Raw genomic sequence first — 72,089 nt, forward strand, 5'->3', positions numbered from 1 at the left:
GTGCCTAAAAGTATTTCTGCTGTCACGTTCAAAAAAACATGAATTTTTTTTTTACTGTAAGGAGCAATTGATTTCAAAGTCATCACAAGCCCATCAAAACACAAAGCTCTGTTCACTGGACGGCTCTGTGAGCTAGAAGTAGTTAGGCTTCTACTTCCCTCTTGTTCTTCCACAACCAATAAATCCTGTCAACAAAACCAGGATCTTTAGCCCACTGCTGTGAAAGATTCTACAAGGATGATGGCTTGATTTGTGTTTAGAAGTTTTGATTTGAAATGGCCAGACCAATGGATAAAGACAGTGTAAGTAGTATTACATTACTATTATTATTATGTCTATTATTATTTTTACTAGTACTACTACTATTATTATCACCTGCTACTGGAAGAAACAAACCAGTAGTACCTACACTTAATTACTTTTATTTCCAGAAAATAATAAAGAAAAAGAACCAAACCAAAACAAGTCACTTCCTACCTTTTATATCAAGGGATGAAAAATTTCTCTTGGGCTCTTCTCCAATTTATCAAGACTCACAGCACTGAAAGGCAAACAAAACAGTGCTTTATAGAAGGCCAAGTGCACATTGCAAGGCTGAGCCACCAACTGATTGCAGTGACAGCAGTTACAACACGAATCGTTCCCAGAGCCTCTGTTCCATGGAATGTTCTGTGGAACTGCCATTTCTTTCCCAAAATACTAACTTCCAACACTTCCTAAACGTATTTGGTATTTTAAAACAACAGAAGTTAGTGAGACTCTGTGTGGAGGTCAGGTTTAAATTTATTTCCTTCTAAAGCACAGAGCTCTGTTCCATCACCCTTCCCTTCGGCTCTACGCTGCATCATGGTGAGCATTTGAGGAGGGCTCAAGAACCAATTCTATTTCTCTCTTTTTCTAGCTCTCTCTACTCTTAAATCATTCCAGACAAGTCCAATGAAAAATGACAAGTTCAGCATCAAAGTCACACTTTTTCCCTTTGTCTGCTCAAGAACAGGCTCTAAATCCACTTCTTGCTGCCTTCAACGATTAAGACTTGCAAAACCATTTTTACATGTTTTACAGCTTTATCATAAAACCCACAGAACGCAAGCTCTCAATTACAGGAAAAGGTAATTCACAGGCAAATATCTAAAGGGATCACTTACTTGGAAATACATACCTTGACAGAGATCGCACTGAGAACGTTTCTGTGGGACTCTAAGGGAGACATATTTTCTGGGTACCCTGGAAACAAGAAAAGCTAGGATATATTACAGGACATCCCCACTTTTTCTACATATTCAAATAGGATTTTTAATAAAAACAATTCAGTTAAAAAAAGAAGGAAGAAAACCAAGGTGATTTTACTCAGCTATATTTACTCCCGATTTAGAGCAAAAAAAAAGTCACGGGTGCTGCAAAGAAACAAAAAGTGAACCATAAACGCCTACAGTAGAATTTTAAAACAAGTGCTTGGATAAAAGAATCTTATGGAACGTGAAGTAGAAAAAAGTGAAACCACTATCAGACCTGCCACTTTTCTCACCATTGTACAAGAACATCCTAAAAGCAGTATAAAGTCACTGCCTAAAACCGGTCATGGGATGTAACCAAGAACAATTCAGGCATTTGCTAATCTAGACAGAAACCTTTTCTGGATGCTAGTGTCAAATCACAAGTTTTGTCTTTCAGAAGCTCGACAATGCTGGAAAGCATTTTCCCTGGGGCTCGGGAGGGCAGGGGCGGAAGCGGGGGTGAGTTTGCAGCTCGCACCTGGGCCATCCGAAGGGTACAGCCCGCCGGCTCCCCGCGCTGGGCATTCTCCCGGCCATCTCGGGCTTTACCGCTCAGCGCCGCTCCGTCCGTTTCCACGGCGGAAAGAGCCACGAGCACTAACGCGGGCAGCAGCCCCGTCACGCCGCCGATGTCGCAGCGCTCCCTGCTCGCAACGCCCGACACGCGGCGGAGCCGCCTCCGCCCGCAGCACCGGCAGCAGCCCGAGGGAGACGGCTGCGGCTCGGGGGCTCCTCCGGCGCCTCCGCCAGCCCGAGGGCGGCCGCCCCACCGGGACCGCGGCAGCGCCCGGCGCCGCTCGCCCGCGGCGGCTCCTGCAGCTCCCGGCCCGCGGCAGCAAAGCACCGCCTCGCCCTCCGCCATCGGCGGGCGGCAGCGCCCCCGCCCCCGGCACCGCTGAGTGAGGCCGACGAACCGGGCGGACGCTCCTTCCGCGCTCCTCAGCTCCACGCGGGCGCCCACACGGAGCCTTCGCCCCTCCAGCGTCGCCGTCCCGCACGGGAGAGGCGCCGCCAGCTGCCCGCGCACAGCCCCGCGCGGCCGCCTGGCACGCCAGCCACTCACGGGCCGCGTCAGCCGTTGCGTCACACGCCGCGCCGGCAGCACGGCCTGCCGGGAGTTGTAGTCTCGGGCTGACAGCCACGGCGCCCTCCCGCGCCACCGGGAGCTGCAAAAATCCCTCCCGGGCATCAAACGGCTCCTTCGCCCCAGGGCGGGGAAGGACCCGAGGCAGCACCGCTCCTCCCGAATGCCCTCTCTTTTTCCCTCCAACTCTTTTTTCTTTTTTCACTCTGGTTTTCAACCCTTCCCTTCCCTCTTGCTCTCCTGCTTCCTTTCCTTTCCTTTCCTATCCCTTTCCCTTTCTTGTATTTCTGATCTTGGTTTATCTTTCTAGCTTTAGAATAAAACAGCAGCAGTAGAAACTGTCAGGATACCTGGGAGTAAAAAAAAAACTCCAAAACGAAAATGATTTAAAGAAAACTATTTATTCCCTGGGAGCCTGAAATTTTCTACTGCTGCACGTGACATAGAGCTTTTAATCCCTTCTTATAGATAGTTGATATTTGATACTTACTTGATACAGCGCCCCCTGCCGTCTGTCCCGGCGCACTGCAGCCCCAGCGCTCCCTGTCGTCTGTCCCGGCGCACTGCAGGCACAGCGCCTCCTGCCGTCTGCACAGGCGCACTGCAGGCACAGCGCTGCGGCGGCGTTCGGTTCTGTTGAATGAAACTCGGCTGAATTCGGCTCCGTTCGGCTCTTGGTCTAAACTCGTTTCAGTTCGGCTCTTCGGCCGAACTCGGCACGATTGGGCTAAACTCGGTCATATTCGGCACATTGTCTAAAAGCGGCCAGTGTCGGCTACACTCGGCTATCATCGGCTCTTGGTGTAAACTCGGCTGTTTTGGCCACACTCGGCTCTTCGGTGAAACTCGTCTGTTTCCGGCCACACTCGGCTCTTCGCAACTATTCGCCCCGGCTCGGCTCCCTCAGGGCGGGAAAGCGGCCGTGACAGGACCCCGGCACAGAGACCCGTTTACCCACATGCCTGTCACAAACCCGCCAAAATACGCTCGCCCGCGGCGCCGCTGAGACCACAGCGCCTTTCGGCTACATCTAAAACGCCACAAAAAATCCCACTGGGGCCGCGCCGGCTTCGGTCTTACACGCAGGCAGCCCTTATAGACGGACTGGGGCCTTCAATTTACGCGCCATTTCTGCCCCCATCTCGAGAAGGTCAACCAAAAGTCCGCGACACCCGCGACTCGCCACTCCCAACGTGGCGGCCTCTCGGCGCAGGGCTGCAGTACCGCGCTCTGCCCACAAGGCGGCAGCACTGCCGCCCGCCCCAGCCGGGGGCGCAGCGCGCCTCGGGGCTGCGGGCAGCGAAGGCGGCAAAAAACAACAGGGGCGACCCCCGACAAACACTGCTCGGAAATAAATGCCAAAAACCCGCCGCTTACCCGACATGACCCAAACAAGCCCCGTTGTTTTAAATTAGATTTAAATACATTTGATATTTCTATTTTTCGTATTTATATTCACATGCATATTTATAGTGGACATGGATGCAGTATGTCATTTATACACTATATTATGTCTATTCCTTATACTATATTATGTCTATTCCTACTAATAATATTTATTTATCTTTTGTGGTTTTATAAATATCTTTATGTATTGATTCTATATTTATATTTTTTAAATTCTATTTCTATAACACTTTTATTATTTAAAATTAAAATCCCTTTCTAACTCAATACATACAAAAAACCTTTCTTTTACACTATATTGAAATAGTTTTATAGTTATAGCTTGCATGACTATATTCAAATTTATATTTATAGTTTATATTGATGCATTACATTAATAACTATATATAATATGCACCTTATTCAAAACTATACGGGAATTATTTTTTAAATTATTTACCATATCTACTGCTACAACTTCTTTTTCCTTATATTTCTAATTTTTATATAAATCTTTACTGTGTTTACTATATATTTCTATACTTATATTTCTACCTTTATATTATTTGTATTTTTAATTTTTATACTAAAACTCCTGCTTTGGCAAAGAAAAAGCAAAAACATTCATTATTTTAAACTACCTAAATTTTTTAAAATATTTATATTTATCATAATATACAACAAATGATAGATATAGATAGATAGATAGATAGATAGATCACACCCATATTTATATCTATTTTATATCCATGTCCTATAATATTTTTAATAAGATATATACAGTATTACTTGTATTATATATTGTATCAATTTATGTTATTTTACATTTACAATTTATTATTAATTTTTTTTATATATCTGCATATAGTTGCAATACATTTATATATTTGTATTTTTGTTTGGGTCGTATTTACATTTATGTTCTCAATTCATATATCTATACACATACACAATACTCTACTATAATTAGAATGACTTATTGAAACATATAATGACTTAAGTTACATGTTAAATTTTAAAAATTGACCGAATATATAAAAATAAAATTGGCTCATTCCCATTGCTACACATCTATTTCTTTTGTTTCAATAGAGTTAGAGTCATGATTGTATATTTAAAATCCAATTCCTAAATGAAATGACAGAACAAACAGCACCAAATTCCCACCAATATCTTCCAAAAACATCAAGGAATCTCCAACAGCCAAACAAGTGTCAGCGAAAAAACAAAGAACGCTCTTTACAATAACAATTCTCATCACGACAGAAAAATGGAACCAAAATAAAAGAAAATCCTATAGAAACACACACAGCAAATTACAAAAAGTACTTAAAAAAAGTCAAACCAATCTACTAAACTCAAGACAGTGCCACTCATCCTCAACGTTACTAAAAAAAAAACAAAAAAAAAACCAAAATTCTACAAAATTCTACCTCTACACTAACTCAAAGAATAAACAATCCTCTGTAAAAATAACGTTAAAACCTGAACTAATTAACAAAATGGAAAAACATCTCAACCACTAAAAACTAAGAAATTAACTACCCAAATAAAGAAATACTTTAAAAACCCACCATATAAATACCCATGTTCCCAAAAAAACCCCTGATAAACAATACTCAAATACATTAAAAGACAACAACAACAACAAAAGAAAATAAAGAAACCAACAACAAGAATAATACCAAAAAACAGATAAACTTAAATCTGCAACAAAAAAATTATTCCCAACTGAATAAACCCATAGTGCCTCAAGCTATCAAAATAAAAATACCACCTAGAGACAAACACAAAGACTAAAGACAAACGTAACCATAAACCATGTCCCCCAAATTACCCGTAACCATAAAACATACACTACAATCGAACAAACCAAACACATAAAAGCCCTGGAAGACGATAAACACACATGCAATTACCGAGATTAAAAACCCGCGGCTACAAACGACACGACGCTCCCCCAAGCCCCCCAAAACAAACACTACACACTCACGCTAATAAAAGCCGCCGCAACAGAATTAAAATGCGAACCGCTGCTTCGCGCTACGACCCGTAAAAACCATTGCGCGCCCTTCTAAACATAATACCCAGGGAAAAAAAAAAAAAATCCGACTACAAAACCCAATCCAAAACAAACCTTTACCAGCCCTACCGGCACCGAGAACCGTGCCGCTCGGGAAGAACACCGCATCCCTTAGCGTAGGCCCGCTGCAAACCGAACACAGCCACGCAATCAACGCCTCCAAAGCGCCTCCGAGCCGCGGCACCGCCGAGCTTTGAGCGGCCGAACCCCGCGCTCGCTGCCGGCCCCGGACGGAGCGCGGCTCCCGGCAGGGAAGCGGCTCCTGCGGCGGCTGCTCCGGCACGCGGGGCCGGCGCCGTCCCGGGGAGCCCCGCCCGCTGCCCCTGCCCGGCGGGGCCGGCACCGGGCCCGGGGCTCCCGGCGGCGCCCCGGCCCCGCGCCCGGAGCGGACGGAGCGGCCGGCACCGCCCGGGCCGGCGCAGCAGCGCCCGCGCCGCCTCCGCCGCCCTCGGCCGGCCCGGCCCGGCTCCCCTCGGCTCGCACCGGCGCGGCTCCGCCACCGCCGCCCTCGGCCGGCCCGGCCGCGCCGAATCCCCCGTGCGCCCCGGCAGCTGCCCGGGCCGTGCCGGCAGCGCTCCCGAGCGGGAACGTTCCGGGCCGGGCCGCGGGCACGACGAGCGCCCTCCGATGCAGCGGCACAGCCCCATTGCAGCCCTGCAAACGCTGCCGGAGCTGCGGCTCCCCGCAAGCCAACCCCGAAACCGACGCCGCAGGCGGGGCGCACCTCACTCCAACAAGGGCAAAGAAATGTGTTCTCCCCTCCAATTTCACCCCCTAGGAGAGCAGAAAAGAAGGGGCGCTCCTCAAATGAAAGCCTTCGACTGATGGCAAAGGGCGATTTCGACCTCCGTTCAAACCCTTCAAAAGGAGGGACACAAGGGCTGCCCCCTCCATTTAAACCCGAGGGTGATGAAAATGTGGTGGCTGCCTTCAAATCAAACCCAGAATACCACAAGAATACTTTTCCCATTCCCCTTAGAATAGAACGCAGGGATTCCCTGTCACCCCAGGGATACCCCTAACAGCCTGGAAAAGGCAGCTTTTCCCGCAATCAACACCCTTAAAACCACAAGTCAAGAGGGATCCCCTCAGTTCAAACGCAGACAAAAAGAGAAGAGGAGCTGCTTCCTTCTCCTTAATCCCTTTTGTCTTCATAAGCTCCATTTTTGTTCCTGGGGATCCGGGGAGGGACCGGCAAGATGAAATTGCAAAGGGGAAGGAGAAAATTCCCCGCTCCAAACCCACACGGGCTCACCTGTTCGGCTGCTGCTCCCCGGCACAAAGATTCGTCCCTCGGCGCCTCCTTTAAGCGATGCTCCGCGGATCCAGGCGCGGATCCAGGTGTCCCCCCGACCCTGTGAGAAGCTCCCGCAGCCCTTCCACGAGACAGCGCCGGCAGCGCCCCATAAACCCCTCCACTCAGCAGCTCCGTGCAAAAGGGAGCCGAGGCAAAGCCTCCCCCTAAAGCAGCCTGGCCCCGGCAGGAGCCGGCCCCTCCTCATCCTCGCACTCACACCTGGGCTGCTCCGAGCCCCCATCATCCTCGCACTCACACCTGGGCTGCTCCGAGCCCCCATCATATATTTTTCATATTTATATTCGCATTTATATTTAGAATTTATATTACTGTATAATAAAAATTATATTATATATTGCATCTCTTCATGTTACTTACATAGATTTCTATTTCTATTCATAGTTTGGCATTATATCTTTTTATCTCTATATATTTATTATATATTTCTGTATGTCGATTTACATTTCCATAGTACTTATATTATTTAAAATAAAACGAAATAAAAAGCAAAGACACCCCATTATTTAAAACACATTTAAAATTTTAAAAATAATTTTGTCATAATTCTATTCACATCTAGATTTGTAATTTTCATTTGTTATATTTGTAGATATTATATATATTGGAGAGAATACCTTTTTATAGAATAATAGATATATTCTTTTGACACAATATATTTCTTTTACTTATATTTATATATATTAAATATTTATTGATATCGACATATATACGATATATTTGGATTTCTATTTCTATATTTTTTATTAAATCTCCAGCCTATACCCCAATAAAAGCCAAACAATCCCCAATGTATTTAAAGTATATTTAAACATAAATCCTGTCACAGCTGCATTGCACAGCAGTGCCCCAAGCTAATCTGACACTTGTTCATCTCCTGGACCTGAATCTGAACCCGCTCACCTTGATCGCACCTGGCAGAACCATTTTCGTACCTTTTTCTGGCATTTCTTGTTTTTGTTTTTTTTTTCTTGAGTTTTTGTGGCCTTTATTGCCTCTCTTTCTTGCCTTGTTTCTTGGGGCTTTTACTCCCTTTTTCCTTGATTTTTTTCTGGCATTTGTTGGGGCTTTTTCTTCGTTTCTTCTTGCCCATCTTGGTGTTTTTTCTGGTTTTATCTTGCCCCCTTGGGTTTTTTTCTGTTTTTCTGGATTTTTCTTTGCCATTTTCTTTTGTTTCTTTTTTTTTTTTTTTTTCTTGGATTTTTTCTTCCCCATCTTGGTTTTTTGTTCTGATTTTATTTCTTGCCCATCTTGGGGTTTTTCCCTGGTCTGTTTTCAGGGATTTTTCTTGCCCATTTTGGGTTCTTTTCTGTTGTTTTTTTTCTGGGTTTTTCGTAGGGTTTTTTTCCGTTTTTTTTTTCTGGGATTTTTCTCGCCCATCTTGGGGTTCTATTCTGGGCTTTTTCTTGCCCATCTTGGGGTTTTCTTCTGCGTTTTTTTCTTGCCCATCTTGTTGTTGTTGTTGTTTGGGGTTTTTTGTTTGTTTTTGGTTTTGGGTTTTTTTTTTCCTATTTTTTTTTCCTGTGGTATTTCTGGGATTTTTCTTGCCCATCTTGGGGTTTTTTTTTGGGGGGGGGGCGGTTTTCTCGCCCATCTCGAGGTTTTTTTCTGTGGGTTTGTTTTTTGTTGTTTTTTTTTTTTTTTTTTTTTTATGTCTTCCTTCCTTCCTCCCTGTCTGTCCTTCCTTCTTTCTTCCTTTCAGTTCCTTTCCTTATTATCTTTTTTTCTTTTTCTTCCTTTCTTTCCCTGTATTTCTAATCTTGGTTTTCCTTTCTAGCTTTAGAATAAAAAAGCAGCAGTAGTAACTTTCAGGCTACCTGGGAGTAAAAAAACTCCAAAACGAAAATGATTGAAAGAAAACTATTTATTCCCTGGGAGCCTGAAATTTTCTACTGCTGCACGTGACACAGAGCTTTTTATTCCTTCTTATAGATAGTTGATATTTGATACTCACTTTATACAGCGCCCCCTGCCGTCTGCACCGGCGCACTGCGGGCAGAGCGCTGCGGCGTCGTTCGGTTCTGTTGAAATAAACTCGGCTAAATTAGGCTTGGTTCGGCTTAGGTCTAAAATCGTTTCGGTTCGGCTTTTCGTCTAAATTCGGCTTTTCCGGCTCTTCGGCTGAACTCGGCCCGGTTGGGCTAAAGTCGGTCATATTCGGCTCTTTGTCTAAATGCGGCCAATGTCGGCTACACTCGGCTATCATCGGCTCTTCGTCTCAAGTCGGCTGTGTTCGGCTACACTCGGCTCTTCGGCTCTTCGGAACTATTCGCCCCGGCTCGGCTCCCTCAGGGCGGGAAGGCGGACGTGACAGGACCCCGGCACAGCGAGGCGTTTAACCCACATGCCTGTCACAAACCCGCCGAAATACGCCCGCCCGCGCCGCCGCTGAGACCACAGCATGTGTCGGGTACACTTGAAACGCCACAGAAAATACCACCGGGGCCGCGCCGGGGTCGGTATTCCATGCAGGCAGTCCACTGACACCCACCCCGGTCCTCCACTTCCCCGCCCTTTTCGCCGCCCTCTTGAGAAGGTCAATTGAAAGTCCGCGACACCCGCGACTCGCCGCTCCCAAGATGGCAGCCCTCTCGGCGCAGGGCTGCAGTACCGCGCTCTGCCCACAAGGCGGCAGCACTGCCGCCCGCCCCAGCCGGGGCCGCAGCGCGCCTCGGGGCTGCGGGCAGCGAAGGCGGCAAAAAACAACAGGGGCGACCCCCGACAAACACTGCTCTGAAATAAATGCCCCAAAACAACCGGGAAGAGGAAAAAAAAACTTCTGCCTCTAATCTAATAGGATAATACAAAACAAAACCCCAACAATTTCTTCAAAAAAAAAAAAATTAAATCTTTAAAAAAAATTTTTTTTTCATATTAATATTCACATTTCTATTTAATAATGTATATTGATGTACACTGTCCATTTATACATTTGTTTTTATGAATACATTTCTATTCCATATTGCATATATCCCTAAAACTTAAATTTATTTTTATATTTTTATACATATTTTTACATAGTAAGTATATATTTCTGTTAGGATTTTTACTTCTGTAACACTCACAGTACTCAAAATAAAACCCCTGCCTCTACCCCATACATGGCAAAAAAAAACCCCTTTCATTTCAACTGTATTTGAATTAAAAAAAAAAAAATTGCAAATTTATATTTAAAATGTTTACTGATGTATGATCGATTTTGCATTCATATTTAGCGATTTATTTATAAATTTATATTCTATGTTACATGTGTTCCTATTACTTATATTTTTATATACTTTTACTCATATCTTTATATATTTATTATATCTTTCTGTGTTAGGATTTTTACATCTGTAACACATTATTTAAAATAAAAACCCTGCCTCTACCCACATTAAAGCCAAAAAGAACCTCAGTCTTCTCAACTGCATTTAAATATTTTTTAAAATTCAATTTTCCAGGTTGATATTCACTTTTACATTTAAAATGTATACTAATGTATACTCTTATTTGTATTCTCCATTACATCTCTTCCTATTATTTATATTTACTTATATTTTGTGTTTATATATATATATATATTTATATCTCGATTTAATATCTCAATATTAAGAAATATGTAACATTAATATCTACATTCATATTATTTAAAATGAAAACCCTGCCTCTAACCCAATAATAAAAAAGACCCCAACCCTTTCTTTTAAAAAATATTTAAATAGGTTTTATCCTTATGTCTGATTTTTATATTCGTATTTCTATTTATAATAATGTATATTAATGTCTATTGCTTACATATACATTTATCTTTACCAATGTCAAGTTATAAATAAATTTACATTCTATACTACATCTGATGCGAGTAGTTATTTATATATTTTTATACATTGATTAAATATTTCTGCGTCAAGATTTTTACTTCTCTAACACTTATAATATTCAAAATCAAACCCCTGCCTCTACTTCAATAAAAGCCAAAACATTCCCTTTCTTTTAAACTATATTTACATATTTTTATATTTATATTCCCGTATAATGTTATTTATATTCTGTACTACAACTCTTCATATTACTTACATATATTTATATATACATTTATATTCATGCTTTAGCAATTTCTCTTTATATATTTATTATATATTTCTATCTTAAGATCCACATTTCTATATTACTTATATTATTTAAAATAAAACTCCTGCCTCTAACCAAATAAAAACCAACGACACCCCTTTATTTGAACCAGGTTTAAAATTTAGGAAGTAAATTAATTTTTCAAAATTAGAATGATATTTATATGGATATTTTTATTTATTTTATTCATAGATATTATATATATTAGAGAGAATACCTTCTAATAGAATCATAGATATATATTTTCTGTATTATATATATTTTTTTACTTATATTTATTTAAATTAAATATGTATAGATATTTGTATTTCTATATATATTTGTATATCTGAATTTATATTTTATTTCTATCATTTATTTAAAAACCCCAGCCTATAACCTAATAAAACCCCCAATTTACTTTTACTCTATTTAAATATTTTTATTTTTACAATCTATATTTATATATCTTTGTATATATATATATATATATATATATAAAAAATAGACTATCATTTACCGATATGATAATATGTTCCAATTATATACCATGTATTATAGTGTTATGTATGTATCTGTTATCTATATTTATGTTTACCACTCTAATTTTAGATTTATTTTTAAATTCATATTTATTGCTATTTTCATCTCTATATTAAACCATACAAGTTCACTAACCCGACACACCGGAGCCACAACGATACCGTACCTTTGTCAGCGCCGGCACGCAGCACACGCCCGTCCCGTCGCAGCACATCAGAACAAAACCTATCTCTATCACTAACGGAACAAACATCCCACAACGTCATTGAACCCCAATAAAAACTCAAATAAACCTAACTGTAAATCAATTTTAAATCCCACTATAAAGTAGCCCAAAACCTCTGCACATGCTCATCATAAACTTCCTCCTAAACCAGTATCTCAAAAACCCCAAAAAAACTCAAACACACCTTGAAAATGACACAACTGCTAATAAAAACAAACACCCACTAAAAATTAAATCAAACCAACTCACGAGACTCAAAACTGTACAACTGACCCTGAACATTACTAAAAAAAGTCCCCAAAGCTCTACCTTTATGCTCAGGCACAAATAACAACCTATCATCTATACAAGCTATTTGAAAAAATTAAAAAAAAAAAATAATTAAAACCATGAAAATAAAAAATCTAAACTATTAAAATACTAAAAAATATCACTGCCTAAATAAAAACACGTATTGCCTATAAAAACCCACCATATAAATGCCCCTGTCCCAAAAAATAAAAACAAAAAAAACTGTCGAACCAGAAAGAAATCACAACTTAGGAACACCAAAACCAGAGCGTTCAAGAAGTCACACCACATCCCTTATCATACACCAACTACAAACAACAGAAAACAATACAAGGAATTCTTAAAAACCACCTTAAGACCACTACATTGAAAAACATTTCAAAAATTAAAAACTGCATCTAACAAAAGCCATCTAATAAATTCACACCCAAAACTCCAGCAGCCCAGCTGGCCCTACCAAAGCTCTATGTTTATACATACAACAGACAAAACCAAAATCCCAGTAATACCCATCAGAAATCTATGAAAGAATCCTATTGAAATTAATCCTGCCTCAAATACAAACCAACCAATCCAGAAAGACAGCTTCACTCAAAAAACAATTTACACAGAGTTAATAATACCAAGAAATAAAACAACACACCATATACCACCAATGAATATCATAGTGAAGGAAAAAAAAAAAAACCACTACATTTTTTTCTTTTTGTTTTTTAAGCTAACTTCTTTTATTAGCTAGAAGAAAAGATTTTGCCAGGACTGCAACAACAACAACAACTTCTTTTTCTTCTTCTCCTTCTAAAATGTCCCTTCTCACTCCCAAATTCCTTTCAACTCCTGAGTTTACATCCAAGCAAAAAGCAAAATTCGTGCACTCGTGCGTTCGCTGCTCCTGTCAGGTTCTCTGTTTCCCTCCACATCTTACACTTTCAGTCCTCACGCTGTCCCGCCGTGATGAGTCTGACAGAAGAATTGGCACAAGTTAACAGAGCATTTCCCTCCCTCCCTGCCTCTGCTTTCCTCAGCGCATTTCAATCCATCCCAGGCCTGCAACGATGCCCGCTCACCCCAAAGCTCACAGCAAGCACGCAGCAGCTCAGGCTCGCTCGGCTCCGGGGCTCTGTGCCTTGGATAGCCGAGGAAACTTCTGATGAGCCTCCGTTCCAATAAACTGGAATGCAAACTCACCTCCATCTCAGAGCCTCAGTGACCTCGCCCAGCCCCTTCATGACTTGCAGGCACAAGGATGCAAAGCAGCTTTTTGTCTTTTCTCTTGAGTGCCAATGGGTCAAATATGTCGGCTTTGACATCACTGATTACCCTCTCTTTGAAGTCTCCCAAGGACACTTTTAAAGAAAAGACAGAAGATTGCTGGTACATCCATGTGGGATCAGGAGCAAAGCAGCAAGGATCCCTGCCACCCTGTGACAAGGCACACGGCTGCAGAGCCCCAGAGCCTGCAGGCCCTGCAGCTGCCACACGGATGGACCTGGTTCCCTCCCCGGGTGCCCAGGGGGAAACCTGAGGGCAGGCGTCCTCCCCGAGGGTGCACCCGGAGCCCCGGGCAGGGATGGAGTCGCCGGCTGCTCTCTGGGGACGAGACCCTCCCTGCAGGCGACGCTGCCTCGTCCTCTCCCTCCCCGTGGGACAGGGACCTCCAGGCTCTGCCACCAGCCTCCTTCCGTCAGCGTCCCGGTGCTGGGTCACAGCCACAGGGGTCAATTCGTGGTGAGTACCGATGGCACGCAAATGGCAGCCCGAGGAAATCGTCTTCTGGGCTCCAAGTGGTTGGGACAGGGTCTGATTTTCTGTTTTGTATCTGTATGATGATTAGTACAACAGGGCTCTGATGGATGACGTGGCAACACAGATTTATATTAAAAACCCCTCGATAGGATTACATCGACTTCTAGGAAAAGACAAAAGCTTAGGACCCTCCCGAAATCCACTTTTAATCCAAAGCACGGGGCTTGTCAGCACGCTGCACCTTCCAGCTTTTCAAAGCAGCTTACCTCTGAAGACCAGGAAACACTGATTTCTACAGAAACAACGGGCAACCCCCAGGCTAACCTCAGCACTACTGTTTAATAGGGGACCTGCCAGCGTGCCAGTCCAGCTTCAAGTGTGCTTTACTTCAGTCTAACATCCCCACAAAATTCTTCTCACATCTTCCAACCCTGAAATCTTATTTTCCCCTAAAGCTTCTCTTCATTAGCAATTTCCAAGTAACATGGTATTTTTACAACATTCAAAAATGTCATGCTGGACTGTGCTACAGAGTAATCTGCAAATATAAGCTTAGCAAAGTTTGAATTGCCTTGTCCAGAGAAAAAACCTACAAGTGAACACCTACACCTGCCTACAAAGAGCTAACAAGCCCCTGGCAGCTGCCAGCATCAAAGCACAGCGGATGTTTCTAATACAGGGTAAGGATAACAATATCACCTCCTGCTCTCTCCAGCTTCTTTTCCCTGCAGTCCTATTTTGCTTCTTAGGATTTTTTTAGTCTCTGCATCTTCTTGGACAGCACCGAGCCCGACGGCAAGGAGACGAGAGTCTTTCCCTGCCGTGCGGAGAGAACCAGGAAAACAGTTAAAGTAAGAACAGGGCAGTTTGAAATTCATACTTGCAACGAGAAGCAGCGCCTAACCAACAGAACAAAAGGAAACAAAGCATGATACCTGCCTGGGGACAGAAGACATATAAACTCTCCAGGATTTACAATTCCAGCGACCAACCCCTTCAGGACAGCAGCCAAGTGTCCCATGGGGTGGTGCTGCACCAAAGAACCATCTGAGAGGTTCCAAAGAGTGAAATGCACAATATTTTGCAAAGACAAAAAATCTTGCAAAATAACAAAAATACAATAGATGTAAACTACAGGGCAAGAGTACAAGTGTTACCTTTGGGAGCTGGAACCATCCAGGTGAGCACCTGATAACTGGATCCTCACCAGAGTTTGAGCCCTTCAGGACACAGAAGGGTTTTCCCCAGGAATTTCACAGACTGAGTTTGGACAGAAGCGCGCTCGCCGGATCCTCAGAAACGTCGCCCATTCTCCAGGCGTCTGGAGAGAACTGCAAATGGCTCTCACGCAGTTTGAGCTAGTTCTGTAAGGTCTCAGGGGGAATTTCACCAGATGCAACCAAATTGGGCAACTCCCAGTGGGACAGAAGGAACCCAAAGCTTGGGTTCGCAGAGCTGCAGCAAATACCGAGGAAACAAACAAAACAGCATCAAAAATAATAAACCATCCTTCTTTTTTCTCTTGCTTTTGTTTTTTTCTTATTCAGATCAGCACAGCAATTAAAGAGAAGGTGAAAAACTCACCATTACTGAACATTTCATCACCTGTAAGCTGAGCATCCTTAGCATAGAGGACTCCAAAGTTAAAATTCACCCATCCCTGGGAAAGAAAACCAAATATCGTATGATAAACAGTCAAACAGCAGACATAAAAATTTGCTTCCTCTAAGGACTTTCAGGTACGTATGTATCTTTGCATTACACATGAGAACATACACTTTAGACCATCACCTAATACATAATAATTTACCTTTAAATTTTGATAGTATAGCATGAATTTTTTACTTAAATTGGTGATCTATTATTATTCAGTTGGTGCCTAAAAGTATTTCTGCTGTCACGTTCAAAAAAACATGAATTTTTTTTTTACTGTAAGGAGCAATTGATTTCAAAGTCATCACAAGCCCATCAAAACACAAAGCTCTGTTCACTGGACGGCTCTGTGAGCTAGAAGTAGTTAGGCTTCTACTTCCCTCTTGTTCTTCCACAACCAATAAATCCTGTCAACAAAACCAGGATCTTTAGCCCACTGCTGTGAAAGATTCTACAAGGATGATGGCTTGATTTGTGTTTAGAAGTTTTGATTTGAAATGGCCAGACCAATGGATAAAGACAGTGTAAGTAGTATTACATTACTATTATTATTATGTCTATTATTATTTTTACTAGTACTACTACTATTATTATCACCTGCTACTGGAAGAAACAAACCAGTAGTACCTACACTTAATTACTTTTATTTCCAGAAAATAATAAAGAAAAAGAACCAAACCAAAACAAGTCACTTCCTACCTTTTATATCAAGGGATGAAAAATTTCTCTTGGGCTCTTCTCCAATTTATCAAGACTCACAGCACTGAAAGGCAAACAAAACAGTGCTTTATAGAAGGCCAAGTGCACATTGCAAGGCTGAGCCACCAACTGATTGCAGTGACAGCAGTTACAACACGAATCGTTCCCAGAGCCTCTGTTCCATGGAATGTTCTGTGGAACTGCCATTTCTTTCCCAAAATACTAACTTCCAACACTTCCTAAACGTATTTGGTATTTTAAAACAACAGAAGTTAGTGAGACTCTGTGTGGAGGTCAGGTTTAAATTTATTTCCTTCTAAAGCACAGAGCTCTGTTCCATCACCCTTCCCTTCGGCTCTACGCTGCATCATGGTGAGCATTTGAGGAGGGCTCAAGAACCAATTCTATTTCTCTCTTTTTCTAGCTCTCTCTACTCTTAAATCATTCCAGACAAGTCCAATGAAAAATGACAAGTTCAGCATCAAAGTCACACTTTTTCCCTTTGTCTGCTCAAGAACAGGCTCTAAATCCACTTCTTGCTGCCTTCAACGATTAAGACTTGCAAAACCATTTTTACATGTTTTACAGCTTTATCATAAAACCCACAGAACGCAAGCTCTCAATTACAGGAAAAGGTAATTCACAGGCAAATATCTAAAGGGATCACTTACTTGGAAATACATACCTTGACAGAGATCGCACTGAGAACGTTTCTGTGGGACTCTAAGGGAGACATATTTTCTGGGTACCCTGGAAACAAGAAAAGCTAGGATATATTACAGGACATCCCCACTTTTTCTACATATTCAAATAGGATTTTTAATAAAAACAATTCAGTTAAAAAAAGAAGGAAGAAAACCAAGGTGATTTTACTCAGCTATATTTACTCCCGATTTAGAGCAAAAAAAAAGTCACGGGTGCTGCAAAGAAACAAAAAGTGAACCATAAACGCCTACAGTAGAATTTTAAAACAAGTGCTTGGATAAAAGAATCTTATGGAACGTGAAGTAGAAAAAAGTGAAACCACTATCAGACCTGCCACTTTTCTCACCATTGTACAAGAACATCCTAAAAGCAGTATAAAGTCACTGCCTAAAACCGGTCATGGGATGTAACCAAGAACAATTCAGGCATTTGCTAATCTAGACAGAAACCTTCTCTGGATGCTAGTGTCAAATCACAAGTTTTGTCTTTCAGAAGCTCGACAATGCTGGAAAGCATTTTCCCTGGGGCTCGGGAGGGCAGGGGCGGAAGCGGGGGTGAGTTTGCAGCTCGCACCTGGGCCATCCGAAGGGTACAGCCCGCCGGCTCCCCGCGCTGGGCATTCTCCCGGCCATCTCGGGCTTTACCGCTCAGCGCCGCTCCGTCCGTTTCCACGGCGGAAAGAGCCACGAGCACTAACGCGGGCAGCAGCCCCGTCACGCCGCCGATGTCGCAGCGCTCCCTGCTCGCAACGCCCGACACGCGGCGGAGCCGCCTCCGCCCGCAGCACCGGCAGCAGCCCGAGGGAGACGGCTGCGGCTCGGGGGCTCCTCCGGCGCCTCCGCCAGCCCGAGGGCGGCCGCCCCACCGGGACCGCGGCAGCGCCCGGCGCCGCTCGCCCGCGGCGGCTCCTGCAGCTCCCGGCCCGCGGCAGCAAAGCACCGCCTCGCCCTCCGCCATCGGCGGGCGGCAGCGCCCCCGCCCCCGGCACCGCTGAGTGAGGCCGACGAACCGGGCGGACGCTCCTTCCGCGCTCCTCAGCTCCACGCGGGCGCCCACACGGAGCCTTCGCCCCTCCAGCGTCGCCGTCCCGCACGGGAGAGGCGCCGCCAGCTGCCCGCGCACAGCCCCGCGCGGCCGCCTGGCACGCCAGCCACTCACGGGCCGCGTCAGCCGTTGCGTCACACGCCGCGCCGGCAGCACGGCCTGCCGGGAGTTGTAGTCTCGGGCTGACAGCCACGGCGCCCTCCCGCGCCACCGGGAGCTGCAAAAATCCCTCCCGGGCATCAAACGGCTCCTTCGCCCCAGGGCGGGGAAGGACCCGAGGCAGCACCGCTCCTCCCGAATGCCCTCTCTTTTTCCCTCCAACTCTTTTTTCTTTTTTCACTCTGGTTTTCAACCCTTCCCTTCCCTCTTGCTCTCCTGCTTCCTTTCCTTTCCTTTCCTATCCCTTTCCCTTTCTTGTATTTCTGATCTTGGTTTATCTTTCTAGCTTTAGAATAAAACAGCAGCAGTAGAAACTGTCAGGATACCTGGGAGTAAAAAAAAAACTCCAAAACGAAAATGATTTAAAGAAAACTATTTATTCCCTGGGAGCCTGAAATTTTCTACTGCTGCACGTGACATAGAGCTTTTAATCCCTTCTTATAGATAGTTGATATTTGATACTTACTTGATACAGCGCCCCCTGCCGTCTGTCCCGGCGCACTGCAGCCCCAGCGCTCCCTGTCGTCTGTCCCGGCGCACTGCAGGCACAGCGCCTCCTGCCGTCTGCACAGGCGCACTGCAGGCACAGCGCTGCGGCGGCGTTCGGTTCTGTTGAATGAAACTCGGCTGAATTCGGCTCCGTTCGGCTCTTGGTCTAAACTCGTTTCAGTTCGGCTCTTCGGCCGAACTCGGCACGATTGGGCTAAACTCGGTCATATTCGGCACATTGTCTAAAAGCGGCCAGTGTCGGCTACACTCGGCTATCATCGGCTCTTGGTGTAAACTCGGCTGTTTTGGCCACACTCGGCTCTTCGGTGAAACTCGTCTGTTTCCGGCCACACTCGGCTCTTCGCAACTATTCGCCCCGGCTCGGCTCCCTCAGGGCGGGAAAGCGGCCGTGACAGGACCCCGGCACAGAGACCCGTTTACCCACATGCCTGTCACAAACCCGCCAAAATACGCTCGCCCGCGGCGCCGCTGAGACCACAGCGCCTTTCGGCTACATCTAAAACGCCACAAAAAATCCCACTGGGGCCGCGCCGGCTTCGGTCTTACACGCAGGCAGCCCTTATAGACGGACTGGGGCCTTCAATTTACGCGCCATTTCTGCCCCCATCTCGAGAAGGTCAACCAAAAGTCCGCGACACCCGCGACTCGCCACTCCCAACGTGGCGGCCTCTCGGCGCAGGGCTGCAGTACCGCGCTCTGCCCACAAGGCGGCAGCACTGCCGCCCGCCCCAGCCGGGGGCGCAGCGCGCCTCGGGGCTGCGGGCAGCGAAGGCGGCAAAAAACAACAGGGGCGACCCCCGACAAACACTGCTCGGAAATAAATGCCAAAAACCCGCCGCTTACCCGACATGACCCAAACAAGCCCCGTTGTTTTAAATTAGATTTAAATACATTTGATATTTCTATTTTTCGTATTTATATTCACATGCATATTTATAGTGGACATGGATGCAGTATGTCATTTATACACTATATTATGTCTATTCCTTATACTATATTATGTCTATTCCTACTAATAATATTTATTTATCTTTTGTGGTTTTATAAATATCTTTATGTATTGATTCTATATTTATATTTTTTAAATTCTATTTCTATAACACTTTTATTATTTAAAATTAAAATCCCTTTCTAACTCAATACATACAAAAAACCTTTCTTTTACACTATATTGAAATAGTTTTATAGTTATAGCTTGCATGACTATATTCAAATTTATATTTATAGTTTATATTGATGCATTACATTAATAACTATATATAATATGCACCTTATTCAAAACTATACGGGAATTATTTTTTAAATTATTTACCATATCTACTGCTACAACTTCTTTTTCCTTATATTTCTAATTTTTATATAAATCTTTACTGTGTTTACTATATATTTCTATACTTATATTTCTACCTTTATATTATTTGTATTTTTAATTTTTATACTAAAACTCCTGCTTTGGCAAAGAAAAAGCAAAAACATTCATTATTTTAAACTACCTAAATTTTTTTAAATATTTATATTTATCATAATATACAACAAATGATAGATATAGATAGATAGATAGATAGATAGATCACACCCATATTTATATCTATTTTATATCCATGTCCTATAATATTTTTAATAAGATATATACAGTATTACTTGTATTATATATTGTATCAATTTATGTTATTTTACATTTACAATTTATTATTAATTTTTTTTATATATCTGCATATAGTTGCAATACATTTATATATTTGTATTTTTGTTTGGGTCGTATTTACATTTATGTTCTCAATTCATATATCTATACACATACACAATACTCTACTATAATTAGAATGACTTATTGAAACATATAATGACTTAAGTTACATGTTAAATTTTAAAAATTGACCGAATATATAAAAATAAAATTGGCTCATTCCCATTGCTACACATCTATTTCTTTTGTTTCAATAGAGTTAGAGTCATGATTGTATATTTAAAATCCAATTCCTAAATGAAATGACAGAACAAACAGCACCAAATTCCCACCAATATCTTCCAAAAACATCAAGGAATCTCCAACAGCCAAACAAGTGTCAGCGAAAAAACAAAGAACGCTCTTTACAATAACAATTCTCATCACGACAGAAAAATGGAACCAAAATAAAAGAAAATCCTATAGAAACACACACAGCAAATTACAAAAAGTACTTAAAAAAAGTCAAACCAATCTACTAAACTCAAGACAGTGCCACTCATCCTCAACGTTACTAAAAAAAAAACAAAAAAAAAACCAAAATTCTACAAAATTCTACCTCTACACTAACTCAAAGAATAAACAATCCTCTGTAAAAATAACGTTAAAACCTGAACTAATTAACAAAATGGAAAAACATCTCAACCACTAAAAACTAAGAAATTAACTACCCAAATAAAGAAATACTTTAAAAACCCACCATATAAATACCCATGTTCCCAAAAAAACCCCTGATAAACAATACTCAAATACATTAAAAGACAACAACAACAACAAAAGAAAATAAAGAAACCAACAACAAGAATAATACCAAAAAACAGATAAACTTAAATCTGCAACAAAAAAATTATTCCCAACTGAATAAACCCATAGTGCCTCAAGCTATCAAAATAAAAATACCACCTAGAGACAAACACAAAGACTAAAGACAAACGTAACCATAAACCATGTCCCCCAAATTACCCGTAACCATAAAACATACACTACAATCGAACAAACCAAACACATAAAAGCCCTGGAAGACGATAAACACACATGCAATTACCGAGATTAAAAACCCGCGGCTACAAACGACACGACGCTCCCCCAAGCCCCCCAAAACAAACACTACACACTCACGCTAATAAAAGCCGCCGCAACAGAATTAAAATGCGAACCGCTGCTTCGCGCTACGACCCGTAAAAACCATTGCGCGCCCTTCTAAACATAATACCCAGGGAAAAAAAAAAAAAATCCGACTACAAAACCCAATCCAAAACAAACCTTTACCAGCCCTACCGGCACCGAGAACCGTGCCGCTCGGGAAGAACACCGCATCCCTTAGCGTAGGCCCGCTGCAAACCGAACACAGCCACGCAATCAACGCCTCCAAAGCGCCTCCGAGCCGCGGCACCGCCGAGCTTTGAGCGGCCGAACCCCGCGCTCGCTGCCGGCCCCGGACGGAGCGCGGCTCCCGGCAGGGAAGCGGCTCCTGCGGCGGCTGCTCCGGCACGCGGGGCCGGCGCCGTCCCGGGGAGCCCCGCCCGCTGCCCCTGCCCGGCGGGGCCGGCACCGGGCCCGGGGCTCCCGGCGGCGCCCCGGCCCCGCGCCCGGAGCGGACGGAGCGGCCGGCACCGCCCGGGCCGGCGCAGCAGCGCCCGCGCCGCCTCCGCCGCCCTCGGCCGGCCCGGCCCGGCTCCCCTCGGCTCGCACCGGCGCGGCTCCGCCACCGCCGCCCTCGGCCGGCCCGGCCGCGCCGAATCCCCCGTGCGCCCCGGCAGCTGCCCGGGCCGTGCCGGCAGCGCTCCCGAGCGGGAACGTTCCGGGCCGGGCCGCGGGCACGACGAGCGCCCTCCGATGCAGCGGCACAGCCCCATTGCAGCCCTGCAAACGCTGCCGGAGCTGCGGCTCCCCGCAAGCCAACCCCGAAACCGACGCCGCAGGCGGGGCGCACCTCACTCCAACAAGGGCAAAGAAATGTGTTCTCCCCTCCAATTTCACCCCCTAGGAGAGCAGAAAAGAAGGGGCGCTCCTCAAATGAAAGCCTTCGACTGATGGCAAAGGGCGATTTCGACCTCCGTTCAAACCCTTCAAAAGGAGGGACACAAGGGCTGCCCCCTCCATTTAAACCCGAGGGTGATGAAAATGTGGTGGCTGCCTTCAAATCAAACCCAGAATACCACAAGAATACTTTTCCCATTCCCCTTAGAATAGAACGCAGGGATTCCCTGTCACCCCAGGGATACCCCTAACAGCCTGGAAAAGGCAGCTTTTCCCGCAATCAACACCCTTAAAACCACAAGTCAAGAGGGATCCCCTCAGTTCAAACGCAGACAAAAAGAGAAGAGGAGCTGCTTCCTTCTCCTTAATCCCTTTTGTCTTCATAAGCTCCATTTTTGTTCCTGGGGATCCGGGGAGGGACCGGCAAGATGAAATTGCAAAGGGGAAGGAGAAAATTCCCCGCTCCAAACCCACACGGGCTCACCTGTTCGGCTGCTGCTCCCCGGCACAAAGATTCGTCCCTCGGCGCCTCCTTTAAGCGATGCTCCGCGGATCCAGGCGCGGATCCAGGTGTCCCCCCGACCCTGTGAGAAGCTCCCGCAGCCCTTCCACGAGACAGCGCCGGCAGCGCCCCATAAACCCCTCCACTCAGCAGCTCCGTGCAAAAGGGAGCCGAGGCAAAGCCTCCCCCTAAAGCAGCCTGGCCCCGGCAGGAGCCGGCCCCTCCTCATCCTCGCACTCACACCTGGGCTGCTCCGAGCCCCCATCATCCTCGCACTCACACCTGGGCTGCTCCGAGCCCCCATCATATATTTTTCATATTTATATTCGCATTTATATTTAGAATTTATATTACTGTATAATAAAAATTATATTATATATTGCATCTCTTCATGTTACTTACATAGATTTCTATTTCTATTCATAGTTTGGCATTATATCTTTTTATCTCTATATATTTATTATATATTTCTGTATGTCGATTTACATTTCCATAGTACTTATATTATTTAAAATAAAACGAAATAAAAAGCAAAGACACCCCATTATTTAAAACACATTTAAAATTTTAAAAATAATTTTGTCATAATTCTATTCACATCTAGATTTGTAATTTTCATTTGTTATATTTGTAGATATTATATATATTGGAGAGAATACCTTTTTATAGAATAATAGATATATTCTTTTGACACAATATATTTCTTTTACTTATATTTATATATATTAAATATTTATTGATATCGACATATATACGATATATTTGGATTTCTATTTCTATATTTTTTATTAAATCTCCAGCCTATACCCCAATAAAAGCCAAACAATCCCCAATGTATTTAAAGTATATTTAAACATAAATCCTGTCACAGCTGCATTGCACAGCAGTGCCCCAAGCTAATCTGACACTTGTTCATCTCCTGGACCTGAATCTGAACCCGCTCACCTTGATCGCACCTGGCAGAACCATTTTCGTACCTTTTTCTGGCATTTCTTGTTTTTGTTTTTTTTTTCTTGAGTTTTTGTGGCCTTTATTGCCTCTCTTTCTTGCCTTGTTTCTTGGGGCTTTTACTCCCTTTTTCCTTGATTTTTTTCTGGCATTTGTTGGGGCTTTTTCTTCGTTTCTTCTTGCCCATCTTGGTGTTTTTTCTGGTTTTATCTTGCCCCCTTGGGTTTTTTTCTGTTTTTCTGGATTTTTCTTTGCCATTTTCTTTTGTTTCTTTTTTTTTTTTTTTTTCTTGGATTTTTTCTTCCCCATCTTGGTTTTTTGTTCTGATTTTATTTCTTGCCCATCTTGGGGTTTTTCCCTGGTCTGTTTTCAGGGATTTTTCTTGCCCATTTTGGGTTCTTTTCTGTTGTTTTTTTTCTGGGTTTTTCGTAGGGTTTTTTTCCGTTTTTTTTTTCTGGGATTTTTCTCGCCCATCTTGGGGTTCTATTCTGGGCTTTTTCTTGCCCATCTTGGGGTTTTCTTCTGCGTTTTTTTCTTGCCCATCTTGTTGTTGTTGTTGTTTGGGGTTTTTTGTTTGTTTTTGGTTTTGGGTTTTTTTTTTCCTATTTTTTTTTCCTGTGGTATTTCTGGGATTTTTCTTGCCCATCTTGGGGTTTTTTTTTGGGGGGGGGGCGGTTTTCTCGCCCATCTCGAGGTTTTTTTCTGTGGGTTTGTTTTTTGTTGTTTTTTTTTTTTTTTTTTTTTTATGTCTTCCTTCCTTCCTCCCTGTCTGTCCTTCCTTCTTTCTTCCTTTCAGTTCCTTTCCTTATTATCTTTTTTTCTTTTTCTTCCTTTCTTTCCCTGTATTTCTAATCTTGGTTTTCCTTTCTAGCTTTAGAATAAAAAAGCAGCAGTAGTAACTTTCAGGCTACCTGGGAGTAAAAAAACTCCAAAACGAAAATGATTGAAAGAAAACTATTTATTCCCTGGGAGCCTGAAATTTTCTACTGCTGCACGTGACACAGAGCTTTTTATTCCTTCTTATAGATAGTTGATATTTGATACTCACTTTATACAGCGCCCCCTGCCGTCTGCACCGGCGCACTGCGGGCAGAGCGCTGCGGCGTCGTTCGGTTCTGTTGAAATAAACTCGGCTAAATTAGGCTTGGTTCGGCTTAGGTCTAAAATCGTTTCGGTTCGGCTTTTCGTCTAAATTCGGCTTTTCCGGCTCTTCGGCTGAACTCGGCCCGGTTGGGCTAAAGTCGGTCATATTCGGCTCTTTGTCTAAATGCGGCCAATGTCGGCTACACTCGGCTATCATCGGCTCTTCGTCTCAAGTCGGCTGTGTTCGGCTACACTCGGCTCTTCGGCTCTTCGGAACTATTCGCCCCGGCTCGGCTCCCTCAGGGCGGGAAGGCGGACGTGACAGGACCCCGGCACAGCGAGGCGTTTAACCCACATGCCTGTCACAAACCCGCCGAAATACGCCCGCCCGCGCCGCCGCTGAGACCACAGCATGTGTCGGGTACACTTGAAACGCCACAGAAAATACCACCGGGGCCGCGCCGGGGTCGGTATTCCATGCAGGCAGTCCACTGACACCCACCCCGGTCCTCCACTTCCCCGCCCTTTTCGCCGCCCTGTTGAGAAGGTCAATTGAAAGTCCGCGACACCCGCGACTCGCCGCTCCCAAGATGGCAGCCCTCTCGGCGCAGGGCTGCAGTACCGCGCTCTGCCCACAAGGCGGCAGCACTGCCGCCCGCCCCAGCCGGGGCCGCAGCGCGCCTCGGGGCTGCGGGCAGCGAAGGCGGCAAAAAACAACAGGGGCGACCCCCGACAAACACTGCTCTGAAATAAATGCCCCAAAACAACCGGGAAGAGGAAAAAAAAACTTCTGCCTCTAATCTAATAGGATAATACAAAACAAAACCCCAACAATTTCTTCAAAAAAAAAAAAATTAAATCTTTAAAAAAAATTTTTTTTTCATATTAATATTCACATTTCTATTTAATAATGTATATTGATGTACACTGTCCATTTATACATTTGTTTTTATGAATACATTTCTATTCCATATTGCATATATCCCTAAAACTTAAATTTATTTTTATATTTTTATACATATTTTTACATAGTAAGTATATATTTCTGTTAGGATTTTTACTTCTGTAACACTCACAGTACTCAAAATAAAACCCCTGCCTCTACCCCATACATGGCAAAAAAAAACCCCTTTCATTTCAACTGTATTTGAATTAAAAAAAAAAAAATTGCAAATTTATATTTAAAATGTTTACTGATGTATGATCGATTTTGCATTCATATTTAGCGATTTATTTATAAATTTATATTCTATGTTACATGTGTTCCTATTACTTATATTTTTATATACTTTTACTCATATCTTTATATATTTATTATATCTTTCTGTGTTAGGATTTTTACATCTGTAACACATTATTTAAAATAAAAACCCTGCCTCTACCCACATTAAAGCCAAAAAGAACCTCAGTCTTCTCAACTGCATTTAAATATTTTTTAAAATTCAATTTTCCAGGTTGATATTCACTTTTACATTTAAAATGTATACTAATGTATACTCTTATTTGTATTCTCCATTACATCTCTTCCTATTATTTATATTTACTTATATTTTGTGTTTATATATATATATATATTTATATCTCGATTTAATATCTCAATATTAAGAAATATGTAACATTAATATCTACATTCATATTATTTAAAATGAAAACCCTGCCTCTAACCCAATAATAAAAAAGACCCCAACCCTTTCTTTTAAAAAATATTTAAATAGGTTTTATCCTTATGTCTGATTTTTATATTCGTATTTCTATTTATAATAATGTATATTAATGTCTATTGCTTACATATACATTTATCTTTACCAATGTCAAGTTATAAATAAATTTACATTCTATACTACATCTGATGCGAGTAGTTATTTATATATTTTTATACATTGATTAAATATTTCTGCGTCAAGATTTTTACTTCTCTAACACTTATAATATTCAAAATCAAACCCCTGCCTCTACTTCAATAAAAGCCAAAACATTCCCTTTCTTTTAAACTATATTTACATATTTTTATATTTATATTCCCGTATAATGTTATTTATATTCTGTACTACAACTCTTCATATTACTTACATATATTTATATATACATTTATATTCATGCTTTAGCAATTTCTCTTTATATATTTATTATATATTTCTATCTTAAGATCCACATTTCTATATTACTTATATTATTTAAAATAAAACTCCTGCCTCTAACCAAATAAAAACCAACGACACCCCTTTATTTGAACCAGGTTTAAAATTTAGGAAGTAAATTAATTTTTCAAAATTAGAATGATATTTATATGGATATTTTTATTTATTTTATTCATAGATATTATATATATTAGAGAGAATACCTTCTAATAGAATCATAGATATATATTTTCTGTATTATATATATTTTTTTACTTATATTTATTTAAATTAAATATGTATAGATATTTGTATTTCTATATATATTTGTATATCTGAATTTATATTTTATTTCTATCATTTATTTAAAAACCCCAGCCTATAACCTAATAAAACCCCCAATTTACTTTTACTCTATTTAAATATTTTTATTTTTACAATCTATATTTATATATCTTTGTATATATATATATATATATATATATAAAAAATAGACTATCATTTACCGATATGATAATATGTTCCAATTATATACCATGTATTATAGTGTTATGTATGTATCTGTTATCTATATTTATGTTTACCACTCTAATTTTAGATTTATTTTTAAATTCATATTTATTGCTATTTTCATCTCTATATTAAACCATACAAGTTCACTAACCCGACACACCGGAGCCACAACGATACCGTACCTTTGTCAGCGCCGGCACGCAGCACACGCCCGTCCCGTCGCAGCACATCAGAACAAAACCTATCTCTATCACTAACGGAACAAACATCCCACAACGTCATTGAACCCCAATAAAAACTCAAATAAACCTAACTGTAAATCAATTTTAAATCCCACTATAAAGTAGCCCAAAACCTCTGCACATGCTCATCATAAACTTCCTCCTAAACCAGTATCTCAAAAACCCCAAAAAAACTCAAACACACCTTGAAAATGACACAACTGCTAATAAAAACAAACACCCACTAAAAATTAAATCAAACCAACTCACGAGACTCAAAACTGTACAACTGACCCTGAACATTACTAAAAAAAGTCCCCAAAGCTCTACCTTTATGCTCAGGCACAAATAACAACCTATCATCTATACAAGCTATTTGAAAAAATTAAAAAAAAAAAATAATTAAAACCATGAAAATAAAAAATCTAAACTATTAAAATACTAAAAAATATCACTGCCTAAATAAAAACACGTATTGCCTATAAAAACCCACCATATAAATGCCCCTGTCCCAAAAAATAAAAACAAAAAAAACTGTCGAACCAGAAAGAAATCACAACTTAGGAACACCAAAACCAGAGCGTTCAAGAAGTCACACCACATCCCTTATCATACACCAACTACAAACAACAGAAAACAATACAAGGAATTCTTAAAAACCACCTTAAGACCACTACATTGAAAAACATTTCAAAAATTAAAAACTGCATCTAACAAAAGCCATCTAATAAATTCACACCCAAAACTCCAGCAGCCCAGCTGGCCCTACCAAAGCTCTATGTTTATACATACAACAGACAAAACCAAAATCCCAGTAATACCCATCAGAAATCTATGAAAGAATCCTATTGAAATTAATCCTGCCTCAAATACAAACCAACCAATCCAGAAAGACAGCTTCACTCAAAAAACAATTTACACAGAGTTAATAATACCAAGAAATAAAACAACACACCATATACCACCAATGAATATCATAGTGAAGGAAAAAAAAAAAAACCACTACATTTTTTTCTTTTTGTTTTTTAAGCTAACTTCTTTTATTAGCTAGAAGAAAAGATTTTGCCAGGACTGCAACAACAACAACAACTTCTTTTTCTTCTTCTCCTTCTAAAATGTCCCTTCTCACTCCCAAATTCCTTTCAACTCCTGAGTTTACATCCAAGCAAAAAGCAAAATTCGTGCACTCGTGCGTTCGCTGCTCCTGTCAGGTTCTCTGTTTCCCTCCACATCTTACACTTTCAGTCCTCACGCTGTCCCGCCGTGATGAGTCTGACAGAAGAATTGGCACAAGTTAACAGAGCATTTCCCTCCCTCCCTGCCTCTGCTTTCCTCAGCGCATTTCAATCCATCCCAGGCCTGCAACGATGCCCGCTCACCCCAAAGCTCACAGCAAGCACGCAGCAGCTCAGGCTCGCTCGGCTCCGGGGCTCTGTGCCTTGGATAGCCGAGGAAACTTCTGATGAGCCTCCGTTCCAATAAACTGGAATGCAAACTCACCTCCATCTCAGAGCCTCAGTGACCTCGCCCAGCCCCTTCATGACTTGCAGGCACAAGGATGCAAAGCAGCTTTTTGTCTTTTCTCTTGAGTGCCAATGGGTCAAATATGTCGGCTTTGACATCACTGATTACCCTCTCTTTGAAGTCTCCCAAGGACACTTTTAAAGAAAAGACAGAAGATTGCTGGTACATCCATGTGGGATCAGGAGCAAAGCAGCAAGGATCCCTGCCACCCTGTGACAAGGCACACGGCTGCAGAGCCCCAGAGCCTGCAGGCCCTGCAGCTGCCACACGGATGGACCTGGTTCCCTCCCCGGGTGCCCAGGGGGAAACCTGAGGGCAGGCGTCCTCCCCGAGGGTGCACCCGGAGCCCCGGGCAGGGATGGAGTCGCCGGCTGCTCTCTGGGGACGAGACCCTCCCTGCAGGCGACGCTGCCTCGTCCTCTCCCTCCCCGTGGGACAGGGACCTCCAGGCTCTGCCACCAGCCTCCTTCCGTCAGCGTCCCGGTGCTGGGTCACAGCCACAGGGGTCAATTCGTGGTGAGTACCGATGGCACGCAAATGGCAGCCCGAGGAAATCGTCTTCTGGGCTCCAAGTGGTTGGGACAGGGTCTGATTTTCTGTTTTGTATCTGTATGATGATTAGTACAACAGGGCTCTGATGGATGACGTGGCAACACAGATTTATATTAAAAACCCCTCGATAGGATTACATCGACTTCTAGGAAAAGACAAAAGCTTAGGACCCTCCCGAAATCCACTTTTAATCCAAAGCACGGGGCTTGTCAGCACGCTGCACCTTCCAGCTTTTCAAAGCAGCTTACCTCTGAAGACCAGGAAACACTGATTTCTACAGAAACAACGGGCAACCCCCAGGCTAACCTCAGCACTACTGTTTAATAGGGGACCTGCCAGCGTGCCAGTCCAGCTTCAAGTGTGCTTTACTTCAGTCTAACATCCCCACAAAATTCTTCTCACATCTTCCAACCCTGAAATCTTATTTTCCCCTAAAGCTTCTCTTCATTAGCAATTTCCAAGTAACATGGTATTTTTACAACATTCAAAAATGTCATGCTGGACTGTGCTACAGAGTAATCTGCAAATATAAGCTTAGCAAAGTTTGAATTGCCTTGTCCAGAGAAAAAACCTACAAGTGAACACCTACACCTGCCTACAAAGAGCTAACAAGCCCCTGGCAGCTGCCAGCATCAAAGCACAGCGGATGTTTCTAATACAGGGTAAGGATAACAATATCACCTCCTGCTCTCTCCAGCTTCTTTTCCCTGCAGTCCTATTTTGCTTCTTAGGATTTTTTTAGTCTCTGCATCTTCTTGGACAGCACCGAGCCCGACGGCAAGGAGACGAGAGTCTTTCCCTGCCGTGCGGAGAGAACCAGGAAAACAGTTAAAGTAAGAACAGGGCAGTTTGAAATTCATACTTGCAACGAGAAGCAGCGCCTAACCAACAGAACAAAAGGAAACAAAGCATGATACCTGCCTGGGGACAGAAGACATATAAACTCTCCAGGATTTACAATTCCAGCGACCAACCCCTTCAGGACAGCAGCCAAGTGTCCCATGGGGTGGTGCTGCACCAAAGAACCATCTGAGAGGTTCCAAAGAGTGAAATGCACAATATTTTGCAAAGACAAAAAATCTTGCAAAATAACAAAAATACAATAGATGTAAACTACAGGGCAAGAGTACAAGTGTTACCTTTGGGAGCTGGAACCATCCAGGTGAGCACCTGATAACTGGATCCTCACCAGAGTTTGAGCCCTTCAGGACACAGAAGGGTTTTCCCCAGGAATTTCACAGACTGAGTTTGGACAGAAGCGCGCTCGCCGGATCCTCAGAAACGTCGCCCATTCTCCAGGCGTCTGGAGAGAACTGCAAATGGCTCTCACGCAGTTTGAGCTAGTTCTGTAAGGTCTCAGGGGGAATTTCACCAGATGCAACCAAATTGGGCAACTCCCAGTGGGACAGAAGGAACCCAAAGCTTGGGTTCGCAGAGCTGCAGCAAATACCGAGGAAACAAACAAAACAGCATCAAAAATAATAAACCATCCTTCTTTTTTCTCTTGCTTTTGTTTTTTTCTTATTCAGATCAGCACAGCAATTAAAGAGAAGGTGAAAAACTCACCATTACTGAACATTTCATCACCTGTAAGCTGAGCATCCTTAGCATAGAGGACTCCAAAGTTAAAATTCACCCATCCCTGGGAAAGAAAACCAAATATCGTATGATAAACAGTCAAACAGCAGACATAAAAATTTGCTTCCTCTAAGGACTTTCAGGTACGTATGTATCTTTGCATTACACATGAGAACATACACTTTAGACCATCACCTAATACATAATAATTTACCTTTAAATTTTGATAGTATAGCATGAATTTTTTACTTAAATTGGTGATCTATTATTATTCAGTTGGTGCCTAAAAGTATTTCTGCTGTCACGTTCAAAAAAACATGAATTTTTTTTTTACTGTAAGGAGCAATTGATTTCAAAGTCATCACAAGCCCATCAAAACACAAAGCTCTGTTCACTGGACGGCTCTGTGAGCTAGAAGTAGTTAGGCTTCTACTTCCCTCTTGTTCTTCCACAACCAATAAATCCTGTCAACAAAACCAGGATCTTTAGCCCACTGCTGTGAAAGATTCTACAAGGATGATGGCTTGATTTGTGTTTAGAAGTTTTGATTTGAAATGGCCAGACCAATGGATAAAGACAGTGTAAGTAGTATTACATTACTATTATTATTATGTCTATTATTATTTTTACTAGTACTACTACTATTATTATCACCTGCTACTGGAAGAAACAAACCAGTAGTACCTACACTTAATTACTTTTATTTCCAGAAAATAATAAAGAAAAAGAACCAAACCAAAACAAGTCACTTCCTACCTTTTATATCAAGGGATGAAAAATTTCTCTTGGGCTCTTCTCCAATTTATCAAGACTCACAGCACTGAAAGGCAAACAAAACAGTGCTTTATAGAAGGCCAAGTGCACATTGCAAGGCTGAGCCACCAACTGATTGCAGTGACAGCAGTTACAACACGAATCGTTCCCAGAGCCTCTGTTCCATGGAATGTTCTGTGGAACTGCCATTTCTTTCCCAAAATACTAACTTCCAACACTTCCTAAACGTATTTGGTATTTTAAAACAACAGAAGTTAGTGAGACTCTGTGTGGAGGTCAGGTTTAAATTTATTTCCTTCTAAAGCACAGAGCTCTGTTCCATCACCCTTCCCTTCGGCTCTACGCTGCATCATGGTGAGCATTTGAGGAGGGCTCAAGAACCAATTCTATTTCTCTCTTTTTCTAGCTCTCTCTACTCTTAAATCATTCCAGACAAGTCCAATGAAAAATGACAAGTTCAGCATCAAAGTCACACTTTTTCCCTTTGTCTGCTCAAGAACAGGCTCTAAATCCACTTCTTGCTGCCTTCAACGATTAAGACTTGCAAAACCATTTTTACATGTTTTACAGCTTTATCATAAAACCCACAGAACGCAAGCTCTCAATTACAGGAAAAGGTAATTCACAGGCAAATATCTAAAGGGATCACTTACTTGGAAATACATACCTTGACAGAGATCGCACTGAGAACGTTTCTGTGGGACTCTAAGGGAGACATATTTTCTGGGTACCCTGGAAACAAGAAAAGCTAGGATATATTACAGGACATCCCCACTTTTTCTACATATTCAAATAGGATTTTTAATAAAAACAATTCAGTTAAAAAAAGAAGGAAGAAAACCAAGGTGATTTTACTCAGCTATATTTACTCCCGATTTAGAGCAAAAAAAAAGTCACGGGTGCTGCAAAGAAACAAAAAGTGAACCATAAACGCCTACAGTAGAATTTTAAAACAAGTGCTTGGATAAAAGAATCTTATGGAACGTGAAGTAGAAAAAAGTGAAACCACTATCAGACCTGCCACTTTTCTCACCATTGTACAAGAACATCCTAAAAGCAGTATAAAGTCACTGCCTAAAACCGGTCATGGGATGTAACCAAGAACAATTCAGGCATTTGCTAATCTAGACAGAAACCTTCTCTGGATGCTAGTGTCAAATCACAAGTTTTGTCTTTCAGAAGCTCGACAATGCTGGAAAGCATTTTCCCTGGGGCTCGGGAGGGCAGGGGCGGAAGCGGGGGTGAGTTTGCAGCTCGCACCTGGGCCATCCGAAGGGTACAGCCCGCCGGCTCCCCGCGCTGGGCATTCTCCCGGCCATCTCGGGCTTTACCGCTCAGCGCCGCTCCGTCCGTTTCCACGGCGGAAAGAGCCACGAGCACTAACGCGGGCAGCAGCCCCGTCACGCCGCCGATGTCGCAGCGCTCCCTGCTCGCAACGCCCGACACGCGGCGGAGCCGCCTCCGCCCGCAGCACCGGCAGCAGCCCGAGGGAGACGGCTGCGGCTCGGGGGCTCCTCCGGCGCCTCCGCCAGCCCGAGGGCGGCCGCCCCACCGGGACCGCGGCAGCGCCCGGCGCCGCTCGCCCGCGGCGGCTCCTGCAGCTCCCGGCCCGCGGCAGCAAAGCACCGCCTCGCCCTCCGCCATCGGCGGGCGGCAGCGCCCCCGCCCCCGGCACCGCTGAGTGAGGCCGACGAACCGGGCGGACGCTCCTTCCGCGCTCCTCAGCTCCACGCGGGCGCCCACACGGAGCCTTCGCCCCTCCAGCGTCGCCGTCCCGCACGGGAGAGGCGCCGCCAGCTGCCCGCGCACAGCCCCGCGCGGCCGCCTGGCACGCCAGCCACTCACGGGCCGCGTCAGCCGTTGCGTCACACGCCGCGCCGGCAGCACGGCCTGCCGGGAGTTGTAGTCTCGGGCTGACAGCCACGGCGCCCTCCCGCGCCACCGGGAGCTGCAAAAATCCCTCCCGGGCATCAAACGGCTCCTTCGCCCCAGGGCGGGGAAGGACCCGAGGCAGCACCGCTCCTCCCGAATGCCCTCTCTTTTTCCCTCCAACTCTTTTTTCTTTTTTCACTCTGGTTTTCAACCCTTCCCTTCCCTCTTGCTCTCCTGCTTCCTTTCCTTTCCTTTCCTATCCCTTTCCCTTTCTTGTATTTCTGATCTTGGTTTATCTTTCTAGCTTTAGAATAAAACAGCAGCAGTAGAAACTGTCAGGATACCTGGGAGTAAAAAAAAAACTCCAAAACGAAAATGATTTAAAGAAAACTATTTATTCCCTGGGAGCCTGAAATTTTCTACTGCTGCACGTGACATAGAGCTTTTAATCCCTTCTTATAGATAGTTGATATTTGATACTTACTTGATACAGCGCCCCCTGCCGTCTGTCCCGGCGCACTGCAGCCCCAGCGCTCCCTGTCGTCTGTCCCGGCGCACTGCAGGCACAGCGCCTCCTGCCGTCTGCACAGGCGCACTGCAGGCACAGCGCTGCGGCGGCGTTCGGTTCTGTTGAATGAAACTCGGCTGAATTCGGCTCCGTTCGGCTCTTGGTCTAAACTCGTTTCAGTTCGGCTCTTCGGCCGAACTCGGCACGATTGGGCTAAACTCGGTCATATTCGGCACATTGTCTAAAAGCGGCCAGTGTCGGCTACACTCGGCTATCATCGGCTCTTGGTGTAAACTCGGCTGTTTTGGCCACACTCGGCTCTTCGGTGAAACTCGTCTGTTTCCGGCCACACTCGGCTCTTCGCAACTATTCGCCCCGGCTCGGCTCCCTCAGGGCGGGAAAGCGGCCGTGACAGGACCCCGGCACAGAGACCCGTTTACCCACATGCCTGTCACAAACCCGCCAAAATACGCTCGCCCGCGGCGCCGCTGAGACCACAGCGCCTTTCGGCTACATCTAAAACGCCACAAAAAATCCCACTGGGGCCGCGCCGGCTTCGGTCTTACACGCAGGCAGCCCTTATAGACGGACTGGGGCCTTCAATTTACGCGCCATTTCTGCCCCCATCTCGAGAAGGTCAACCAAAAGTCCGCGACACCCGCGACTCGCCACTCCCAACGTGGCGGCCTCTCGGCGCAGGGCTGCAGTACCGCGCTCTGCCCACAAGGCGGCAGCACTGCCGCCCGCCCCAGCCGGGGGCGCAGCGCGCCTCGGGGCTGCGGGCAGCGAAGGCGGCAAAAAACAACAGGGGCGACCCCCGACAAACACTGCTCGGAAATAAATGCCAAAAACCCGCCGCTTACCCGACATGACCCAAACAAGCCCCGTTGTTTTAAATTAGATTTAAATACATTTGATATTTCTATTTTTCGTATTTATATTCACATGCATATTTATAGTGGACATGGATGCAGTATGTCATTTATACACTATATTATGTCTATTCCTTATACTATATTATGTCTATTCCTACTAATAATATTTATTTATCTTTTGTGGTTTTATAAATATCTTTATGTATTGATTCTATATTTATATTTTTTAAATTCTATTTCTATAACACTTTTATTATTTAAAATTAAAATCCCTTTCTAACTCAATACATACAAAAAACCTTTCTTTTACACTATATTGAAATAGTTTTATAGTTATAGCTTGCATGACTATATTCAAATTTATATTTATAGTTTATATTGATGCATTACATTAATAACTATATATAATATGCACCTTATTCAAAACTATACGGGAATTATTTTTTAAATTATTTACCATATCTACTGCTACAACTTCTTTTTCCTTATATTTCTAATTTTTATATAAATCTTTACTGTGTTTACTATATATTTCTATACTTATATTTCTACCTTTATATTATTTGTATTTTTAATTTTTATACTAAAACTCCTGCTTTGGCAAAGAAAAAGCAAAAACATTCATTATTTTAAACTACCTAAATTTTTTTAAATATTTATATTTATCATAATATACAACAAATGATAGATATAGATAGATAGATAGATAGATAGATCACACCCATATTTATATCTATTTTATATCCATGTCCTATAATATTTTTAATAAGATATATACAGTATTACTTGTATTATATATTGTATCAATTTATGTTATTTTACATTTACAATTTATTATTAATTTTTTTTATATATCTGCATATAGTTGCAATACATTTATATATTTGTATTTTTGTTTGGGTCGTATTTACATTTATGTTCTCAATTCATATATCTATACACATACACAATACTCTACTATAATTAGAATGACTTATTGAAACATATAATGACTTAAGTTACATGTTAAATTTTAAAAATTGACCGAATATATAAAAATAAAATTGGCTCATTCCCATTGCTACACATCTATTTCTTTTGTTTCAATAGAGTTAGAGTCATGATTGTATATTTAAAATCCAATTCCTAAATGAAATGACAGAACAAACAGCACCAAATTCCCACCAATATCTTCCAAAAACATCAAGGAATCTCCAACAGCCAAACAAGTGTCAGCGAAAAAACAAAGAACGCTCTTTACAATAACAATTCTCATCACGACAGAAAAATGGAACCAAAATAAAAGAAAATCCTATAGAAACACACACAGCAAATTACAAAAAGTACTTAAAAAAAGTCAAACCAATCTACTAAACTCAAGACAGTGCCACTCATCCTCAACGTTACTAAAAAAAAAACAAAAAAAAAACCAAAATTCTACAAAATTCTACCTCTACACTAACTCAAAGAATAAACAATCCTCTGTAAAAATAACGTTAAAACCTGAACTAATTAACAAAATGGAAAAACATCTCAACCACTAAAAACTAAGAAATTAACTACCCAAATAAAGAAATACTTTAAAAACCCACCATATAAATACCCATGTTCCCAAAAAAACCCCTGATAAACAATACTCAAATACATTAAAAGACAACAACAACAACAAAAGAAAATAAAGAAACCAACAACAAGAATAATACCAAAAAACAGATAAACTTAAATCTGCAACAAAAAAATTATTCCCAACTGAATAAACCCATAGTGCCTCAAGCTATCAAAATAAAAATACCACCTAGAGACAAACACAAAGACTAAAGACAAACGTAACCATAAACCATGTCCCCCAAATTACCCGTAACCATAAAACATACACTACAATCGAACAAACCAAACACATAAAAGCCCTGGAAGACGATAAACACACATGCAATTACCGAGATTAAAAACCCGCGGCTACAAACGACACGACGCTCCCCCAAGCCCCCCAAAACAAACACTACACACTCACGCTAATAAAAGCCGCCGCAACAGAATTAAAATGCGAACCGCTGCTTCGCGCTACGACCCGTAAAAACCATTGCGCGCCCTTCTAAACATAATACCCAGGGAAAAAAAAAAAAAATCCGACTACAAAACCCAATCCAAAACAAACCTTTACCAGCCCTACCGGCACCGAGAACCGTGCCGCTCGGGAAGAACACCGCATCCCTTAGCGTAGGCCCGCTGCAAACCGAACACAGCCACGCAATCAACGCCTCCAAAGCGCCTCCGAGCCGCGGCACCGCCGAGCTTTGAGCGGCCGAACCCCGCGCTCGCTGCCGGCCCCGGACGGAGCGCGGCTCCCGGCAGGGAAGCGGCTCCTGCGGCGGCTGCTCCGGCACGCGGGGCCGGCGCCGTCCCGGGGAGCCCCGCCCGCTGCCCCTGCCCGGCGGGGCCGGCACCGGGCCCGGGGCTCCCGGCGGCGCCCCGGCCCCGCGCCCGGAGCGGACGGAGCGGCCGGCACCGCCCGGGCCGGCGCAGCAGCGCCCGCGCCGCCTCCGCCGCCCTCGGCCGGCCCGGCCCGGCTCCCCTCGGCTCGCACCGGCGCGGCTCCGCCACCGCCGCCCTCGGCCGGCCCGGCCGCGCCGAATCCCCCGTGCGCCCCGGCAGCTGCCCGGGCCGTGCCGGCAGCGCTCCCGAGCGGGAACGTTCCGGGCCGGGCCGCGGGCACGACGAGCGCCCTCCGATGCAGCGGCACAGCCCCATTGCAGCCCTGCAAACGCTGCCGGAGCTGCGGCTCCCCGCAAGCCAACCCCGAAACCGACGCCGCAGGCGGGGCGCACCTCACTCCAACAAGGGCAAAGAAATGTGTTCTCCCCTCCAATTTCACCCCCTAGGAGAGCAGAAAAGAAGGGGCGCTCCTCAAATGAAAGCCTTCGACTGATGGCAAAGGGCGATTTCGACCTCCGTTCAAACCCTTCAAAAGGAGGGACACAAGGGCTGCCCCCTCCATTTAAACCCGAGGGTGATGAAAATGTGGTGGCTGCCTTCAAATCAAACCCAGAATACCACAAGAATACTTTTCCCATTCCCCTTAGAATAGAACGCAGGGATTCCCTGTCACCCCAGGGATACCCCTAACAGCCTGGAAAAGGCAGCTTTTCCCGCAATCAACACCCTTAAAACCACAAGTCAAGAGGGATCCCCTCAGTTCAAACGCAGACAAAAAGAGAAGAGGAGCTGCTTCCTTCTCCTTAATCCCTTTTGTCTTCATAAGCTCCATTTTTGTTCCTGGGGATCCGGGGAGGGACCGGCAAGATGAAATTGCAAAGGGGAAGGAGAAAATTCCCCGCTCCAAACCCACACGGGCTCACCTGTTCGGCTGCTGCTCCCCGGCACAAAGATTCGTCCCTCGGCGCCTCCTTTAAGCGATGCTCCGCGGATCCAGGCGCGGATCCAGGTGTCCCCCCGACCCTGTGAGAAGCTCCCGCAGCCCTTCCACGAGACAGCGCCGGCAGCGCCCCATAAACCCCTCCACTCAGCAGCTCCGTGCAAAAGGGAGCCGAGGCAAAGCCTCCCCCTAAAGCAGCCTGGCCCCGGCAGGAGCCGGCCCCTCCTCATCCTCGCACTCACACCTGGGCTGCTCCGAGCCCCCATCATCCTCGCACTCACACCTGGGCTGCTCCGAGCCCCCATCATATATTTTTCATATTTATATTCGCATTTATATTTAGAATTTATATTACTGTATAATAAAAATTATATTATATATTGCATCTCTTCATGTTACTTACATAGATTTCTATTTCTATTCATAGTTTGGCATTATATCTTTTTATCTCTATATATTTATTATATATTTCTGTATGTCGATTTACATTTCCATAGTACTTATATTATTTAAAATAAAACGAAATAAAAAGCAAAGACACCCCATTATTTAAAACACATTTAAAATTTTAAAAATAATTTTGTCATAATTCTATTCACATCTAGATTTGTAATTTTCATTTGTTATATTTGTAGATATTATATATATTGGAGAGAATACCTTTTTATAGAATAATAGATATATTCTTTTGACACAATATATTTCTTTTACTTATATTTATATATATTAAATATTTATTGATATCGACATATATACGATATATTTGGATTTCTATTTCTATATTTTTTATTAAATCTCCAGCCTATACCCCAATAAAAGCCAAACAATCCCCAATGTATTTAAAGTATATTTAAACATAAATCCTGTCACAGCTGCATTGCACAGCAGTGCCCCAAGCTAATCTGACACTTGTTCATCTCCTGGACCTGAATCTGAACCCGCTCACCTTGATCGCACCTGGCAGAACCATTTTCGTACCTTTTTCTGGCATTTCTTGTTTTTGTTTTTTTTTTCTTGAGTTTTTGTGGCCTTTATTGCCTCTCTTTCTTGCCTTGTTTCTTGGGGCTTTTACTCCCTTTTTCCTTGATTTTTTTCTGGCATTTGTTGGGGCTTTTTCTTCGTTTCTTCTTGCCCATCTTGGTGTTTTTTCTGGTTTTATCTTGCCCCCTTGGGTTTTTTTTCTGTTTTTCTGGATTTTTCTTTGCCATTTTCTTTTGTTTCTTTTTTTTTTTTTTTTCTTGGATTTTTTCTTCCCCATCTTGGTTTTTTGTTCTGATTTTATTTCTTGCCCATCTTGGGGTTTTTCCCTGGTCTGTTTTCAGGGATTTTTCTTGCCCATTTTGGGTTCTTTTCTGTTGTTTTTTTTCTGGGTTTTTCTTAGGGTTTTTTTCCGTTTTTTTTTTTCTGGGATTTTTCTCGCCCATCTTGGGGTTCTATTCTGGGCTTTTTCTTGCCCATCTTGGGGTTTTCTTCTGCGTTTTTTTCTTGCCCATCTTGTTGTTGTTGTTGTTTGGGGTTTTTTGTTTGTTTTTGGTTTTGGGTTTTTTTTTCCTATTTTTTTTTCCTGTGGTATTTCTGGGATTTTTCTTGCCCATCTTGGGGTTTTTTTTTTGGGGGGGGGGCGGTTTTCTCGCCCATCTCGAGGTTTTTTTCTGTGGGTTTGTTTTTTGTTGTTTTTTTTTTTTTTTTTTTTTTTATGTCTTCCTTCCTTCCTCCCTGCCTGTCCTTCCTTCTTTCTTCCTTTCAGTTCCTTTCCTTATTATCTTTTTTTCTTTTTCTTCCTTTCTTTCCCTGTATTTCTAATCTTGGTTTTCCTTTCTAGCTTTAGAATAAAAAAGCAGCAGTAGTAACTTTCAGGCTACCTGGGAGTAAAAAAACTCCAAAACGAAAATGATTGAAAGAAAACTATTTATTCCCTGGGAGCCTGAAATTTTCTACTGCTGCACGTGACACAGAGCTTTTTATTCCTTCTTATAGATAGTTGATATTTGATACTCACTTTATACAGCGCCCCCTGCCGTCTGCACCGGCGCACTGCGGGCAGAGCGCTGCGGCGTCGTTCGGTTCTGTTGAAATAAACTCGGCTAAATTAGGCTTGGTTCGGCTTAGGTCTAAAATCGTTTCGGTTCGGCTTTTCGTCTAAATTCGGCTTTTCCGGCTCTTCGGCTGAACTCGGCCCGGTTGGGCTAAAGTCGGTCATATTCGGCTCTTTGTCTAAATGCGGCCAATGTCGGCTACACTCGGCTATCATCGGCTCTTCGTCTCAAGTCGGCTGTGTTCGCCTACACTCGGCTCTTCGGCTCTTCGGAACTATTCGCCCCGGCTCGGCTCCCTCAGGGCGGGAAGGCGGACGTGAGAGGACCCCGGCACAGCGAGGCGTTTAACCCACATGCCTGTCACAAACCCGCCGAAATACGCCCGCCCGCGCCGCCGCTGAGACCACAGCATGTGTCGGGTACACTTGAAACGCCACAGAAAATACCACCGGGGCCGCGCCGGGGTCGGTATTCCATGCAGGCAGTCCACTGACACCCACCCCGGTCCTCCACTTCCCCGCCCTTTTCGCCGCCCTGTTGAGAAGGTCAATTGAAAGTCCGCGACACCCGCGACTCGCCGCTCCCAAGATGGCAGCCCTCTCGGCGCAGGGCTGCAGTACCGCGCTCTGCCCACAAGGCGGCAGCACTGCCGCCCGCCCCAGCCGGGGCCGCAGCGCGCCTCGGGGCTGCGGGCAGCGAAGGCGGCAAAAAACAACAGGGGCGACCCCCGCCGAAAACTGCTCTGAAATAAATGCCCCAAAACAACCGGGAAGAGGAAAAAAAAACTTCTGCCTCTAATCTAATAGGATAATACAAAACAAAACCCCAACAATTTCTTCAAAAAAAAAAAATTAAATCTTTAAAAAAAATTTTTTTTTCATATTAATATTCACATTTCTATTTAATAATGTATATTGATGTACACTGTCCATTTATACATTTGTTTTTATGAATACATTTCTATTCCATATTGCATATATCCCTAAAACTTAAATTTATTTTTATATTTTTATACATATTTTTACATAGTAAGTATATATTTCTGTTAGGATTTTTACTTCTGTAACACTCACAGTACTCAAAATAAAACCCCTGCCTCTACCCCATACATGGCAAAAAAAAAACCCTTTCATTTCAACTGTATTTGAATTAAAAAAAAAAAAATTGCAAATTTATATTTAAAATGTTTACTGATGTATGATCGATTTTGCATTCATATTTAGCGATTTATTTATAAATTTATATTCTATGTTACATGTGTTCCTATTACTTATATTTTTATATACTTTTACTCATATCTTTATATATTTATTATATCTTTCTGTGTTAGGATTTTTACATCTGTAACACATTATTTAAAATAAAAACCCTGCCTCTACCCACATTAAAGCCAAAAAGAACCTCAGTCTTCTCAACTGCATTTAAATATTTTTTAAAATTCAATTTTCCAGGTTGATATTCACTTTTACATTTAAAATGTATACTAATGTATACTCTTATTTGTATTCTCCATTACATCTCTTCCTATTATTTATATTTACTTATATTTTGTGTTTATATATATATATATATTTATATCTCGATTTAATATCTCAATATTAAGAAATATGTAACATTAATATCTACATTCATATTATTTAAAATGAAAACCCTGCCTCTAACCCAATAATAAAAAAGACCCCAACCCTTTCTTTTAAAAAATATTTAAATAGGTTTTATCCTTATGTCTGATTTTTATATTCGTATTTCTATTTATAATAATGTATATTAATGTCTATTGCTTACATATACATTTATCTTTACCAATGTCAAGTTATAAATAAATTTACATTCTATACTACATCTGATGCGAGTAGTTATTTATATATTTTTATACATTGATTAAATATTTCTGCGTCAAGATTTTTACTTCTCTAACACTTATAATATTCAAAATCAAACCCCTGCCTCTACTTCAATAAAAGCCAAAACATTCCCTTTCTTTTAAACTATATTTACATATTTTTATATTTATATTCCCGTATAATGTTATTTATATTCTGTACTACAACTCTTCATATTACTTACATATATTTATATATACATTTATATTCATGCTTTAGCAATTTCTCTTTATATATTTATTATATATTTCTATCTTAAGATCCACATTTCTATATTACTTATATTATTTAAAATAAAACTCCTGCCTCTAACCAAATAAAAACCAACGACACCCCTTTATTTGAACCAGGTTTAAAATTTAGGAAGTAAATTAATTTTTCAAAATTAGAATGATATTTATATGGATATTTTTATTTATTTTATTCATAGATATTATATATATTAGAGAGAATACCTTCTAATAGAATCATAGATATATATTTTCTGTATTATATATATTTTTTTACTTATATTTATTTAAATTAAATATGTATAGATATTTGTATTTCTATATATATTTGTATATCTGAATTTATATTTTATTTCTATCATTTATTTAAAAACCCCAGCCTATAACCTAATAAAACCCCCAATTTACTTTTACTCTATTTAAATATTTTTATTTTTACAATCTATATTTATATATCTTTGTATATATATATATATATATATATATAAAAAATAGACTATCATTTACCGATATGATAATATGTTCCAATTATATACCATGTATTATAGTGTTATGTATGTATCTGTTATCTATATTTATGTTTACCACTCTAATTTTAGATTTATTTTTAAATTCATATTTATTGCTATTTTCATCTCTATATTAAACCATACAAGTTCACTAACCCGACACACCGGAGCCACAACGATACCGTACCTTTGTCAGCGCCGGCACGCAGCACACGCCCGTCCCGTCGCAGCACATCAGAACAAAACCTATCTCTATCACTAACGGAACAAACATCCCACAACGTCATTGAACCCCAATAAAAACTCAAATAAACCTAACTGTAAATCAATTTTAAATCCCACTATAAAGTAGCCCAAAACCTCTGCACATGCTCATCATAAACTTCCTCCTAAACCAGTATCTCAAAAACCCCAAAAAAACTCAAACACACCTTGAAAATGACACAACTGCTAATAAAAACAAACACCCACTAAAAATTAAATCAAACCAACTCACGAGACTCAAAACTGTACAACTGACCCTGAACATTACTAAAAAAAGTCCCCAAAGCTCTACCTTTATGCTCAGGCACAAATAACAACCTATCATCTATACAAGCTATTTGAAAAAATTAAAAAAAAAAAAAAATTAAAACCATGAAAATAAAAAATCTAAACTATTAAAATACTAAAAAATATCACTGCCTAAATAAAAACACGTATTGCCTATAAAAACCCACCATATAAATGCCCCTGTCCCAAAAAATAAAAACAAAAAAAACTGTCGAACCAGAAAGAAATCACAACTTAGGAACACCAAAACCAGAGCGTTCAAGAAGTCACACCACATCCCTTATCATACACCAACTACAAACAACAGAAAACAATACAAGGAATTCTTAAAAACCACCTTAAGACCACTACATTGAAAAACATTTCAAAAATTAAAAACTGCATCTAACAAAAGCCATCTAATAAATTCACACCCAAAACTCCAGCAGCCCAGCTGGCCCTACCAAAGCTCTATGTTTATACATACAACAGACAAAACCAAAATCCCAGTAATACCCATCAGAAATCTATGAAAGAATCCTATTGAAATTAATCCTGCCTCAAATACAAACCAACCAATCCAGAAAGACAGCTTCACTCAGAAAACAATTTACACAGAGTTAATAATACCAAGAAATAAAACAACACACCATATACCACCAATGAATATCATAGTGAAGGAAAAAAAAAAAAACCACTACATTTTTTTCTTTTTGTTTTTTAAGCTAACTTCTTTTATTAGCTAGAAGAAAAGATTTTGCCAGGACTGCAACAACAACAACAACTTCTTTTTCTTCTTCTCCTTCTAAAATGTCCCTTCTCACTCCCAAATTCCTTTCAACTCCTGAGTTTACATCCAAGCAAAAAGCAAAATTCGTGCACTCGTGCGTTCGCTGCTCCTGTCAGGTTCTCTGTTTCCCTCCACATCTTCTTACACTTTCAGTCCTCACGCTGTCCCGCCGTGATGAGTCTGACAGAAGAATTGGCACAAGTTAACAGAGCATTTCCCTCCCTCCCTGCCTCTGCTTTCCTCAGCGCATTTCAATCCATCCCAGGCCTGCAACGATGCCCGCTCATCCCAAAGCTCACAGCAAGCACGCAGCAGCTCAGGCTCGCTCGGCTCCGGGGCTCTGTGCCTTGGATAGCCGAGGAAACTTCTGATGAGCCTCCGTTCCAATAAACTGGAATGCAAACTCACCTCCATCTCAGAGCCTCAGTGACCCCGCCCAGCCCCTTCATGACTTGCAGGCACAAGGATGCAAAGCAGCTTTTTGTCTTTTCTCTTGAGTGCCAATGGGTCAAATATGTCGGCTTTGACATCACTGATTACCCTCTCTTTGAAGTCTCCCAAGGACACTTTTAAAGAAAAGACAGAAGATTGCTGGTACATCCATGTGGGATCAGGAGCAAAGCAGCAAGGATCCCTGCCACCCTGTGACAAGGCACACGGCTGCAGAGCCCCAGAGCCCGCAGGCCCTGCAGCTGCCACACGGATGGACCTGGTTCCCTCCCCGGGTGCCCAGGGGGAAACCTGAGGGCAGGCGTCCTCCCCGAGGGTGCACCCGGAGCCCCGGGCAGGGATGGAGTCGCCGGCTGCTCTCTGGGGACGAGACCCTCCCTGCAGGCGACGCTGCCTCGTCCTCTCCCTCCCCGTGGGACAGGGACCTCCAGGCTCTGCCACCAGCCTCCTTCCGTCAGCGTCCCGGTGCTGGGTCACAGCCACAGGGGTCAATTCGTGGTGAGTACCGATGGCACGCAAATGGCAGCCCGAGGAAATCGTCTTCTGGGCTCCAAGTGGTTGGGACAGGGTCTGATTTTCTGTTTTGTATCTGTATGATGATTAGTACAACAGGGCTCTGATGGATGACGTGGCAACACAGATTTATATTAAAAACCCCTCGATAGGATTACATCGACTTCTAGGAAAAGACAAAAGCTTAGGACCCTCCCGAAATCTACTTTTAATCCAAAGCACGGGGCTTGTCAGCACGCTGCACCTTCCAGCTTTTCAAAGCAGCTTACCTCTGAAGACCAGCAAACACTGATTTCTACAGAAACAACGGGCAACCCCCAGGCTAACCTCAGCACTACTGTTTAATAGGGGACCTGCCAGCGTGCCAGTCCAGCTTCAAGTGTGCTTTACTTCAGTCTAACATCCCCACAAAATTCTTCTCACATCTTCCAACCCTGAAATCTTATTTTCCCCTAAAGCTTCTCTTCATTAGCAATTTCCAAGTAACATGGTATTTTTACAACATTCAAAAATGTCATGCTGGACTGTGCTACAGAGTAATCTGCAAATATAAGCTGAGCAAAGTTTGAATTGACTTGTCCAGAGAAAAAACCTACAAGTGAACACCTACACCTGCCTACAAAGAGCTAACAAGCCCCTGGCAGCTGCCAGCATCAAAGCACAGCGGATGTTTCTAATACAGGGTAAGGATAACAATATCACCTCCTGCTCTCTCCAGCTTCTTTTCCCTGCAGTCCTATTTTGCTTCTTAGGATTTTTTTAGTCTCTGCATCTTCTTGGACAGCACCGAGCCCGACGGCAAGGAGACGAGAGTCTTTCCCTGCCGTGCGGAGAGAACCAGGAAAACAGTTAAAGTAAGAACAGGGCAGTTTGAAATTCATACTTGCAACGAGAAGCAGCGCCTAACCAACAGAACAAAAGGAAACAAACCATGATACCTGCCTGGGGACAGAAGACATATAAACTCTCCAGGATTTACAATTCCAGCGACCAACCCCTTCAGGACAGCAGCCAAGTGTCCCATGGGGTGGTGCTGCACCAAAGAACCATCTGAGAGGTTCCAAAGAGTGAAATGCACAATATTTTGCAAAGACAAAAAATCTTGCAAAATAACAAAAATACAATAGATGTAAACTACAGGGCAAGAGTACAAGTGTTACCTTTGGGAGCTGGAACCATCCAGGTGAGCACCTGATAACTGGATCCTCACCAGAGTTTGAGCCCTTCAGGACACAGAAGGGTTTTCCCCAGGAATTTCACAGACTGAGTTTGGACAGAAGCACGCTCGCCGGATCCTCAGAAACGTCGCCCATTCTCCAGGCGTCTGGAGAGAACTGCAAATGGCTCTCACGCAGTTTGAGCTAGTTCTGTAAGGTCTCAGGGGGAATTTCACCAGATGCAACCAAATTGGGCAACTCCCAGTGGGACAGAAGGAACCCAAAGCTTGGGTTCGCAGAGCTGCAGCAAATACCGAGGAAACAAACAAAACAGCATCAAAAATAATAAACCATCCTTCTTTTTTCTCTTGCTTTTGTTTTTTTCTTATTCAGATCAGCACAGCAATTAAAGAGAAGGTGAAAAACTCACCATTACTGAACATTTCATCACCTGTAAGCTGAGCATCCTTAGCATAGAGGACTCCAAAGTTAAAATTCACCCATCCCTGGGAAAGAAAACCAAATATCGTATGATAAACAGTCAAACAGCAGACATAAAAATTTGCTTCCTCTAAGGACTTTCAGGTACGTATGTATCTTTGCATTACACATGAGAACATACACTTTAGACCATCACCTAATACATAATAATTTACCTTTAAATTTTGATAGTATAGCATGAATTTTTTACTTAAATTGGTGATCTATTATTATTCAGTTGGTGCCTAAAAGTATTTCTGCTGTCACGTTCAAAAAAACATGAATTTTTTTTTTACTGTAAGGAGCAATTGATTTCAAAGTCATCACAAGCCCATCAAAACACAAAGCTCTGTTCACTGGACGGCTCTGTGAGCTAGAAGTAGTTAGGCTTCTACTTCCCTCTTGTTCTTCCACAACCAATAAATCCTGTCAACAAAACCAGGATCTTTAGCCCACTGCTGTGAAAGATTCTACAAGGATGATGGCTTGATTTGTGTTTAGAAGTTTTGATTTGAAATGGCCAGACCAATGGATAAAGACAGTGTAAGTAGTATTACATTACTATTATTATTATGTCTATTATTATTTTTACTAGTACTACTACTATTATTATCACCTGCTACTGGAAGAAACAAACCAGTAGTACCTACACTTAATTACTTTTATTTCCAGAAAATAATAAAGAAAAAGAACCAAACCAAAAAAAGTCACTTCCTACCTTTTATATCAAGGGATGAAAAATTTCTCTTGGGCTCTTCTCCAATTTATCAAGACTCACAGCACTGAAAGGCAAACAAAACAGTGCTTTATAGAAGGCCAAGTGCACATTGCAAGGCTGAGCCACCAACTGATTGCAGTGACAGCAGTTACAACACGAATCGTTCCCAGAGCCTCTGTTCCATGGAATGTTCTGTGGAACTGCCATTTCTTTCCCAAAATACTAACTTCCAACACTTCCTAAACGTATTTGGTATTTTAAAACAACAGAAGTTAGTGAGACTCTGTGTGGAGGTCAGGTTTAAATTTATTTCCTTCTAAAGCACAGAGCTCTGTTCCATCACCCTTCCCTTCGGCTCTACGCTGCATCATGGTGAGCATTTGAGGAGGGCTCAAGAACCAATTCTATTTCTCTCTTTTTCTAGCTCTCTCTATTCTTAAATCATTCCAGACAAGTCCAATGAAAAATGACAAGTTCAGCATCAAAGTCACACTTTTTCCCTTTGTCTGCTCAAGAACAGGCTCTAAATCCACTTCTTGCTGCCTTCAACGATTAAGACTTGCAAAACCATTTTTACATGTTTTACAGCTTTATCATAAAACCCACAGAACGCAAGCTCTCAATTACAGGAAAAGGTAATTCACAGGCAAATATCTAAAGGGATCACTTACTTGGAAATACATACCTTGACAGAGATCGCACTGAGAACGTTTCTGTGGGACTCTAAGGGAGACATATTTTCTGGGTACCCTGGAAACAAGAAAAGCTAGGATATATTACAGGACATCCCCACTTTTTCTACATATTCAAATAGGATTTTTAATAAAAACAATTCAGTTAAAAAAAGAAGGAAGAAAACCAAGGTGATTTTACTCAGCTATATTTACTCCCGATTTAGAGCAAAAAAAAAGTCACGGGTGCTGCAAAGAAAAAAAAAGTGAACCATAAACGCCTACAGTAGAATTTTAAAACAAGTGCTTGGATAAAAGAATCTTATGGAACGTGAAGTAGAAAAAAGTGAAACCACTATCAGACCTGCCACTTTTCTCACCATTGTACAAGAACATCCTAAAAGCAGTATAAAGTCACTGCCTAAAACCGGTCATGGGATGTAACCAAGAACAATTCAGGCATTTGCTAATCTAGACAGAAACCTTTTCTGGATGCTAGTGTCAAATCACAAGTTTTGTCTTTCAGAAGCTCGACAATGCTGGAAAGCATTTTCCCTGGGGCTCGGGAGGGCAGGGGCGGAAGCGGGGGTGAGTTTGCAGCTCGCACCTGGGCCATCCGAAGGGTACAGCCCGCCGGCTCCCCGCGCTGGGCATTCTCCCGGCCATCTCGGGCTTTACCGCTCAGCGCCGCTCCGTCCGTTTCCACGGCGGAAAGAGCCACGAGCACTAACGCGGGCAGCAGCCCCGTCACGCCGCCGATGTCGCAGCGCTCCCTGCTCGCAACGCCCGACACGCGGCGGAGCCGCCTCCGCCCGCAGCACCGGCAGCAGCCCGAGGGAGACGGCTGCGGCTCGGGGGCTCCTCCGGCGCCTCCGCCAGCCCGAGGGCGGCCGCCCCACCGGGACCGCGGCAGCGCCCGGCGCCGCTCGCCCGCGGCGGCTCCTGCAGCTCCCGGCCCGCGGCAGCAAAGCACCGCCTCGCCCTCCGCCATCGGCGGGCGGCAGCGCCCCCGCCCCCGGCACCGCTGAGTGAGGCCGACGAACCGGGCGGACGCTCCTTCCGCGCTCCTCAGCTCCACGCGGGCGCCCACACGGAGCCTTCGCCCCTCCAGCGTCGCCGTCCCGCGCGGGAGAGGCGCCGCCAGCTGCCCGCGCACAGCCCCGCGCGGCCGCCTGGCACGCCAGCCACTCATGGGCCGCGTCAGCCGTTGCGTCACACGCCGCGCCGGCAGCACGGCCTGCCGGGAGTTGTAGTCTCGGGCTGACAGCCACGGCGCCCTCCCGCGCCACCGGGAGCTGCAATCCCTCCCGGGCATCAAACGGCTCCTTCGCCCCAGGGCGGGGAAGGACCCGAGGCAGCACCGCTCCTCCCGAATGCCCTCTCTTTTTCCCTCCAACTCTTTTTTCTTTTTTCACTCTGGTTTTCAACCCTTCCCTTCCCTCTTGCTCTCCTGCTTCCTTTCCTTTCCTTTCCTATCCCTTTCCCTTTCTTGTATTTCTGATCTTGGTTTATCTTTCTAGCTTTAGAATAAAACAGCAGCAGTAGAAACTGTCAGGATACCTGGGAGTAAAAAAAAAACTCCAAAACGAAAATGATTTAAAGAAAACTATTTATTCCCTGGGAGCCTGAAATTTTCTACTGCTGCACGTGACATAGAGCTTTTAATCCCTTCTTATAGATAGTTGATATTTGATACTTACTTGATACAGCGCCCCCTGCCGTCTGTCCCGGCGCACTGCAGCCCCAGCGCTCCCTGTCGTCTGTCCCGGCGCACTGCAGGCACAGCGCCTCCTGCCGTCTGCACAGGCGCACTGCAGGCACAGCGCTGCGGCGGCGTTCGGTTCTGTTGAATGAAACTCGGCTGAATTCGGCTCCGTTCGGCTCTTGGTCTAAACTCGTTTCAGTTCGGCTCTTCGGCCGAACTCGGCACGATTGGGCTAAACTCGGTCATATTCGGCACATTGTCTAAAAGCGGCCAGTGTCGGCTACACTCGGCTATCATCGGCTCTTGGTGTAAACTCGGCTGTTTTGGCCACACTCGGCTCTTCGGTGAAACTCGGCTGTTTCCGGCCACACTCGGCTCTTCGGCTCTTCGCAACTATTCGCCCCGGCTCGGCTCCCTCAGGGCGGGAAAGCGGCCGTGACAGGACCCCGGCACAGAGACCCGTTTACCCACATGCCTGTCACAAACCCGCCAAAATACGCTCGCCCGCGGCGCCGCTGAGACCACAGCGCCTTTCGGCTACATCTAAAACGCCACAAAAAATCCCACTGGGGCCGCGCCGGCTTCGGTCTTACACGCAGGCAGCCCTTATAGACGGACTGGGGCCTTCAATTTACGCGCCATTTCTGCCCCCATCTCGAGAAGGTCAACCAAAAGTCCGCGACACCCGCGACTCGCCACTCCCAACGTGGCGGCCTCTCGGCGCAGGGCTGCAGTACCGCGCTCTGCCCACAAGGCGGCAGCACTGCCGCCCGCCCCAGCCGGGGCCGCAGCGCGCCTCGGGGCTGCGGGCAGCGAAGGCGGCAAAAAACAACAGGGGCGACCCCCGACAAAAACTGCTCGGAAATAAATGCCAAAAACCCGCCGCTTACCCGACATGACCCAAACAAGCCCCGTTGTTTTAAATTAGATTTAAATACATTTGATATTTCTATTTTTCGTATTTATATTCACATGCATATTTATAGTGGACATGGATGCAGTATGTCATTTATACACTATATTATGTCTATTCCTTATACTATATTATGTCTATTCCTACTAATAATATTTATTTATCTTTTGTGGTTTTATAAATATCTTTATGTATTGATTCTATATTTATATTTTTTAAATTCTATTTCTATAACACTTTTATTATTTAAAATTAAAATCCCTTTCTAACTCAATACATACAAAAAACCTTTCTTTTACACTATATTGAAATAGTTTTATAGTTATAGCTTGCATGACTATATTCAAATTTATATTTATAGTTTATATTGATGCATTACATTAATAACTATATATAATATGCACCTTATTCAAAACTATACGGGAATTATTTTTTAAATTATTTACCATATCTACTGCTACAACTTCTTTTTCCTTATATTTCTAATTTTTATATAAATCTTTACTGTGTTTACTATATATTTCTATACTTATATTTCTACCTTTATATTATTTGTATTTTTAATTTTTATACTAAAACTCCTGCTTTGGCAAAGAAAAAGCAAAAACATTCATTATTTTAAACTACCTAAATTTTTTTAAATATTTATATTTATCATAATATACAACAAATGATAGATATAGATAGATAGATAGATAGATAGATAGATAGATAGATAGATCACACCCATATTTATATCTATTTTATATCCATGTCCTATAATATTTTTAATAAGATATATACAGTATTACTTGTATTATATATTGTATCAATTTATGTTATTTTACATTTACAATTTATTATTAATTTTTTTTATATATCTGCATATAGTTGCAATACATTTATATATTTGTATTTTTGTTTGGGTCGTATTTACATTTATGTTCTCAATTCATATATCTATACACATACACAATACTCTACTATAATTAGAATGACTTATTGAAACATATAATGACTTAAGTTACATGTTAAATTTTAAAAATTGACCGAATATATAAAAATAAAATTGGCTCATTCCCATTGCTACACATCTATTTCTTTTGTTTCAATAGAGTTAGAGTCATGATTGTATATTTAAAATCCAATTCCTAAATGAAATGACAGAACAAACAGCACCAAATTCCCACCAATATCTTCCAAAAACATCAAGGAATCTCCAACAGCCAAACAAGTGTCAGCGAAAAAACAAAGAACGCTCTTTACAATAACAATTCTCATCACGACAGAAAAATGGAACCAAAATAAAAGAAAATCCTATAGAAACACACACAGCAAATTACAAAAAGTACTTAAAAAAAGTCAAACCAATCTACTAAACTCAAGACAGTGCCACTCATCCTCAACGTTACTAAAAAAAAAAAAAAAAACCAAAAAAAAAACCCCAAAATTCTCCACAATTCTACCTCTACACTAACTCAAAGAATAAACAATCCTCTGTAAAAATAACGTTAAAACCTGAACTAATTAACAAAATGGAAAAACATCTCAACCACTAAAAACTAAGAAATTAACTACCCAAATAAAGAAATACTTTAAAAACCCACCATATAAATACCCATGTTCCCAAAAAAACCCCTGATAAACAATACTCAAATACATTAAAAGACAACAACAACAACAAAAGAAAATAAAGAAACCAACAACAAGAATAATACCAAAAAACAGATAAACTTAAATCTGCAACAAAAAAATTATTCCCAACTGAATAAACCCATAGTGCCTCAAGCTATCAAAATAAAAATACCACCTAGAGACAAACACAAAGACTAAAGACATACGTAACCATAAACCATGTCCCCCAAATTACCCGTAACCATAAAACATACACTACAATCGAACAAACCAAACACATAAAAGCCCTGGAAGACGATAAACACACATGCAATTACCGAGATTAAAAACCCGCGGCTACAAACGACACGACGCTACCCCAAGCCCCCCAAAACAAACACTACACACTCACGCTAATAAAAGCCGCCGCAACAGAATTAAAATGCGAACCGCTGCTTCGCGCTACGACCCGTAAAAACCATTGCGCGCCCTTCTAAACATAATACCCAGGGAAAAAAAAAAAAAATCCGACTACAAAACCCAATCCAAAACAAACCTTTACCAGCCCTACCGGCACCGAGAACCGTGCCGCTCGGGAAGAACACCGCATCCCTTAGCGTACGCCCGCTGCAAACCGAACACAGCCACGCAATCAACGCCCCCAAAGCGCCTCCGAGCCGCGGCACCGCCGAGCTTTGAGCGGCCGAACCCCGCGCTCGCTGCCGGCCCCGGACGGAGCGCGGCTCCCGGCAGGGAAGCGGCTCCTGCGGCGGCTGCTCCGGCACGCGGGGCCGGCGCCGTCCCGGGGAGCCCCGCCCGCTGCCCCTGCCCGGCGGGGCCGGCACCGGGCCCGGGGCTCCCGGCGGCGCCCCGGCCCCGCGCCCGGAGCGGACGGAGCGGCCGGCACCGCCCGGGCCGGCGCAGCAGCGCCCGCGCCGCCTCCGCCGCCCTCGGCCGGCCCGGCCCGGCTCCCCTCGGCTCGCACCGGCGCGGCTCCGCCACCGCCGCCCTCGGCCGGCCCGGCCGCGCCGAATCCCCCGTGCGCCCCGGCAGCCGCCCGGGCCGTGCCGGCAGCGCTCCCGAGCGGGAACGTTCCGGGCCGGGCCGCGGGCACGACGAGCGCCCTCCGATGCAGCGGCACAGCCCCATTGCAGCCCTGCAAACGCTGCCGGAGCTGCGGCTCCCCGCAAGCCAACCCCGAAACCGACGCCGCAGGCGGGGCGCACCTCACTCCAACAAGGGCAAAGAAATGTGTTCTCCCCTCCAATTTCACCCCCTAGGAGAGCAGAAAAGAAGGGGCGCTCCTCAAATGAAAGCCTTCGACTGATGGCAAAGGGCGATTTCGACCTCCGTTCAAACCCTTCAAAAGGAGGGACACCAGGGCTGCCCCCTCCATTTAAACCCGACGGTGATGAAAATGTGGTGGCTGCCTTCAAATCAAACCCAGAATACCACAAGAATACTTTTCCCATTCCCCTTAGAATAGAACGCAGGGATTCCCTGTCACCCCAGGGATACCCCTAACAGCCTGGAAAAGGCAGCTTTTCCCGCAATCAACACCCTTAAAACCACAAGTCAAGAGGGATCCCCTCAGTTCAAACGCAGACAAAAAGAGAAGAGGAGCTGCTTCCTTCTCCTTAATCCCTTTTGTCCTCATAAGCTCCATTTTTGTTCCTGGGGAACCGGGGAGGGACTGGCAAGATGAAATTGCAAAGGGGAAGGAGAAAATTCCCCGCTCCAAACCCACACGGGCTCACCTGTTCGGCTGCTGCTCCCCGGCACAAAGATTCGTCCCTCGGCGCCTCCTTTAAGCGATGCTCCGCGGATCCAGGCGCGGATCCAGGTGTCCCCCCGACCCTGTGAGAAGCTCCCGCAGCCCTTCCACGAGACAGCGCCGGCAGCGCCCCATAAACCCCTCCACTCAGCAGCTCCGTGCAAAAGGGAGCCGAGGCAAAGCCTCCCCCTAAAGCAGCCTGGCCCCGGCAGGAGCCGGCCCCTCCTCATCCTCGCACTCACACCTGGGCTGCTCCGAGCCCCCATCATATATTTTTCATATTTATATTCGCATTTATATTTAGAATTTGTATTACTGTATAATAAGCATTATATTATATATTGCATCTCTTCATGTTACTTACATAGATTTCTATTTCTATTTCTATTCATAGTTTGGCATTATATCTTTTTATCTCTATATATTTATTATATATTTCTGTATGTCGATTTACATTTCTATAGTACTTCTATTATTTAAAATAAAACCCCTGCCTCTAACGAAATAAAAAGCAAAGACACCCCTTTATTTAAAACACATTTAAAATTTTAAAAATAATTTTGTTTGTCATAATTCTATTCACATCTAGATTTGTAATTTTCATTTGTTATATTTGTAGATATTATATATATTGGAGAGAATACCTTTTTATAGAATAATAGATATATTCTTTTGACACAATATATTTCTTTTACTTATATTTATATATATTAAATATTTATTGATATCGACATATATACGATATATTTGGATTTCTATTTCTATATTTTTTATTAAATCTCCAGCCTATACCCCAATAAAAGCCAAACAATCCCCAATGTATTTAAAGTATATTTAAACATAAATCCTGTCACAGCTGCATTGCACAGCAGTGCCCCAAGCTAATCTGACACTTGTTCATCTCCTGGACCTGAATCTGAACCCGCTCACCTTGATCGCACCTGGCAGAACCATTTTCGGTACCTTTTTCTGGCATTTCTTGTTTTTGTTTTTTTTTTTTTCTTGAGTTTTTGTGGCCTTTATTGCCTCTCTTTCTTGCCTTGTTTCCTGGGGCTTTTACTCCCTTTTTCCTTGATTTTTTTCTGGCATTTGTTGGGGTTTTTTCTTCGTTTCTTCTTGCCCATCTTGGTGTTTTTTTCTGGTTTTATCTTGCCCCCTTGGGTTTTTTTTCTGTTTTTCTGGATTTTTCTTTGCCATTTTCTTTTGTTTCTATTTTTTTTTTTTTCTTGGATTTTTTCTTCCCCATCTTGGTTTTTTGTTCTGATTTTATTTCTTGCCCATCTTGGGGTTTTTCCCTGGTCTGTTTTCAGGGATTTTTCTTGCCCATTTTGGGTTCTTTTCTGTTGTTTTTTTTTCTGGGTTTTTCTTAGGGTTTTTTTCCGTTTTTTTTTCTGGGATTTTTCTCGCCCATCTTGGGGTTCTATTCTGGGCTTTTTCTTGCCCATCTTGGGGTTTTCTTCTGCGTTTTTTTTCTTGCCCATCTTGTTGTTGTTGTTGTTTGGGGTTTTTTGTTTGTTTTTGGTTTTGGTTTTTTTTTTTCCTATTTTTTTTTTCCTGTGGTATTTCTGGGATTTTTCTTGCCCATCTTGGGTTTTTTTTTTGGGGGGGGCGGTTTTCTCGCCCATCTCGAGGTTTTTTTTCTGTGGGTTTGGTTTTTTTTTTTTTTTTGTTTTTTTTTTTTTTTTTTTTATGTCTTCCTTCCTTCCTCCCTGCCTGTCCTTCCTTCTTTCTTCCTTTCAGTTCCTTTCCTTATTATCTTTTTTTCTTTTTCTTCCTTTCTTTCCCTGTATTTCTAATCTTGGTTTTCCTTTCTAGCTTTAGAATAAAAAAGCAGCAGTAGTAACTTTCAGGCTACCTGGGAGTAAAAAAACTCCAAAACGAAAATGATTGAAAGAAAACTATTTATTCCCTGGGAGCCTGAAATTTTCTACTGCTGCACGTGACACAGAGCTTTTTATTCCTTCTTATAGATAGTTGATATTTGATACTCACTTTATACAGCGCCCCCTGCCGTCTGCACCGGCGCACTGCGGGCAGAGCGCTGCGGCGTCGTTCGGTTCTGTTGAAATAAACTCGGCTAAATTAGGCTTGGTTCGGCTTAGGTCTAAAATCGTTTCGGTTCGGCTTTTCGTCTAAATTCGGCTTTTCCGGCTCTTCGGCTGAACTCGGCCCGGTTGGGCTAAAGTCGGTCATATTCGGCTCTTTGTCTAAATGCGGCCAATGTCGGCTACACTCGGCTATCATCGGCTCTTCGTCTCAAGTCGGCTGTGTTCGGCTACACTCGGCTCTTCGTCTCAAGTCGGCTGCGTTCGCCTACACTCGGCTCTTCGTCTCAAGTCGGCTGCGTTCGCCTACACTCGGCTCTTCGGCTCTTCGGCACTATTCGGCCCGGCTCGGCTCCCTCAGGGCGGGAAGGCGGACGTGACAGGACCCCGGCACAGCGAGGCGTTTAACCCACATGCCTGTCACAAACCCGCCGAAATACGCCCGCCCGCGCCGCCGCTGAGACCACAGCATGTGTCGGGTACACTTGAAACGCCACAGAAAATACCACCGGGGCCGCGCCGGGGTCGGTATTCCATGCAGGCAGTCCACTGACACCCACCCCGGTCCTCCACTTCCCCGCCCTTTTCGCCGCCCTGTTGAGAAGGTCAATTGAAAGTCCGCGACACCCGCGACTCGCCACTCCCAACGTGGCGGCCTCTCGGCGCAGGGCTGCAGTACCGCGCTCTGCCCACAAGGCGGCAGCACTGCCGCCCGCCCCAGCCGGGGCCGCAGCGCGCCTCGGGGCTGCGGGCAGCGAAGGCGGCAAAAAACAACAGGGGCGACCCCCGCCGAAAACTGCTCTGAAATAAATGCCCCAAAACAACCGGGAAGAGGAAAAAAAAACTTCTGCCTCTAATCTAATAGGATAATACAAAACAAAACCCCAACAACTTCTTTAAAAAAAAAAATTACATCTTTTAAAAAAATTTTTTTTCATATTAATATTCACATTTCTATTTAATAATGTATATTGATGTACACTGTCCATTTATACATTTGTTTTTATGAATACATTTCTATTCCATATTGCATATATCCCTAAAACTTAAATTTATTGTTATATTTTTATACATATTTTTACATAGTAAGTATATATTTCTGTTAGGATTTTTACTTCTGTAACACTCACAGTACTCAAAATAAAACCCCTGCCTCTACCCCATACATGGCAAAAAAAAAAAACCCTTTCATTTCAACTGTATTTGAATTAAAAAAAAAAAAATTTCAAATTTATATTTAAAATGTTTACTGATGTATGATCGATTTTGCATTCATATTTAGCGATTTATTTATAAATTTATATTCTATGTTACATGTGTTCCTATTACTTATATTTTTATATACTTTTACTCATATCTTTATATATTTATTATATCTTTCTGTGTTAGGATTTTTACATCTGTAACACTTACATTATTTAAAATAAAAACCCTGCCTCTACCCACATTAAAGCCAAAAAGAACCTCAGTCTTCTCAACTGCATTTAAATATTTTTTAAAATTCAATTTTCCAGGTTGATATTCACTTTTACATTTAAAATGTATACTAATGTATACTCTTATTTGTATTCTCCATTACATCTCTTCCTATTATTTATATTTACTTAAATTTTGTGTTTATATATATATATTTATATCTCGATTTAATATCTCAATATTAAGAAATATGTAACATTAATATCTACATTCATATTATTTAAAATGAAAACCCTGCCTCTAACCCAATAATAAAAAAGACCCCAACCCTTTCTTTTAAAAAATATTTAAATAGGTTTTATCCTTATGTCTGATTTTTATATTCGTATTTCTATTTATAATAATGTATATTAATGTCTATTGCTTACTTATACATTTATCTTTACCAATGTCAACTTATAAATAAATTTACATTCTATACTACATCTGATGCGAGTAGTTATTTATATATTTTTATACATTGATTAAATATTTCTGCGTCAAGATTTTTACTTCTCTAACACTTATAATATTCAAAATCAAAGCCCTGCCTCCACTTCAATAAAAGCCAAAACATTCCCTTTCTTTTAAACTATATTTACATATTTTTATATTTATATTCCCGTATAATGTTATTTATATTCTGTACTACAACTCTTCATATTACTTACATATATTTATATATACATTTATATTCATGCTTTAGCAATTTCTCTTTATATATTTATTATATATTTCTATCTTAAGATCCACATTTCTATATTACTTATATTATTTAAAATAAAACTCCTGCCTCTAACCAAATAAAAACCAACGACACCCCTTTATTTGAACCAGGTTTAAAATTTAGGAAGTAAATTTATTTTTCAAAATTAGAATGATATTTATATGGATATTTTTATTTATTTTATTCATAGATATTATATATATTAGAGAGAATACCTTCTAATAGAATCATAGATATATATTTTCTGTATTATATATATTTTTTTACTTATATTTATTTAAATTAAATATGTATAGATATTTGTATTTCTATATATATTTGTATATCTGAATTTATATTTTATTTCTATCATTTATTTAAAAACCCCAGCCTATAACCTAATAAAACCCCCAATTTACTTTTACTCTATTTAAATATTTTTATTTTTACAATCTATATTTATATATCTTTGTATATATATATATACACATAAAAAATAGACTATCATTTACCGATATGATAATATGTTCCAATTATATACCATGTATTATAGTTTTATGTATGTATCTGTTATCTATATTTATGTTTACCACTCTAATTTTAGATTTATTTTTAAATTCATATTTATTGCTATTTTCATCTCTATATTAAACCATACAAGTTCACTAACCCGACACACCGGAGCCACAACGATACCGTACCTTTGTCAGCGCCGGCACGCAGCACACGCCCGTCCCGTCGCAGCACATCAGAACAAAACCTATCTCTATCACTAACGGAACAAACATCCCACAACGTCATTGAACCCCAATAAAAACTCAAATAAACCTAACTGTAAATCAATTTTAAATCCCACTATAAAGTAGCCCAAAACCTCTGCACATGCTCATCATAAACTTCCTCCTAAACCAGTATCTCAAAAACCCCAAAAAAACTCAAACACACCTTGAAAATGACACAACTGCTAATAAAAACAAACACCCACTAAAAATTAAATCAAACCAACTCACGAGACTCAAAACTGTACAACTGACCCTGAACATTACTAAAAAAAGTCCCCAAAGCTCTACCTTTATGCTCAGGCACAAATAACAACCTATCATCTATACAAGTTATTTGAAAAAATTAAAAAAAATAATTAAAACCATGAAAATAAAAAATCTAAACTATTAAAATACTAAAAAATATCACTACCTAAATTAAAAAACGTATTGCCTATAAAAACCCACCATATAAATGCCCCTGTCCCAAAAAATAAAAACAAAAAAAACTATCGAACCAGAAAGAAATCACAACTTAGGAACACCAAAACCAGAGCGTTCAAGAAGTCACACCACATCCCTTATCATACACCAACTACAAACAACAGAAAACAATACAAGGAATTCTTAAAAACCACCTTAAGACCACTACATTGAAAAACATTTCAAAAATTAAAAACTGCATCTAACAAAAGCCATCTAATAAATTCACACCCAAAACTCCAGCAGCCCAGCTGGCCCTACCAAAGCTCTATGTTTATACATACAACAAACAAAACCAAAATCCCAGTAATACCCATCAGAACTCTATGAAAAATCCTACTGAAATTAATCCTGCCTCAAATACAAACCAACCCATCCAGAAAGACAGCTTCACTCAGAAAACAATTTACACAGAGTTAATAATACCAAGAAATAAAACAACACACCATATACCACCAATGAATATCATAGTGAAGGAAAAAAAAAAACACTACATTTTTTTCTTTTTGTTTTTTAAACTAACTTCTTTTATTAGCTAGAACAAAAGCTTTTGCCAGGTCTGTAACAACAACAACTTCTTTTTTTCCTTCTCCTTCTAAAATGTCCCTTCTCACTCCCAAATTCCTTTCAACTCCTGAGTTTACATCCAAGCAAAAAGCAAAATTCGTGCACTCGTGCGTCCGATGCTCCTGTCAGGTTCTCTGTTTCCCTCCACATCTTCTTACACTTTCAGTCCTCACGCTGTCCCGCCGTGATGAGTCTGACAGAAGAATTGGCACAAGTTAACAGAGCATTTCCCTCCCTCCCTGCCTCTGCTTTCCTCAGCGCATTTCAATCCATCCCAGGCCTGCAACGATGCCCGCTCACCCCAAAGCTCACAGCAAGCACGCAGCAGCTCAGGCTCGCTCGGCTCCGGGGCTCTGTGCCTTGGATAGCCGAGGAAACTTCTGATGAGCCTCCGTTCCAATAAACTGGAATGCAAACTCACCTCCATCTCAGAGCCTCAGTGACCTCGCCCAGCCCCTTCATGACTTGCAGGCACAAGGATGCAAAGCAGCTTTTTGTCTTTTCTCCGGAGTGCCAATGGGTCAAATATGTCGGCTTTGACATCACTGATTACCCTCTCTTTGAAGTCTCCCAAGGACACTTTTAAAGAAAAGACAGAAGATTGCTGGTACATCCATGTGGGATCAGGAGGAAAGCAGCAAGGATCCGAGGCCAGCGGCGCGGCCGGGCAGTGCCACGTCCCTGCCACCCTGTGACAAGGCACACGGCTGCAGAGCCCCAGAGCCCGCAGGCCCTGCAGCTGCCACACGGATGGACCTGGTTCCCTCCCCGGGTGCCCAGGGGGGGAAACCTGAGGGCAGGCGTCCTCCCCGAGGGTGCACCCGGAGCCCCGGGCAGGGATGGAGTCGCCGGCTGCTCTCTGGGGACGAGACCCTCCCTGCAGGCGACGCTGCCTCGTCCTCTCCCTCCCCGTGGGACAGGGACCTCCAGGCTCTGCCACCAGCCTCCTTCCGTCAGCGTCCCGGTGCTGGGTCACAGCCACAGGGGTCAATTCGTGGTGAGTACCGATGGCACGCAAATGGCAGCCCGAGGAAATCGTCTTCTGGGCTCTAAGTGGTTGGGACAGGGTCTGATTTTCTGTTTTGTATCTGTATGATGATTAGTACAACAGGGCTCTGATGGATGACGTGGCAACACAGATTTATATTAAAAACCCCTCGATAGGATTACATCGACTTCTAGGAAAAGACAAAAGCTTAGGACCCTCCCGAAATCCACTTTTAATCCAAAGCACGGGGCTTGTCAGCACGCTGCACCTTCCAGCTTTTCAAAGCAGCTTACCTCTGAAGACCAGCAAACACTGATTTCTACAGAAACAACGGGCAACCCCCAGGCTAATCTCAGCACTACTGTTTAACAGGGGACCTGCCAGCGTGCCAGTCCAGCTTCAAGTGTGCTTTACTTCAGTCTAACATCCCCACAAAATTCTTCTCACATCTTCCAACCCTGAAATCTTATTTTCCCCTAAAGCTTCTCTTCATTAGCAATTTCCAAGTAACATGGGATTTTTACAACATTCAAAAATGTCATGCTGGACTGTGCTACAGAGTAATCTGCAAATATAAGCTTAGCAAAGTTTGAATTGCCTTGTCCAGAGAAAAAACCTACAAGTGAACACCTACACCTGCCTACAAAGAGCTAACAAGCCCCTGGCAGCTGCCAGCATCAAAGCACAGCGGATGTTTCTAATACAGGGTAAGGATAACAATATCACCTCCTGTTCTCTCCAGCTTCTTTTCCCTGCAGTCCTATTTTGCTTCTTATGATTTTTTTAGTCTCTGCATCTTCTTGGACAGCACCGAGCCCGACGACAAGGAGACGAGAGTCTTTCCCTGCCGTGCGGAGAGAAGCAGGAAAACAGTTAAAGTAAGAACAGGGCAGTTTGAAATTCATACTTGCAACGAGAAGCAGCGCCTAACCAACAGAACAAAAGGAAACAAACCATGATACCTGCCTGGGGACAGAAGACATATAAACTCTCCAGGATTTACAATTCCAGCGACCAACCCCTTCAGGACAGCAGCCAAGTGTCCCATGGGGTGGTGCTGCACCAAAGAACCATCTGAGAGGTTCCAAAGAGTGAAATGCACAATATTTTGCAAAGACAAAAAATCTTGCAAAATAACAAAAATACAATAGATGTAAACTACAGGGCAAGAGTACAAGTGTTACCTTTGGGAGCTGGAACCATCCAGGTGAGCACCTGATAACTGGATCCTCACCAGAGTTTGAGCCCTTCAGGACACAGAAGGGTTTTCCCCAGGAATTTCACAGACTGAGTTTGGACAGAAGCACGCTCGCCGGATCCTCAGAAACGTCGCCCATTCTCCAGGCGTCTGGAGAGAACTGCAAATGGCTCTCACGCAGTTTGAGCTAGTTCTGTAAGGTCTCAGGGGGAATTTCACCAGATGCAACCAAATTGGGCAACTCCCAGTGGGACAGAAGGAACCCAAAGCTTGGGTTCGCAGAGCTGCAGCAAATACCGAGGAAACAAACAAAACAGCATCAAAAATAATAAACCATCCTTCTTTTTTCTCTTGCTTTTGTTTTTTTCTTATTCAGATCAGCACAGCAATTAAAGAGAAGGTGAAAAACTCACCATTACTGAACATTTCATCACCTGTAAGCTGAGCATCCTTAGCATAGAGGACTCCAAAGTTAAAATTCACCCATCCCTGGGAAAGAAAACCAAATATCGTATGATAAACAGTCAAACAGCAGACATAAAAATTTGCTTCCTCTAAGGACTTTCAGGTACGTATGTATCTTTGCATTACACATGAGAACATACACTTTAGACCATCACCTAATACATAATAATTTACCTTTAAATTTTGATAGTATAGCATGAATTTTTTACTTAAATTGGTGATCTATTATTATTCAGTTGGTGCCTAAAAGTATTTCTGCTGTCACGTTCAAAAAAACATGAATTTTTTTTTTACTGTAAGGAGCAATTGATTTCAAAGTCATCACAAGCCCATCAAAACACAAAGCTCTGTTCACTGGACGGCTCTGTGAGCTAGAAGTAGTTAGGCTTCTACTTCCCTCTTGTTCTTCCACAACCAATAAATCCTGTCAACAAAACCAGGATCTTTAGCCCACTGCTGTGAAAGATTCTACAAGGATGATGGCTTGATTTGTGTTTAGAAGTTTTGATTTGAAATGGCCAGACCAATGGATAAAGACAGTGTAAGTAGTATTACATTACTATTATTATTATGTCTATTATTATTTTTACTAGTACTACTACTATTATTATCACCTGCTACTGGAAGAAACAAACCAGTAGTACCTACACTTAATTACTTTTATTTCCAGAAAATAATAAAGAAAAAGAACCAAACCAAAAAAAGTCACTTCCTACCTTTTATATCAAGGGATGAAAAATTTCTCTTGGGCTCTTCTCCAATTTATCAAGACTCACAGCACTGAAAGGCAAACAAAACAGTGCTTTATAGAAGGCCAAGTGCACATTGCAAGGCTGAGCCACCAACTGATTGCAGTGACAGCAGTTACAACACGAATCATTCCCAGAGCCTCTGTTCCATGGAATGTTCTGTGGAACTGCCATTTCTTTCCCAAAATACTAACTTCCAACACTTCCTAAACGTATTTGGTATTTTAAAACAACAGAAGTTAGTGAGACTCTGTGTGGAGGTCAGGTTTAAATTTATTTCCTTCTAAAGCACAGAGCTCTGTTCCATCACCCTTCCCTTCGGCTCTACGCTGCATCATGGTGAGCATTTGAGGAGGGCTCAAGAACCAATTCTATTTCTCTCTTTTTCTACTTCTCTCTATTCTTAAATCATTCCAGACAAGTCCAATGAAAAATGACAAGTTCAGCATCAAAGTCACACTTTTTCCCTTTGTCTGCTCAAGAACAGGCTCTAAATCCACTTCTTGCTGCCTTCAACGATTAAGACTTGCAAAACCATTTTTACATGTTTTACAGCTTTATCATAAAACCCACAGAACGCAAGCTCTCAATTACAGGAAAAGGTAATTCACAGGCAAATATCTAAAGGGATCACTTACTTGGAAATACATACCTTGATAGAGATCGCACTGAGAACGTTTCTGTGGGACTCTAAGGGAGACATATTTTCTGGGTACCCTGGAAACAAGAAAAGCTAGGATATATTACAGGACATCCCCACTTTTTCTACATATTCAAATAGGATTTTTAATAAAAACAATTCAGTTAAAAAAAGAAGGAAGAAAACCAAGGTGATTTTACTCAGCTATATTTACTCCCGATTTAGAGCAAAAAAAAAGTCACGGGTGCTGCAAAGAAAAAAAAAGTGAACCATAAACGCCTACAGTAGAATTTTAAAACAAGTGCTTGGATAAAAGAATCTTATGGAACGTGAAGTAGAAAAAAGTGAAACCACTATCAGACCTGCCACTTTTCTCACCATTGTACAAGAACATCCTAAAAGCAGTATAAAGTCACTGCCTAAAACCGGTCATGGGATGTAACCAAGAACAATTCAGGCATTTGCTAATCTAGACAGAAACCTTTTCTGGATGCTAGTGTCAAATCACAAGTTTTGTCTTTCAGAAGCTCGACAATGCTGGAAAGCATTTTCCCTGGGGCTCGGGAGGGCAGGGGCGGAAGCGGGGGTGAGTTTGCAGCTCGCACCTGGGCCATCCGAAGGGTACAGCCCGCCGGCTCCCCGCGCTGGGCATTCTCCCGGCCATCTCGGGCTTTACCGCTCAGCGCCGCTCCGTCCGTTTCCACGGCGGAAAGAGCCACGAGCACTAACGCGGGCAGCAGCCCCGTCACGCCGCCGATGTCGCAGCGCTCCCTGCTCGCAACGCCCGACACGCGGCGGAGCCGCCTCCGCCCGCAGCACCGGCAGCAGCCCGAGGGAGACGGCTGCGGCTCGGGGGCTCCTCCGGCGCCTCCGCCAGCCCGAGGGCGGCCGCCCCACCGGGACCGCGGCAGCGCCCGGCGCCGCTCGCCCGCGGCGGCTCCTGCAGCTCCCGGCCCGCGGCAGCAAAGCACCGCCTCGCCCTCCGCCATCGGCGGGCGGCAGCGCCCCCGCCCCCGGCACCGCTGAGTGAGGCCGACGAACCGGGCGGACGCTCCTTCCGCGCTCCTCAGCTCCACGCGGGCGCCCACACGGAGCCTTCGCCCCTCCAGCGTCGCCGTCCCGCGCGGGAGAGGCGCCGCCAGCTGCCCGCGCACAGCCCCGCGCGGCCGCCTGGCACGCCAGCCACTCATGGGCCGCGTCAGCCGTTGCGTCACACGCCGCGCCGGCAGCACGGCCTGCCGGGAGTTGTAGTCTCGGGCTGACAGCCACGGCGCCCTCCCGCGCCACCGGGAGCTGCAAAAATCCCTCCCGGGCATCAAACGGCTCCTTCGCCCCAGGGCGGGGAAGGACCCGAGGCAGCACCGCTCCTCCCGAATGCCCTCTCTTTTTCCCTCCAACTCTTTTTTCTTTTTTCACTCTGGTTTTCAACCCTTCCCTTCCCTCTTGCTCTCCTGCTTCCTTTCCTTTCCTTTCCTATCCCTTTCCCTTTCTTGTATTTCTGATCTTGGTTTATCTTTCTAGCTTTAGAATAAAACAGCAGCAGTAGAAACTGTCAGGATACCTGGGAGTAAAAAACAAACTCCAAAACGAAAATGATTTAAAGAAAACTATTTATTCCCTGGGAGCCTGAAATTTTCTACTGCTGCACGTGACATAGAGCTTTTAATCCCTTCTTATAGATAGTTGATATTTGATACTTACTTGATACAGCGCCCCCTGCCGTCTGTCCCGGCGCACTGCAGCCCCAGCGCTCCCTGTCGTCTGTCCCGGCGCACTGCAGGCACAGCGCCTCCTGCCGTCTGCACAGGCGCACTGCAGGCACAGCGCTGCGGCGGCGTTCGGTTCTGTTGAATGAAACTCGGCTGAATTCGGCTCCGTTCGGCTCTTGGTCTAAACTCGTTTCAGTTCGGCTCTTCGGCCGAACTCGGCACGATTGGGCTAAACTCGGTCATATTCGGCACATTGTCTAAAAGCGGCCAGTGTCGGCTACACTCGGCTATCATCGGCTCTTGGTGTAAACTCGGCTGTTTTGGCCACACTCGGCTCTTCGGTGAAAGTCGGCTCTTTCCGGCCACACTCGGCTCTTCGGTGAAACTCGGCTCTTTCCGGCCACACTCGGCTCTTCGGCTCTTCGCAACTATTCGCCCCGGCTCGGCTCCCTCAGGGCGGGAAAGCGGCCGTGACAGGACCCCGGCACAGAGACCCGTTTACCCACATGCCTGTCACAAACCCGCCAAAATACGCTCGCCCGCGGCGCCGCTGAGACCACAGCGCCTTTCGGCTACATCTAAAACGCCACAAAAAATCCCACTGGGGCCGCGCCGGCTTCGGTCTTACACGCAGGCAGCCCTTATAGACGGACTGGGGCCTTCAATTTACGCGCCATTTCTGCCCCCATCTCGAGAAGGTCAACCAAAAGTCCGCGACACCCGCGACTCGCCACTCCCAACGTGGCGGCCTCTCGGCGCAGGGCTGCAGTACCGCGCTCTGCCCACAAGGCGGCAGCACTGCCGCCCGCCCCAGCCGGGGCCGCAGCGCGCCTCGGGGCTGCGGGCAGCGAAGGCGGCAAAAAACAACAGGGGCGACCCCCGACAAACACTGCTCGGAAATAAATGCCAAAAACCCGCCGCTTACCCGACATGACCCAAACAAGCCCCGTTGTTTTAAATTAGATTTAAATACATTTGATATTTCTATTTTTCGTATTTATATTCACATGCATATTTATAGTGGACATGGATGCAGTATGTCATTTATACACTATATTATGTCTATTCCTTATACTATATTATGTCTATTCCTACTAATAATATTTATTTATCTTTTGTGGTTTTATAAATATCTTTATGTATTGATTCTATATTTATATTTTTTAAATTCTATTTCTATAACACTTTTATTATTTAAAATTAAAATCCCTTTCTAACTCAATACATACAAAAAACCTTTCTTTTACACTATATTGAAATAGTTTTATAGTTATAGCTTGCATGACTATATTCAAATTTATATTTATAGTTTATATTGATGCATTACATTAATAACTATATATAATATGCACCTTATTCAAAACTATACGGGAATTATTTTTTAAATTATTTACCATATCTACTGCTACAACTTCTTTTTCCTTATATTTCTAATTTTTATATAAATCTTTACTGTGTTTACTATATATTTCTATACTTATATTTCTACCTTTATATTATTTGTATTTTTAATTTTTATACTAAAACTCCTGCTTTGGCAAAGAAAAAGCAAAAACATTCATTATTTTAAACTACCTAAATTTTTTTAAATATTTATATTTATCATAATATACAACAAATGATAGATATAGATAGATAGATAGATAGATAGATAGATAGATCACACCCATATTTATATCTATTTTATATCCATGTCCTATAATATTTTTAATAAGATATATACAGTATTACTTGTATTATATATTGTATCAATTTATGTTATTTTACATTTACAATTTATTATTAATTTTTTTTATATATCTGCATATAGTTGCAATACATTTATATATTTGTATTTTTGTTTGGGTCGTATTTACATTTATGTTCTCAATTCATATATCTATACACATACACAATACTCTACTATAATTAGAATGACTTATTGAAACATATAATGACTTAAGTTACATGTTAAATTTTAAAAATTGACCGAATATATAAAAATAAAATTGGCTCATTCCCATTGCTACACATCTATTTCTTTTGTTTCAATAGAGTTAGAGTCATGATTGTATATTTAAAATCCAATTCCTAAATGAAATGACAGAACAAACAGCACCAAATTCCCACCAATATCTTCCAAAAACATCAAGGAATCTCCAACAGCCAAACAAGTGTCAGCGAAAAAACAAAGAACGCTCTTTACAATAACAATTCTCATCACGACAGAAAAATGGAACCAAAATAAAAGAAAATCCTATAGAAACACACACAGCAAATTACAAAAAGTACTTAAAAAAAGTCAAACCAATCTACTAAACTCAAGACAGTGCCACTCATCCTCAACGTTACTAAAAAAAAAAAAAAAAACCAAAAAAAAAACCCCAAAATTCTCCACAATTCTACCTCTACACTAACTCAAAGAATAAACAATCCTCTGTAAAAATAACGTTAAAACCTGAACTAATTAACAAAATGGAAAAACATCTCAACCACTAAAAACTAAGAAATTAACTACCCAAATAAAGAAATACTTTAAAAACCCACCATATAAATACCCATGTTCCCAAAAAAACCCCTGATAAACAATACTCAAATACATTAAAAGGCAACAACAACAACAAAAGAAAATAAAGAAACCAACAACAAGAATAATACCAAAAAACAGATAAACTTAAATCTGCAACAAAAAAATTATTCCCAACTGAATAAACCCATAGTGCCTCAAGCTATCAAAATAAAAATACCACCTAGAGACAAACACAAAGACTAAAGACATACGTAACCATAAACCATGTCCCCCAAATTACCCGTAACCATAAAACATACACTACAATCGAACAAACCAAACACATAAAAGCCCTGGAAGACGATAAACACACATGCAATTACCGAGATTAAAAACCCGCGGCTACAAACGACACGACGCTCCCCCAAGCCCCCCAAAACAAACACTACACACTCACGCTAATAAAAGCCGCCGCAACAGAATTAAAATGCGAACCGCTGCTTCGCGCTACGACCCGTAAAAACCATTGCGCGCCCTTCTAAACATAATACCCAGGGAAAAAAAAAAAAAATCCGACTACAAAACCCAATCCAAAACAAACCTTTACCAGCCCTACCGGCACCGAGAACCGTGCCGCTCGGGAAGAACACCGCATCCCTTAGCGTACGCCCGCTGCAAACCGAACACAGCCACGCAATCAACGCCCCCAAAGCGCCTCCGAGCCGCGGCACCGCCGAGCTTTGAGCGGCCGAACCCCGCGCTCGCTGCCGGCCCCGGACGGAGCGCGGCTCCCGGCAGGGAAGCGGCTCCTGCGGCGGCTGCTCCGGCACGCGGGGCCGGCGCCGTCCCGGGGAGCCCCGCCCGCTGCCCCTGCCCGGCGGGGCCGGCACCGGGCCCGGGGCTCCCGGCGGCGCCCCGGCCCCGCGCCCGGAGCGGACGGAGCGGCCGGCACCGCCCGGGCCGGCGCAGCAGCGCCCGCGCCGCCTCCGCCGCCCTCGGCCGGCCCGGCCCGGCTCCCCTCGGCTCGCACCGGCGCGGCTCCGCCACCGCCGCCCTCGGCCGGCCCGGCCGCGCCGAATCCCCCGTGCGCCCCGGCAGCCGCCCGGGCCGTGCCGGCAGCGCTCCCGAGCGGGAACGTTCCGGGCCGGGCCGCGGGCACGACGAGCGCCCTCCGATGCAGCGGCACAGCCCCATTGCAGCCCTGCAAACGCTGCCGGAGCTGCGGCTCCCCGCAAGCCAACCCCGAAACCGACGCCGCAGGCGGGGCGCACCTCACTCCAACAAGGGCAAAGAAATGTGTTCTCCCCTCCAATTTCACCCCCTAGGAGAGCAGAAAAGAAGGGGCGCTCCTCAAATGAAAGCCTTCGACTGATGGCAAAGGGCGATTTCGACCTCCGTTCAAAGCCTTCAAAAGGAGGGACACCAGGGCTGCCCCCTCCATTTAAACCCGACGGTGATGAAAATGTGGTGGCTGCCTTCAAATCAAACCCAGAATACCACAAGAATACTTTTCCCATTCCCCTTAGAATAGAACGCAGGGATTCCCTGTCACCCCAGGGATACCCCTAACAGCCTGGAAAAGGCAGCTTTTCCCGCAATCAACACCCTTAAAACCACAAGTCAAGAGGGATCCCCTCAGTTCAAACGCAGACAAAAAGAGAAGAGGAGCTGCTTCCTTCTCCTTAATCCCTTTTGTCCTCATAAGCTCCATTTTTGTTCCTGGGGAACCGGGGAGGGACTGGCAAGATGAAATTGCAAAGGGGAAGGAGAAAATTCCCCGCTCCAAACCCACACGGGCTCACCTGTTCGGCTGCTGCTCCCCGGCACAAAGATTCGTCCCTCGGCGCCTCCTTTAAGCGATGCTCCGCGGATCCAGGCGCGGATCCAGGTGTCCCCCCGACCCTGTGAGAAGCTCCCGCAGCCCTTCCACGAGACAGCGCCGGCAGCGCCCCATAAACCCCTCCACTCAGCAGCTCCGTGCAAAAGGGAGCCGAGGCAAAGCCTCCCCCTAAAGCAGCCTGGCCCCGGCAGGAGCCGGCCCCTCCTCATCCTCGCACTCACACCTGGGCTGCTCCGAGCCCCCATCATATATTTTTCATATTTATATTCGCATTTATATTTAGAATTTGTATTACTGTATAATAAGCATTATATTATATATTGCATCTCTTCATGTTACTTACATAGATTTCTATTTCTATTTCTATTCATAGTTTGGCATTATATCTTTTTATCTCTATATATTTATTATATATTTCTGTATGTCGATTTACATTTCTATAGTACTTCTATTATTTAAAATAAAACCCCTGCCTCTAACGAAATAAAAAGCAAAGACACCCCTTTATTTAAAACACATTTAAAATTTTAAAAATAATTTTGTTTGTCATAATTCTATTCACATCTAGATTTGTAATTTTCATTTGTTATATTTGTAGATATTATATATATTGGAGAGAATACCTTTTTATAGAATAATAGATATATTCTTTTGACACAATATATTTCTTTTACTTATATTTATATATATTAAATATTTATTGATATCGACATATATACGATATATTTGGATTTCTATTTCTATATTTTTTATTAAATCTCCAGCCTATACCCCAATAAAAGCCAAACAATCCCCAATGTATTTAAAGTATATTTAAACATAAATCCTGTCACAGCTGCATTGCACAGCAGTGCCCCAAGCTAATCTGACACTTGTTCATCTCCTGGACCTGAATCTGAACCCGCTCACCTTGATCGCACCTGGCAGAACCATTTTCGTACCTTTTTCTGGCATTTATTGTTTTTGTTTTTTTTTCTTGAGTTTTTGTGGCCTTTATTGCCTCTCTTTCTTGCCTTGTTTCTTGGGGCTTTTACTCCCTTTTTCCTTGATTTTTTTCTGGCATTTGTTGGGGTTTTTTCTTCGTTTCTTCTTGCCCATCTTGGT

Source organism: Ammospiza caudacuta, chromosome 2 (genome assembly GCF_027887145.1).
Source record: "Ammospiza caudacuta isolate bAmmCau1 chromosome 2, bAmmCau1.pri, whole genome shotgun sequence".
Lineage (NCBI taxonomy): Eukaryota > Metazoa > Chordata > Aves > Passeriformes > Passerellidae > Ammospiza > Ammospiza caudacuta.